A 72,089-nucleotide genomic window follows, 5' to 3' on the forward strand; every position below is an offset into this window, starting at 1 on the left:
TATTTTGCCCCTGGGGGCTTATTTGTCATATTTTGACCTTTTGCTTCCGCATCAGTTCTCATTGAGTTCCATAACCTTATAGAAGGTCACTTTGACTTCTTAGAGTCTTGTTTTCTGTTTTCGCTTTCGCATATCGGATCCGTTATCGGGATAAATCTTCGGTTCATCACAGGACACGCCAGCCTAAAAACCAGGGTTGTCACAGGTTATATCAGAGCTCCTAGGTTCGAAAACCTTAGGATGACGGGTTTTGGGTGCATATCATGCTCACGTTGTTTTGCTTTGATGTGTCATTTATATCTTGATAACATGCCTTGTTTGATAACATGTCTTGTATGATAACATGTTCACAGGCTTAGCTGTTTTGAGACATCTATTATTTGTTAAGCATATTTTTTGTGCATATATGCTTCCTGATAACATGTTCTGTGTCACTATCATGTTCTAGTGTGATAACATGTCTGCGTGCTTCTTGATAATATGTTTGATTTGATAACATGCCTATTTGCTTATGTGGCAACTTGTTTACTACTTGTGTGAGTAGATAGTTATGCTATGTTGCATGCTACTTGTTTACTTTATGTCAGGTTTTTGCATTGTCTCTTAGGATCTGTCATATCCCTTGGATGCGTTCTTATTTCACGAGTTTCTTCCTTAGGTAGGAGAAATTCATTCTGTGAGGACCCATGTAGGGAACCTTCTTGTCTGTTCTGTTGGTTGATGCGAGTGAGGCTCATGTGAGCGTAGACAACTGCGATTCATTTCCTTTTCCTTATCTGGTGGAGTGATACGTAGGCCAGGGAGGCACCGTTTCATTTCATTTTCTATCGTGGCTTTTAGATCTAAGGCCTTAAGCATAATGGTGCCAGTGTCATTATTGTCAGAGTTTTGGGAATAGCTACTCCAACTCTCGCAAATGCTTGGTTCCCACAGTGTTTTTGGTAATAATCATTTTCGACATTGATGTCATCCGTATCAATAGGTTTCTCAGAGTTGACCTGGTTAGGGCATGTTATGAACTAGTGCCTTATACCGTCATGCTACCTTGTTGACGAGTAAGTGTGGGCGGGTTCTGGTCACTGTTCGTACTGCCTTGTCACTCTCTTCTTTCACTGTGTTTGACGTTTTGTTTTCTTGGGATTCTCTCGGTGGTTGACGTTGAGTTAACGTACCGATTCGTATGAGGTGTTGCCTCAGTTCATGGTTTCGCGTTCCTTCAGTTGATCTTTAGACTTCAGGATTTGTCATTCAGTGCGTTCTAAACTGTCCTTTGATTTGACCTTTTGTTCGGTCATTATTCTGTTCTCTCTGGTATGTTCCTAATTTCAGGGACGAAATTCCTTTAAGGAGGGTAGGTTGTACCGACCCAGTCATTTGCCTTCCTTTCCTTTTTCCTGAAATTTTACGAATGAAATTTTTTCGTTTAATTTTCCTTTCTGAGCTCTATTTTGTGTCGCTTAGTGTCATCTCGAGTGCTCAGAATTGGTTCCTGAGACTCTTTTCCGTGGATTGACAACTTCCTTTGAGGACTGAGTCATTTTCACATTTTTCGTTTTTCGACACTATTCACTTTTCGTCATTTTCCTTATTTCATCCTTTTCCCTATTTTGTCTTTTCCCCGTTTGACATTTAGTTGGTGTAACCACACTTCTTGTGTTCGGAGTTGGTTTTTGACTTCATGTATCTCCATCTTGAGTGGTTTCCATGAAATACGTATCTTTACTTTTGCAAAAAAGTACTCTGGTTGCTCCCGGTGTCCATAGGGGCATGGATGCAAAGTTCTTTGAAATTATTTTCTTTTCTTGGGGTGTTTTTTGTAAATATCTTTTAAAGATATTTTATTTCAGGGGTTTTTAAGAAAATATTTTTGGAAGATATTTTTATTCTGGGCCATAAGTGCAGTTTTCACTTTTTGGAGGGGCCATTATGCAATTAATGAAAGTTATTGCAAAATGTCTTGTTTGAGCTTGGATCCTTGTACGGGATTCATCTTCACATTTCATCGAGTTGTGTACTCTTGGAATTTCCTCATGGTCGATGTTTTCCAGTTTCAGGGTTTTTGGCCCTAATTTGCGCCAAATTTATTTTGGGCATAACTTTCTACTCGGGACTTAGTTTTTGACGCCGTTTCTTTCGTTGTTCATATTTTATCATTTTGAATCTTTTTTGTTCACAAATTTTTGCCATTTGAGTGTATCAGCTTAAATTTTACTTTTTCGGACCCGACAGGGCCCGTTCGGGGCACTTTTTGAGATTTCTATAAATGGGGGGTGAGATATTTCATTTTTAATCTTCTCCCCTCTTCATGCACGACCTGGATCTCCCATGGCAGCCCAAGGGGTGCTGCCATCTTCTCTCTCCTCTTTTGATTCACTTTTCATTGATGGAAAGTCTTCGGCCTTAACGTTTGTTGTTCCCCTCGCTGTGCTCTACCTTTCCCCCTTATTAGAATTCAGTTTTGACCATTTTTTGAGTTTGGTTTTGAGGTCAAATTATGATTCTGATGGGGCTTTCATGGGGGTTATGTTCACGGCGTTGTCCCCGACAAAACCTAGTAGTTTCGTCGAATTCGGAGCCGTTCCATTTTGGTGGGCCTTAGGGATTTTCATCTCAAATTGAGGTAGGAGATGTTCTAGGTTTAAATTCTTGTTATATAGCATGCTTGTGATGCTTATACTACTTGTTTGCATGATTAAATATAAAATCTAGAGATTTTATTATTTATTTTTCTTGTACAGGATCTAATTTTCCCAATTGCTCATGACTTGGTTTAAACATGTACCGTGATTTTATATTGCCCCTTGATATGCTCATTGTCGTGTATTAAAATTCGAACATTTGAATAAGTATTAAAGATTTTATTTAATATTTATCTTAGGTGAAAGATTAATTCACATGGCCTTAACTAACTTAAAATCAATATGTGTTAGCATATTAAATTAGGCCTTAGCATGCTCTCCAACATAGTTGAATTTGGAAGTGATTGGAGGTGTTTTGAAAATTAGTAATTATTAATTAATTTGCCCCGAGTGCACTATTCACTCTAATTAAATTCCGACTTGATATTCTTGATTTAAATGCCATATAGTTTCACGTATATTTGATTTAGAATATTCGGTTAGGTTTTGAAACCTTTTATTTAATTAAATTCCATATTTGAGATTTAATCCTCATGGTGATATACAACTTACAATTGTATTGTGGCATGCTAGAAAATTAAGTTTTGGTATGGTTGTTCACATGTATTAAATTGGGATTTATTGCATGAGAATTGTAACTTTTGTTTTATATTTAACTTTAGTGAAGGTTTAATTCGCATGGTCGTAAATTGAATGAAATAAACTTGTAATGTGATATTACATTAGTCCTTGGCATGTTTTCCAACATAGGTTAATTTGAGAGCATTTGGTTCAGTTTGAAAATCAAGAGATTTTAATTAAAAGAATTAATTAAAATCTATTTTGTGGTCCCACTAGCTTAATTAAGGTTTTAACTTGATATTTGTATTGGCCATGACTAGTTTACTAGTATATATTAATTTGGGACTATTAGAAGTTGTTTTAGAACCTTGGTAATTAAATTAGCATGATTTAATTAAAGTTCTACTTTGTTGTTCCAACAACCTAATTGAGTTTTAGAATGGATATAGGTGATGACCATGCCATGTCCTTTAACATGTATTAAATTGAGGTTATTTGGAATTGAATCGGAATCTAGAGAATTTAATTGTTTTTATCTATTTAAATTCTATCAATTTGCTCCATGATCTAGTTATGTTTTAGAAGTGGTTTTTATATTCAAATCATGGACTTAGACTTGTTGTATATTTATTTGGTTATGTTTTGAACATTGGATAACATAGTTGCTATGTTTCTATTCGTGATAATATGTTTTCCTTTTTGAATATATTGTTGCCTTGTGTAATGATTTGCACACTTCGCGTTTAACATCTTTCATGCATAGCGTGTAACGAATTGCACACTGAAGATTCGACATTCATCATATCATATTAGTTATGGATTTAGAGCATGTATTGTATAGGTCTCCAATTTTGGTTGTGCTTAGTAGATAGTTAATTATCTTGCATATTCCTGTTGATATATGCGTTGTTACACAACTTGTTGATTTTGGAAACTTGGGGATGTCGTTGTTTGACTATAGCTAGGACGTGGTTCTAGTACGGGGGATAGTCCCTCTATATGGTCTAGTGCGCACATAGGGAGGTTACTCATGGGCTAGTAACCCTAAAGTAACTATGTTGTCGGTCTGATCCGGCGTGACGTCCGAGTATCCACTTTGTTTGATTTTGTATTTCATTTTCAAGTTGATAACCAGATGATGTTGTAACTTGTTATTTCTTATTTGTCGTTCCATTTTAAGTTACATGATGTTAACTTTGCGAAATTGTGCTTTATGCGTTGTATTGGAAGTTCCAATGTTGGTTAAATTGCATCGATATTGAAAATTGTGTTTTGACGTTCAAACAAAGCTTAGGATTGATCATATTGATTCATTTATAACTTAGACGTTAGGTGGCATGACCCACTTCTGTTGTTTTCGTGCTTTAGATTCCAAGCTGATAGCTTTAAGAAATTGTATTTTGTTGCCTTGTATAATATGCTTTTATGTGGTTAGATTGCATTGAAGTTGTAAATTGCGGTTTGATTGTTCAGCATGGCCTAGGATGATTCTTTAGACTTATTCAGAACATAGACGTTAGGTGACATGATCACTTTAGTTGTTTCTGTATTCGAGATTGCAAGTTAATACCTTTAAGAACCTATATCTTGTTGCTTTGTATAACGTGCTTCCATATTGTTTAAATGGTATAGATGATGTGATTTATGCTAGAAACACTCTAAAGTAGCTTAGGATGCTCCATGAGTCTCATTTCGATATAGACGTTATGTGGCATGAACCCCTTTAACATGTTTCACCTTAAGGTGATAAATTTGTAAAATGCTAGGTCGATGCATGCTCATCTCCTACGAACAGCTTTATATTACTCACCCCTACGATACTGGGGCATATTTCAGGTACGAAGACTTGGTTCGTGACGCCTAGCATTCCTTGGATGTCGTGTAGCTTTCAAGTTTCCATTTCATGCGAATGTTAGCATGAAATGTCATTTTGTAGACTTATATGTCAAAATATGTATATTTGATTCCAGGTATGTAATGTGTACTTAAGTACACTTCTTTCAATGTATTTGATATGTATGAGATGAGGCCGGAGGCCAATGAACATTATATTGTATTCTATGTACTTTTTAACTTCATGAAATATTGTGAAAATCTTGAAAAATCGCAAGTCATTGCTTCACCATGGTTGCATTGGGTGTGGGAATTCCATTCTCGTTCTTTCATAGGGTCTCATAAATCGTGTTTGAAGTGTGGCCAAGGGCCAAAAGGTCATTCGATCCCGTTTTGTATTTTTGGATTCCGAGTTTTCATTCTAAGTTCCATTTTTGCCTCTTTGCCCGTTGGGGGGTCGGATTTTGTATCGGTGGTATTTTTAAGTCATGGACCATTGTAGTACCTCCAAATAGGTAAGTTATGTTTGCGTGCATGGTCGTTTCCGGGCAAAACCTTATCGTTTGTGTTTTGAGCCTCTTGTGAATTCATTTTGCATTTTTTTTACATATTCTGATCTAGGGGCATTATGGACCTTTCACATCAGTTTTATTTTCTTCTTTTGACATGGTTGAATAGAAAAAATGATTTTAAGGGGGGTTTCTTCTTCGTGTTTTTCCAGAAAATGTCGTCTTGATACCGGAAATCCCTCGTGAAGTTTCAGCTTCCAGTTTTCATTTAGCAGCTTTATGACCCTCTTGTTCAGTTCTGATCTAGGGGCATTTTGGGGATTTCATAGTGAGTTTTTTTCGATTCCGTCGGCATGGTTAGATAGAAAACTCAATTTTAGGGGGGGTTTCTTCTTCGTGTTTTTCTAGAAAAGCTCACCTTGACCACCGTTTCAAGCCTCAGTTCTAGGCAGATCAAAAAAAATGTAGCAGCAGCCAAGGGCTGCCACCAGCCATGTCTTTGGGCATCGGCATGCGCGCCGGTGGGCTCGCGCATGGGCGCGGTGTGCGCCATGGCCCTCTTCTGGCCGTCGCGACGTCAATTCTTCTTTTGGGCTTTTCTCCTTCGTCCGGACTCCGATTCAAGTGAACTTTTTTTTGAACTTGACCAATTTTTTGCTGTCTTTCCAACGGTGTGCTCGGTTGCACCCGGTTCTTCCTGGATAATTACCAGTTTGCCCTTAAAGCTTTAAGTGTCCGTTTTTCGTCGTCATGCCATTTCTCCTTCATTCGGACTCCGAATCATGCGATTCTTAAGCCCATCTTGATTGGTTTTCCGTTGTCTTTCCAGCGGTGTGCTCGGTGGCACCCAAATCGACATTTTTTTAAAATGACTATTTTGCCCCTGGGGGCTTATTTGTTATATTTTGACCTTTTGCTTCCGCATCAGTTCTCATTGAGTTCCATAACCTCATGGAAGGTCACTTTGACTTCTTAGAGTCTTGTTTTCTGTTTTCGCTTACGCATATCGGATCCGTTATCGGGTCAAATCTTCGGTTCATCACAGGACACGCTGGCCTAAAAACTAGGGTCGTCACAGCTCGAGCCTTGTACCTTGGTGCTCGAGCCCTAATTTAGGGTGCTCGAGCCTTACCTAAGGGTGCTTGAGCCTTGACCCTCAAGCTCGAGCATGAGGCGTCAGAAATTAAAGAGTTGATTTTAATTGAAAGGCAATGCTCTCAGGTCTCGTGCCTCACCTCCAGGATCGAGCACCATCAACTGATGCTCGAGCCTTAAGCCTCAAATGGTCAAGCCTGGTACCTAGTGCTCGAGCCCATGAAGTTTGGATCAAGCAATGTTAAAAGAGATGAACCCCAAAAATATTCTAAGTGTTGAGGAAAAAAATGCTTCGAAAAATAGTTAAAGAAATTTGGCTAAGTGTCAAAGTGAAGATCGAGCACTAATTCTTGATGCTCGAGTGTCAATCCAGAAAAGCTCGAGCCTTATTCCTAAAGCTTGAGCCTGAACCTTAAAGCTCGAGCCTTCCATGACATGTCAGATTTAAAAAACGGGATTGCTCTCTGTATCAGTCGTATCTCATCCCAGATAGGCCAGAAGACCTTAAAGCCCACCAGATCCTTATTTTCTTCTATAAAAGAAAGCGTAAGCCTTGATAGAAGAGGTCCAAAATTTTAATTCCTTTTTATGGTGTTATTCATAATGCTGGTAGTGTGGTGGCTTTTAGGGTTCCTACAACATTTAAAGTGAAGATCCTGAGAAGAGAAGTGTCATCCGTGACGATAGAGACAACTCCAACACAGATGACATCCATCCTCGTCATGAGTAGCTAATTCCTCTCTTAGGGCACTGATGTAACCTAATCTGATATTATGGTTTGATTGTTTTAACTTTGGGATTTATTTTAATATATGATGTTTTCTTAATTATACGACTATGAGCACTTGAGACAACTCAAGTGGTTTTCATGCTTTAGTAGAATATAAACTGTTATTCCCTTGTCTTAGATGTAATATTTTATGTTCTATTCCCAACCTATCTTATTGTATGGTATCTGGCGGAGCCCTGCCAAACACAAAAATAGAGGTCATATAATGGTATTCTAACGTTTTTTGCAAAAGAATGTTTTCATAGTCTATGCTTAGGAAAGGTGGATTGTTTACAAAGTAGTTACAGTAGTTAGAGTAGGTAGGTGGATAATCCTCGCTAACCACAGATAGATTATAGTTAACTAATTTTGTAAAACATCTTTTTTTAAACTCTGAACTGAATGAATGTTATTGAGTTCAATTCATTTGAAAGCATAATTGGTTAAATTACTAAAGTTGATTCAATTGACCATAATATGATGATTGTGGTGAAATCAAAGCCCTAAGACTTTCTATTTCTGATCATTTAATTTCGTTTAATTTGATCTAGTTAAATATTTTGTTTCAATTTTAGTTTGTTAAATTGTAACAAACAACAAACTTTCCAACCAAATTACCTATAAACCATTAGGACTAAAGTAAAGATTAATGCAAATTTCATCTCCCTGTGGGTTCGACATCCTCTTTATGTAGAGCTATCCTACACGGAATCATTCTATTGCGAGTGGTAAAATTAGAGATAAGATCAACAACTACCATGAGCGCCATAAAAGCATCAGACAACTCGTCAACTGTCCTCAAAGCACCCCACTCGGGGGCGAATAACGCGAAAAGACTAGTATAAGGCCGGGGACTGAGTGCATCTTCCACTATATTCGTTTTCCTTAGATGGTACTGTATGGAAAAATGATAGTCTTTCACAAACTCTAACCACCTACACTGTCTCATATTCAGCTCCCTCTGAGTGAACAAATTCTATAAGCTCTTGTGATTACTGAATAGTCTGAAGGACTTTCTAACCAGATAATTCCTCTAAATGCGTAAGGCAAAGGCCACAGCTGCTAGCTCCAAATCGTCAGTCGGATAGAATTGGTTCCTTAGATGGTACTTTAAGAGAACCATATTACACTGGTCGCTCGTCATGTACCAAAACACATCCCAAACCTTGCAATAGAGCATCTATATGTACAAGATACTCTATCCCGCTCTGTAGAATGGCCAGAATAGGTGTAAAAGTTAACTTGTTCTTCAGCTCATTAAAGCATTCTGGCAATGTTCATCGCACACAAACGGTACACTATTCATAGTCAAATGGGTGAGTGGTTCCACAATCTTTGAGAACCCCTGGATAAATCTGCTATGGTATCCTTCTAATCCCATAAAACTGCGAATCTCTTTTTTTTTCGTGGGTCCCAAGGGTACTGTGGTTCGTTGTAGTTGATTTAAATGACTATTATAAACTTGATAAAATCGCAAAATGCATAATATACAATAACATGCTAATATATGTGGTATAATGGAATTTACTTGACTTATAAGTTCTTCAAATGATATTTAGAATTGCATATATTGTTATAACTACTGTAATAGATGATAACATGAATAAAATCATATTTTTTGGTGCTTGCTATGATCTTATATCTTATCTATACTTGTTGATTGTTGGGACCATTGTCCGGATGTGGTTTCCTTTACGCCATTATCAGGATATGGTTGTATGTTTTATAATGTAAATGAGTTGACTAATAAGTTTGGACTCATTAATTTTTATACCATTGTCAGGATAGGGTTGTGACCTTTGAATGTGCCATTATCAGGATATGGATATATTACTATTTATGTTGTTATCATTGTGCCATTGTCAGGATATGGCTATATGTATATAATTATTGTGCACTATGATACGAGCTTGATATCTTAGGATCAAGGGTTAGGACCGAGGCCTATACTGCTACTTGAGATGGGTAACTAGATATAAGAGATGAGTATGCCCCAATATGAAAGGGACTCGTGACCACCTTGTATGCAATTTGCATGGGATATCTACTATTAGGTTGAGTCTGCCCTATTGTCCAGTGAGAGTCTTTAGTGTGTATTTATGAATATGTATCGACTACGTAGATATTACATGAGTTGGACTAGGATGTATCGTTTATAGCGTCTCTATTTGGGATGTAGTAGAAAGGATTTGTTTATGGGTTTTGATCCAACTTTGTTGTTATCTTTTTAGGTCCTTGTTAGTACCAGAAATAAAGTTAGTTTATGCAGAGCAGAGGCCAGTCATCATCACTCCTCCGGTGTCATCGACGTAGGATTCTTTTCATGTCTTTATTTTATTACCCTAGAAATTTATTATTTATTTCAACTCGATTGGATGATTATGGGGGTCCATGATATTCAGATTCCGAAGTTGTACTATGGAGGTTTACTTATTATTAAAGAGGTTTATTTATTACTATGGAGGTTAGATGTTATTGATTTTATTCAATGGATGTTTATTATTTAGTTTCCTTTCAGCAATAATATTTCTTTTATTATTTATCTTTTTGTATTTTGTGTTCATTTTAAAAATTAATTGTTTGATATCCCCTGGTTTTAGATGCAGACTTAATCAACCCATGTCTTCAAAATTGGGGGGTATCACACAACTGATGTAGGTTTTAGATCACCTAACCCCAATTGACAATAGACGGAGTATGGAATGAGGTTAACACTTGCTCCTAAATCCAAGAAAGCCTTATGAATTTCATAGTCCCCAATTATATAAGAAATGGTGGTTGTACCGAGATCTTTGAATTTTGGAGGAATCTTATGTTAGATGATTGAGCTTACTTCCTCAAGAAGGATCACTTTCCTAGGGACTTGACTTCTTGATTTTCTTTTTTGAGTACACAAGTCCTTCAATAATTTGGCATAAAGTGGAATTTGACAAATGGCATCAAGAAGAGGAAGATTGATTTTGACTTATTTGAAAACTTCCATCATGTTATTGATTTTCTCCGTTTGCTTTCCTAAAAGGGAAAGTCCTTTTAGAGCTCAAGGAAATGGAGCCTTTGGCTCGTATGGTTTCCCTAAAGGTGGAGGCGACAATGACAACGATGGATTCTCTTCCTTTGTGTTCTCATGAGATAAAGTGGTTTGTGGAATGGATGGAGGACTTGGCACTGGATACTTAACATTTCTCACCAGATCACTATCCTCACTTAGCATCTCTCTCTCTCTTTGTTATCAAAAACTTTTCCACTTCCCAAGGTTGTGATGGCTTGAACTTGTTCATGTGTAGAAGGTCTCAAAGAGGGATTAATTTCCACCATGTAATGGGCTTTTGGGTTTGGCTCAGGTTAACTAACCAACTTCACTTTCTCCCTTGCACTCATTAAATTTGCAATTTGTCCAATTTGGGATTCAAGCTTTGCAACGGATTGGGAATAAGAATTGAACAATTGTGTATTTTCTTTAAGATTACCCAAAGCAGCCAATACCTTGTCCTCAAAAGTGGCATTCTTTTAAGGTGCCTGAGAAGAATGCGAATTGAAAATGGGAGCTTGATGATATGAATTCGAAGAAGAGTGACTGGAATTTTGATGAGGAAAATATTGAGGTGCATTATATGATTGAGAATGAGAATATTGTAGATAAAGGGGCACATACTTCCCTTGAGAAGGATTCACACTTGCCCCTTGATTTCTCCGTGAGAAATTTAGATGATCTCTCCACCAGAGATTATAGGTGTTCGAATATAGATTATTTCCCGCGCAAGAAAAAACGACATTGGCTTGCTCTTGAGGTTCATGTGGGATTGGTTGTCCATTGGGACATTTCAAAGTAATATAATAAGGATTAGAGTAAATCATCCAAGCTTCATTCGAATTTGAATGAGAAGAGGATGATAGAGGTTCCGAGATTAAAATAACAAGAATTGGTCAAACCTTTGAGTTAGAGTTTTAACTGGAGTGGCAACCTCTAAAGAATTATCAATTTAATAAAGATTTTCAGATTTCTTTCCCCCAAATATGGACATCCCACCCAACTGAACGGAAGAAGCATGGTGCATTGAATTTTCACTCAAATTTTTAAACTGTGTCCAAATTTCATCTTCATGTTTAAGCAACACCGTGCCTCCACGTGAATCATCTACCATTTTCCTATTTGTGTCAAATAAACTTTCGTAAAAGCATTGAACAAGTTGCCATTTTGGAAAGTCATGATGAGGATATTTCCTTAGCAAATCATTTAATCTTTCCCAAGCCTCATGAAATTGTTTACTTTGGGTGAATCCCATGATAGTTGTTCTCATATGATTGGTCTTACTTACGGGGAAATATTTCTTAAAAAACTCTTGTTACATGTGAGCCCAAAAAGTGATGGTGTTTCCCCCTAGATTATTAAGCCAATGTTTAGCTTTTTCCTTAAGATAGAAAGGAAAGAGTTTCATTTTTAAAGCTTTACCCGGTAAACCAGTGATTTTGACGGTCGATCACACTTCAAAAAATTCATCCAAATGCTTATAAGGATCCTTATTTGGAAGGCCACAAAAGAGAGGTAGAATTTTGATTATTCCAGGCTTAATGTTATAATCATTTACGGCAAAATTGGGAAATTGATAACAAAGTGGAGAGTTGTATGCATTTGGAGTGTAATGGTCTCTTTTGAGGATTAGGCAATGGGTGCGGTTCATGATGAGGGACCCGATGAGGAATTGGTTCAGGATGTGGTCCGGCATAAGGTTGAGGAATGTCGTTATTTGCCATAAGATCAAATGATTGATTGCAATGGGGAGGAGGTTTTCTATTACGTCTTCTAAATTCCCTAGGAGTAGATTCAATTTCAAGGTTAATGGGAACAAGAGGATTATGAAACGACCTTCTACCAAGCATACATCATAATAACACACATTATCATAACAATCTCAACAACTTCACTGCCACAATATCCACATACATTGATCCCGTTCTCCTTAATTTAACAATAATGAAATACAAAATTAAAATGGCTATGACAAGGACCGATGCTTAAGAAAAGCTAGCCTCAACAAGGACTATCTAACAACTAAGCTAGAAAATGCATAATAAAAGTTCAAGAGGTTGAGATACGCTTACAATGGTCCAAAGCACATTGTCATAATCCCAAAGCTCGCTTCTCTCTTGATCAAGTACCTAATTGGACACAAAAAAAAATAATAAGAAAATGATATGTGAAGGATTCTAAACTAGGAATCAAATGAACATTAATCTTAAAGTCAATTCAGTTAAATCGTAGTCCCTAGCAACGGCGCCAAAATTTGATACGTCGCTTATTAGTGCAATTAGAATTGTGGAATGTGAACGCTCGGAAAACACCAATTTTAAATTTATAAACACCACGACAACAACTATATGTTAAGTATAGTAAGTAGGGATCGAACACAAGGACTATAGGCTTGAATTGAGTTTAACATTAATGAACGTGAGATTGAAAAGATGATGATTGGTTTATTTAGACTAATTCTAAAATTAACCTAATTAGAAATGCAATTGAGATTATCCAAAAACTAAATCGGATTAAAATAAGAGTGAAAAGGACTTAGGTCATGGATTTCACCACTAAGCCAATGCAATTACACCAAATGCCTTCAATTAATGGGGAAAGCAAATTGTATAATGAGGATGTGGCAACAAGCACACATCAATAAGCAAGCAAATACTACAATTGCAATAAATAACCATGAACTATCAAACTCAAGTATAAATTGTCTACCTAACTACAATTACTCTAATGGTGTAGCATAATCCATCAAGACTAAGCATAATTCATCAAATCAAGAGCAATTATATCCAATGTAAACTAATACGTGGCCATCATTGAACACAATTTCAAAAGGTACTCAATGTAGAGATTAATCAACAATCAACTACATATAAGACAACATATAGATAATTGAAGATTAATTAGAAGAATTTAGCAATACAATACTTGGTACAACCAAGTATGAATCCACTAGACCAAGCAAACTCATGCAACTTAGAAATCCCCAAAAACTAAAGTCAAGAGATACAATTACACAATCTTAGGGTTCATCCAAGCCCTAAGTAAGGATTTAACCGGCCATAGAGAGGATAGATGTCATTTTCAAGGCTTCAATTCCCATCCCCAAGCACAGCCACTTCTTCTTCTTCTTTGACTTAAGAGAAAACTCTAAAGAAAGAAAGTAAAGAGATATTTTCTGAATTTGGTTCCCAAAAATGTAATCTCCTTGTAAAAATGGCTAAATCTTCTGTGACGTCCATGGTTTTCAAAACCCAGTGCGTCAGCGAGTGACCCGAAAGTTGATCCGATATCATATTCTAAGTACGGAAGCGACAGAAGGAAACAAGGTCTCTAGAGATGTATGTCATCCCTAAGACACAAAAGTAGCTTCCTATGAAGCCATGAAACTCAAAAGAAAACAACAGCGGAAACGAAGTTTTAAAAATGGGTAAACACAACCCTAGGGGTAAAATGGTCTTTTTAAATAGATATAGGTGCCACCGTACATACCATTAGAAAGACAACAAAAAATTAATAAAGTTAGACTCAAGAATCTCCTAATTCGGAGTCCAGACCGAAGAGATAAGGCGAAAACAAAATCAAGTGCCAAATCTGCCACCAAACTGGACTCAAAGATTGTGGGCGGACGCCAAGTGCTGTGAGTGCCCGCCAACTTTGCATTGCAGGTGGACTCCAATTTTCATGGGCGCCCGTCAAAACACAAAGTTGCTGCTAAAGAAAATTAAATGGGGGTTCGGAATGTTTGTAAAACACCTAAATTGAAAATGCAATGTTAAAATACACCCATAAGACCCTCAGAAGTTTCAGAACGGTCAACATGGTTTTCAAAAAAAAGTCGATGAATAATAACCATACCCTAAATTCAAAATGAAGGTTTTTGGTACCCTTTGGAAGATGATGGATTTTAAAGCCAAAGATAAACTTTTTCAAAAAGAGTTTGTGAAGCAACCCCCCCCCCCCCCCTAATTTGAATCTTTAAAACAACCATGATCAAAAACCAAAATAAAATTTGACATGGAAAGCCCAAAGTGGCCTCAATATAATGCAATGTCAAAGAAGTTAAAACATGTTGAAATTTTCTCTTACATTCATTCAACCAAAAGAGATTGTCCCTTAGCCTCATTACATAAACATAAAGAAGTCTCAAAATAGAGTGCTTCAGCACACTTTACATATTCCAAATAGTAGTTACAAGTCCCAAAACAAGTTAACTTTACAACATCAAAAGTAACTACGCATGCTAACACTTGCATACATCAAAAATACATAAAGATTGTCCAACTTCATCACGAGCCAACCTAGGGATGTTGTGCATCCCAAGACAAGGTCTCCTTACCTAAAAATATCCCAAACAACTAAGGTGAGTAAACAAAATTACTCGTAGGAAGAAGTGCATGCGTATACCCTAAAGTTTCGAGTGTCATGCAAGTTCAATATAGATCAATACAATGGATCATTCCTCCTAACATCTATGTTACAAGGTGAGCTAAGGGATCATCTCAAGCTACACTAGACAATTGAAATGTAAAATACTATACACAAGTATACAAGCATAAGTATACTAAGCAATTGAAATGTAATAAACAAGAAACAAGCATACAAGGCACAAGTATACTAAGCATTTGAAATCTCACGCACCAAATCACAAGCTACAAGTAATCAACGATTAACAACTTGGAATTGAATGCGAAATCAAGTAGTTGAAAAAACTAGGACATGTGATCTCGGTTTTTCATCAAGACCTTACAAGTTGTTTCGGGTAATTACGACCCACAAGGTACTACCTAGTGCGCACATTTGGGGAGAACTCGTACCTCCTGCACTAAAGCCAAACTTTAGCCATCACATGGACATGTCCTTACAAGCATTCCAAAGTCAACAAGTTCATAAATCATACTAAAATAAATTATGCAAGAAACCACGTCATGTATAAGTAGGGTGAAACCACACAAACCATGTCCTAGTGTTTCATGTCTGCAATGGCATACACCATGTCAAATCTTCAATGTGCGATTCATTACACATGCAAATATACTAAATGTCAAGTCTTCAATGTGCGACTTGCTACACATACAAGTATACTATAAATCAACTACACCAAGTTACCATTATACAAGCCACAATTTCTAAATTTACTACAATCTAGTAATAATTTTCCAAGGTAAATACAAGTATATTAAAAAATAAAAAAAATAAAAATAAAAAAAATAAAAATAAAAAAAGAAGAAGGATTAAAACTCTAGAATCCAACAAGTTACTAAATGGAAGTTCATCTCTACACAATATATATAATCTACACATGCATTGAATCATTATAACCTAAGTCAAGCATATAGAATTTCCACTAATATGAAATACAATAATTTAATAGGCATGTAAACACTAAGAACATAAACATATAACAACCCCCTACCTCATGATAAGCGTTGAAAAGTACGCATTTAAACCCCTTAAACTTGAACGTTCTAGGACCTTATTTTATCTTATTTTCCCGTTTTAGTCTAATTTCATGTTATTTCCCTTTTCAGGCACTTATCTCCAAAACAAGTCAATTCAGCTGAATTAGAGCATAAAAGAGGCAATCTCAAGCTTGGTGGAAGAAAAGAGCAAAGTAAAAGCAAAGTGGTGAAATGAAGCCTTCTTCGATCGATCAAACTAAGCCCCGATCGATCATACAGTGATCGTTCCAACCATGCCATGATGGATCGAGCCTTTTGTCCTTATCTTCAAGAAATTTCCCTTTTCGATCGATCCAACATTCCTTCGATCGATCGAACATTTTTTATCTTATCCTCACCCACCACTTTTGTCCTTTTTCCAAATATCCCGAAAATATCTCAGCTTTGTCATTATTCCAAAAAGGCACTGCCATAGTTCGATTAATCGAAACACCTTTGTGATCGATCGAATTGCCTCAAGTGCGAGAAAAATAGAGTTCCAGCCAATTAAATGGTGTGCTCGTGGTACAATCATTTGGAGGTCCTAGTGCACGAGTTCTAACCATTGGGTGTTACATTTACGCTACCTATATAAGGATTTTGGCCATTTGGAGAATCATATACGATTAGAGGGGAACTATATACAACATAAAGGCTAGAGGAGTTTAGAGATTAGAAGGAGAGATACACACCATTTGGGGGAGTTCTTCCACTTATATAGGTTTATACCAAGAAGAAGAAGATCATTTATACCATGAAGAAAACCCTTGAGGGTTGGATGGCAATATCAATGAGTGGCTAAACCATTCTCTTGGGGCTAGAGATAGCCTTAAGAATGCCTCCTAGACTTTGATGTTTTGTAATTAAGGGGATTTGTGTTGTAATTATTGTCTTGACATCTTATATATATGAATCTTTGTTCTACAATGATTTATGTAGTTTAATACTTCCAATTGATCATTTAATTCTATCCATATGTCTATGTATTCTAGGATGAATGTTCATCTGTTTATTTCTAGATTTTGTGACATTGATGCATGTCTATATGTGTTGATATTATAAATCTAGTGATGATTAAAACATGGTGCTTAAATAGATTACTCTTGTGGTTTATTTAATGGTTCATACTTATTTCTTGATGGATTGTGCCACACCCTTAGTTTAATTAGTTTAATTTTCATGTCACTAGCTCAGTTGTAGTGTAGTTGTCTTACTTTCTTAGATAGGTGAACAATCCATGTTTGTTGTTTGATGTTCCATACTAATGAATGCAAGTAGTATATTTCTCTAATTTGATGATGTGCATTAATTGTGGACTTAAGGGAATGAATAATGGCTTGATTTGATATATTGTGCTATTCACTAGTTTGGCTAGACAATGCATACTTAATTGGTCATCCATGCTTGTTGATTCAATTAATGGCACACACTTTTATTGCAACATATAATCCCCCTAATCCATCAAACATTGAATGTCTAAGATGGTAATGCCTAGTGGTGAACTTTAAGTCCAAAGACCCCTCTCTTATACTCTCAACACCTCACTTTACTTTAATTGTTTTGCATTGCATTTACTTATTTTACATTATAGTTTAATTAACCAATCAAACCATCTTTGATCATTTGACTTACTAATCTAACGTTGATTTCCACGCTAAATACACTCCATTTTCCCTTGGGATGATCCCTACTCACTCTAGCTATGTTAATAGTTAAAAGTGGTAGTGTCAATCTACAAATTTAAACTTGGCCACACTACACTCATCTTGTAACTAAGTATTAACCACACCACCTCACTAGAGTAAACAAGCTCTAGAAACCAAGGATAAGCAAGTAAATGGAAATTCCAAGAACAAGGTAAGCAAGAGGAAGGTGAGGGAAACGTTTTGTCTTCCAAGTGTCTAGCCAAAAAATAGGTGGAAGGTGCTTGAAATGGAGCTTACAAGCCTAGGGTTTCTAGGTCTTCAATGGAGTCAAGGTGAAAGTTTAGAGAAGATATAAAATATTTCTCTAATTCCTCCACTCACAAAGTCTTGTTAGTCCAAAAACACACACACCTACACTACCTCTCTCACATATAAATGCAAGACACAATCTAGGCCCTCCACTTGTCACCAAGCTAGGCCCCCTCACAAGATCACATCCTAGGCCCACACTTGTCACCATCCTAAGCCTCCTCTCAAAGCTTAATCTAAGCCCTACACTTGTCCACATCCAAAGCCAACAAATGGACCAATCCTAGGCCACCAAGTGGGTGAATCCTCACCCTTCACATGTCGTCATCCAAGGCTTCCAAGTGTCACCACTACAAAGCCTACAAGTGGACCAATGAGAGTGTGACACTTATTACACTTTCCAAATATTACAAAAAGTTTCCTTCCCAAAATATCTCACAAAATAAATTGCAAATTGGTCCCTAAAACAAATATCTAAAATTTATTTAATTACATAAAACACCACATAAAACAAAAATATTTCCGAAGAAACTATACATCCATGCCCCTTCGAGAAAAGTAAACAACTAGCATGCTTTTCTAAAAAATTAAAACTACACATTTCATGGAAATCAAATGTAGTGCATGCACGTGAAGTCAAAAACCCAATCCGCACAAACCGAACTCAAAACCTCACCTCGGGTCTCAAAAAAAACTAAGGTTACGTGAAAAAGAAAATGCCAGAAAAAGAGAAAAGGTGACACGGTCCTCACAAGGACGATATCAATCTCCAAAGGAAAGAGTATCGGAAACTATTCCCGAGTACTCAAGAAGACCCGAAGGGACAAAACCCAAACTCAGAAAAAAAAAAAAAAAAAAAAAAAAATCCGTAAAAGTGGGAAAAAGAACTGGTCATTACATCTTCTATTTAGAATTCACCCATGGGATGCCAAAGTGGTTAAAAATCGTACACAAGGCTTATCATTTGAGTGAATCATGGACTGGTCTTTAAATCTGAAGTTCGCAAATTTTAGGCACGTATCTAATCGATCGGGTTTCGAACAAAGATCCGAACAGAAATTTGATTGATCAGGGTCACAAGAAGAGAACGACCCAGAAGGAAGGCACCGCTTGTGACTGTACATATACCCGACCCCGAACCAGCCTTATTTTTTTGATTCACACTGTTTTCGGTGAACTTTCTGAACTTTCAATTTGATCGACCAGGTCTTCTTGACCTTAACTTTGCAGCTTATCTTCAATTCCTCTCCGAAGCTTGGCATCTTTAAACCTTTAAAGCATTTGAATTAACCTTGTTGAATCTTAAGTATCTGAAAATGGGGAATAAAGCAAATCAGGACTAACACGTAAAGGTAAAGATAGATTAAGGTGCTAACTAATGCAAAAGTAAGGCTGAATTATGTATATTTTAGCAATTATCATTATTCTCTTCCATTTCAAACTTTGGCCTAGACTCGTGGAGGAAGTTATTTCTCATTGGGATACTTCTAGTTTAGAGTTGAAGACTTATATGATAACTTCTTGTTAGATAAGGTATATAAATCCTTGTTCAAGGAGGAATGTGTTGAAGACTCTATATACAAAGGTGACGTTAGGTGAAGAAGGTAAAGAGAGAAGAATATAGGCTAAAAGGGTAAATACTGTAAGGAAAGAAGAAAGTATATTGATAAGTGCGTAAATGTTGCACATTTCAGCACCTAAACTAGGGTATTTTAGTCTTTGCATTTATCTTATTTTTATGTTTTAGTCCTAATTTATGTTTATGTGTATTTCAGGACAATAAAGTTCAAACGGGTTTAAATCAGTCCATTACCGCATTTTTGGAGACAAGTAGAAAGTTCCAAAACATTTCAGAAGAAATAAGAAAAATGCCAAAGACGTAAGCTTCCCATACACTGCGTCTGAATGCCATGTTAGTGGCAATAATTTAAGTTACGGGTTGGACTTGTTTTGATGGCTAAGGGATTGTGTCTTTTGGGCTTATTTTTGCAACTTATGGGCTTTAATAGGGTTTGTTACTTAAGGCCCATTAGTTTAGGGTCAGTTATTATTTTATTTAAGTGAGTTTTTTGAATTTGTATTTTTATTAAGTTTTATTTTTATTCTGGAATCGATATATTATTACGCTCTCTGGAAAACACGGGAAAGAAGAGAAACTGAAGAACAGGCTAAGATTTGGAAGAAGAAGCTCAGAAATGATGAAGCAGATGATGGAGATTGTTTTTTCTTCAAATCCATCAACCATGAGTGGCTGATTCTTCTACTTAGGGTTGGATAAACCCTAAGTATGTAACCTAATTCCTAACTTTTCTCTTTTTTGGGTTTAATTTATGTAATTAGTGTATAGGCTTGAATGTTTATGAATAAATTCTTCTAATTGATTATCAATATTAATATCATGTTGTAAAGGCCTGTTGCATATGCTAAATGCAATCGTATTCTCTACGAAAGTGGCGCTATCATATTTTATTACTTTCCAGTTTGTAGTTGTTTAGTTGTTCATTTCATTTCTTTACTTTGTAGTTTATTGCTAGGGACTAGCACTATTTAAGTTTGGGGGTGTGATGAGCGCTGAAAAGTGCGCTTTTAAACCCCTTAAGTTTGAGTGTTCTAGGACCTTTATCTATCTTATTTTCCCATTTTAGTACTTATTTGTGTTTTTGTCTATTTCAGGTCAATAATGTTAAAATAGGCTAAAAATAGTTTCTTAAGGCCTTTTTGGAGTCAAACTAAGTCTTGGTGAAGATTTAGAGCAAAAAGAAGCTGATTTGGAGCTAAAAGAGGCTGATGCTGAAAAGCTACCAAGTGAGATTGATCGTGAGATCGATCGAACTTTTCTGAGATCGATCAAAGTTAGATCTATCCAACTGAAAAGTTAGATCGATCGAAGAAAAAAGTCTGATTGATCGAACATGTGCTGGCAGCGAGCTGTCTTATTCCCGTACGCACCCGAACTCCCACCTACCACATAGTACGGGATTAGATATTTTTAAGGCTACATTTCTGACTAAATGGCTAAGAAAATGACCTTCTATATAAAGGGAAGTAACCCATTTTGTAAAGGAGTTTTTTATCATTTTATTTTTACATTGTAATTTTACTTTCTCTCTCTACTAAAGTTAGAGATTAGGGTTAGAAGAAAAGAGGGAAGTGGAGGCACATCTCAAAGACCCATCTCTAGATCTACTCTCTCTCTCTCTCTAGAGCTTCAAAGAGGAAGAAGATGGAGCCATGTTTGGAGCTTACCCTTGAGGGTTTCATGACCACATCTACGTCCTCCATGATTGGCTAGATCTACACTTAGGGCTTGGATGAGCCCTAAGTCTTGTGTAATCTAAACCCTTGTATTTCTATTTTTGGGGATTTATATATATTGTTGTGATTAGTGTTCTAGCCTTGTGAATTTAATGAATCTTGGTATATTTCTATGATTTCTACGACTTAATTCTTCCTATTAATTCTCTAGTTTATTTACATGTCTATGTGTGATTAAATTAGGAATTATTTCTTATATGATTCATATGGATTAATTCTTTCTATTGATTCTCTATTTGATTACATGTTATCTTATGTGTGATTATTTGGAAATTAATCTCTACACTAGATTCTCTATGTTGGTTGCATGTCTATGTATGATTAATTAAGGATTTAGTGATGGCTAAGCATAGTTTTTCATTGAATGGGTTTGTTAATTAATTTGATGGATTATTCTTATACTTAATGGGTTGTTCTACATTTTAATTCATGCTTGTAGGTAGGTAGACAATCTATGCTTGCTTTGATATTCCATGGCTTATTATTGCAAATTTCATGATTCTCTAGATTGGTGTGTGCTACAATTGTGATTAGTTTGATGGGTCATGCTTAAAATTGATGGGTTGTGCTACACTTAGTTTAAGTAGACAATTCATTCTTTAATTTGATGGTCCATGCTTAATATTGCAATTGGTTGTCGCATTTTGTTCACAACAATGTATTCCCCATTAATGGAAAGCAAGTGGTTAATTACATGTGCTTAGTGGTGATTCCAATACCCTAAGACCTCTCTTCATATCTCTTAAATCCCTATCTCTCATTAGTTTACTTTATTTGCATTTTAATTAATTATTTTCTAGAGTAAACAATCAATCTCTCCTTTGCAATCTTGCGATTCACTAGAGTCGAAGTTAATTTCCAACACGTATAATCCCTTGAGACGATCCCTACTCACTCTTGCTACATTAGTAGTGGTGTTAGTAGTGGTTTTTATAAATTTAAACTTGACCCAAAAGGCTGCACATTCACTACATTATTTTGGAGTTTACAAGCGGCCTCATCACCCATTGCATTTTCAAATTGAATTGTATGCAAGTGTGTGATGATGTGAACATACACGCAAGTGTAAAATAACATTTTAAACATGCTAAAATGGCCTATGGCCTTATTACAATTCATTTACAACATTTGACATGTAAAACCTCCAAGTTAGAAAAATTACATTTCATAGGCAAAACTTAAACATGCTAACACTTGCATGTGAACAAGAATACTTCTAAAGAAACTTCCATTCTGCAATTCACCCAAAGCAAGTACAAATCTCCAATCTTGTATCCTGTACCTGAAATATGCCCCAGTAACTTTGGGGTGAGCAACATAAAGCTACTCGTAGTAAATGAGCATGCATCGACTTAACGTTTTACATGTTTGCATAATTTAAATGTCGTGGTTCATTCCACCTAGCTTCTATGTCAAGGGTAAGACTCAAGAAGCATCCTAAGCTGCCTAAGATCATTTCTAGCATAAAACACATCATTCATGCAATTCAAATAACATAGGAGCATGCTATACAAAGCGACAAAATATAGATTCTCAAAGTCATCAACTTGAAATCTAAAATGTGTGAACAACTAAATATAACCATTTAGCATAATTGGAATTTCTAGTATCACACATCAAGACATAGATTCTCAAAGTAATCAACTTGAAATCTAAAGGTGTGTAAACGACTAAAGTGGGTCATGCTACCTAACGTCTATATTCCAAATGAATCTATAGGATCATTCCTAAGTCATATTTGAACAATATAGCATAGATGTACTTAGCAACAACAAATTTTATAATGATTCATTAAAAATTATAAAACATGAATGTACTTAACAACATTAGAGCATGCTATGATTCATTCAAAATCATAATGCATAAATGTACTTAACAACATTAAAACGCCAATAACCAAAACCACAAGTCACAATTAAGCATTGGTTGTCAACGTGGAATTAAATGCGAAAACAAATTGTGGAAGACTTGGATATCACATCTCGGACTAAACCAAGAACAAAATGGTAATTCCAAGCATTAACCCGCTGGGAAGACCACCCTAGTGCGCACTATCTCAATGGAGAGAACTCATACCTCCCGCACTAGAGCCAAACTCTAGCCATATCACGGTAACAATGTCCCAAGACTCTAAAATAAATAAGTTAACAACTTATATACGAAATATACATATACAGCACGAAACTACATTCCATGCACAAGTAGGTTGAAACCACACAATACATGCCCTAAATCCACAACTACTATAGGATGACAATGTCGAATCTTCAGAGCGCGATTCGTTACGCGCTATAATAACATCACATGTCGAATCTTCAGCGTGCTATTCGTTACATGCTATAACAATATAATTCAATATTGAAACATAATCACATAAATCCATTACAAGTCTAAAATCATGCTTCAAACATAATATCAATGTTAAACACATGATTTAATCAATAATGCAATAGAAACGAAAATTAATTATATAACCTAATTAATTTCCCTAAGTTTCATATCTCAATCAAATGAACCCTAATTAACACATGTTAAACAACATAACTTATTCATTACATGAATCAAATCAAAAGCTTACTTAGGTCATTGGATCAATATGATAGAATTTAATTAAAACATGATAATTAAATCCCTAAATTCTAAAACATCAAATGGTCCCAAATTAATATATGCTAGTATACAAGTCCTAGTCCTTACAAATATCAAGTCAAAAACTTAATTAAACCAATAGAACCTTTAAATAGATTTTAATTAGTCATTTTAATTAAAATCTCTAGATTTTCATACTTATCCAAATGCTCTTAAATTAAAGTATGTTAAAAGACATGCCAAGACTTAATTTAAAAGAACATCACAAGTTCATTTCATGCAAGGTACGGCCATGAAATTTAATCTTTCACAAAAGATAAATATTAAATAAAAAGTGCAATTCTTATTCAAATAATTCCAATTCAATATATGTTAACAAACATATTAAAGTCTAATTTATCATCATGCCACAATTCAATTCTAAACTATATATATCCTTGAAAATTAAATCTTATACAAAGAAATAAATAGTACTAATTTTTCTAGATTTGATACAAAGCATGCAAATAAGTTGTATAATCATGGAGAACACTCAATACAATACATAAAAAATCCTAAAGCATCCCCTACCTCAATTTGAGATGAAAATCTCAAAAGCCACCAAAATGAAACGGCTCCAAATCCGACGATACTTCGGGGTTTTGTCGTGGACAACGCCATGAAAAATAAACTCCAAAGAGGACCTACCAAAATCCTAACTTGGCCTCAGACCCGAATTCAAAAATTGGCCCAAAACGGGTTCTAATAAGGGTAAAAGATGCGCGTCATCAAGACGAGCAATAAACATTAAGGCACTACATCTTTTTACAAAACGGAAGTGGCTGGGAAAGAAGAAAGAAGACCGGCAGCCATGGCTGCCATGGATGGCCGGCCAAGAGAGGGGAGAGAGAGAGAAAAATATGATATTTTCTCTTAAGTCACTCTATTTATAGAAAATCTCAAAAAGTGCCCCGAACAGGCCCCGCCGGGTCCGAAAAAGTGAAATTCAAGAAAACATGCTCAAACGGCAAAACTAAGTGAATAAAAAAGATTCAAAATGAGAAAATATGAACAACAGAAGAAACGACGTTGAAAACTGAGTCCCGAGGAGAAAGTTATGCCCCAAACAAGTTCGGCAGCAACTGGTGCCGGAAACCCTGAAACTGGAGAAAAACAACCAGAAAGAAATTCAAGGAGTACACGACTCGATGAAAAGTGAAAATGAATCCCGTACGAGGATCTAGGTTCAAAACAAGGCATTTAGCAATAACTTTCATTAATTGCATAATGGCCTCTCCAAAAAGTAAAAACTACAATAATGGCCAGAATGAAAATATCTTTCAAAAATATTTTTTTAAAAACTCCTAAAATAAAATATCTTCAAAAGGTATTTATGAAAAACACCCCAAGAAAAGAAAATAATTTCAAAGAACTATGCATCCATGCCCCTGTGGACACCGGGGGCAACTAGAGTACTTTTTTACAAAAGTAAAGACACGTATTTCGTGGAAACCACTTAGAATGAAGATACACGAAATCAAAAACCAACTCCGAACACAAAAAGTGAGGTTATACCAACAAAGTGTCAAATGGGAAAAAGACAAAATAGGGAAAAGGATGAAATAGGGAAAAGGACGAAAAGTGAATAGTGTCCAAAAAGTGAAAATATGGAAATGACTCGGTCCTTAAAGGAAGTTGTCAATCCAAAGAAAAGAGTCTCAAAAACCATTTCCAAGCACTCAAGATGACACTAAGTGACGAGAAACCAAACTCAGAAAGGAAAGATCAATGAAAAAAAAATATCCGTAAAAATCTGAGAAAAGGGATAGGAATGAAAAAGACCGGGTCATTACTGAAATGTCCACACCAATTAATCTTATTTTCTTTTCATATTCTGTCTACTATGTTTTTGTTTTCCTTGTATTTAAGTTTTTATCTTCTAGTTTGTATTAAAGTTTCTTTTGTTAAAAATATTTCTTTTCTAATAAAGAAATTTGCATGAATAGGAATGGATCTAACTAGTTCCAAAATAAATGGAGAAGATATATGTCTTGCAGATAGTGGAACGACACACACAATCCTTCAAGATCAAAAATATTTTTTCTCACCTAACTTTGACAGACGCTAGTGTCAGTACAATTTCAGGTCCCACCGACTTGATTGAAGGCTCCGAAAGAGCCAACATCATTTTACCACATTGAACAAGATTACAAATCAATGATGCCTTATATTTTACAAAATCTCAGAAAAATCTGTTGAGTTTTAAAGACTTGCGTCGTAATGGGTATCATATTGAGACCGCAAATGAAAGAAATGTGGAATATCTCTACATTACTTCCATTACCTCATGCAAGAAGCAAATATTAGAAAGACTCCTTATTTTCTCTTCTGGATTATACTATACAACCATTAGGACAATTAAGTCCAATATTGTGATACATAAAAAATCTTGTGACCCAAAAATTTTTATGCTTTAGCATGATCGACTTGGTCACCCGAGGAGTACAATGATGCATCGAATTATTGAAAATTCACATGGACACCCACTAAAGGATCAAAAAATCGTCTTACCAAATAGTCATCTATGTACTACCTGCTCATAAGGTAAGTTGATTATTAGACCATCCCCTTCAAAAGTCATTATTGAGTCTCCCCTATTTTTATAATGAATTCACGGGGATAAATGTGGACCAATTCATCCACCTTGTGGACTATTTCGCTATTTTATAGTCTTAATTGATGTCTCAACACAATGGTCACATGTTTGTCTATTTTCTACCCGTAATGTTGCATTTGCTAGACTTCTTGCTCAAATCATCAAATTACGGGCACACTTTCCTGATTACCCAATTAAGACAATCCGTCTTGATAATGCCGCTGAATTTCTTCTCAAGCTTTTGATGACTATTGCATGTCTATTGGAATTAATGTTGAACACCCTGTTACACACACTCATACTCAAAATGGTATGGTTGAATCTTTTATTAAAAGATTTCAGTTAATTGGTCGTCCTTTGCTTATGCGAACAAAATTACCTGTTTCTGCCTGGGGTCATGTCATATTACATACTGCATCATTAATCCGTATACGACCAACTACTTATCATAAGTACTCACCATTGTAACTTGTTTCTGGTCAACAACCAAATATCTCGCACATACGAGTTTTTGGTTGTGCTGTATATGTTCCAATTGCACCACCACAACACACTAAAATGGGTCCTCAATATAGACTTGGAATTTATGTTGGTTTTGATTGTCCATCTATTATTAGATATCTTGAACCCCTAACAGGTGATGTCTTTAAAGCACGATTTGCTGACTGTCATTTTGATGAGACTGTTTTCCCACCATTAGGGGGAGAAAAGGTATAGCAGCAATGTGATCTTACTTGGAATGCCCTAGAATTGTCTCATTTTGATCCTCGCACAAATCAATGTGAACGAGAAGTTCAGAAGATCATTCACTTGCAAAATGTTGCAAATCAATTACTTGATGCATTTACTAATGCAAAGAAAGTAATAAAATCACATATACCAGCTGCAAATGTTCCAGCACGAATTGTTGTCCCTGAGGGACCTTCTGTTAGTAATGTAGCAAATGTATCTAAAACACACCTGAAGTGTGGTAGACCAGTCGGTGCAAAAGATATTGTTCCTTGTAAGAGGAAATCACAAAGAAAAGTTGGCACTCCTGAATAGGCCACAAAAGGAGTAACAGATATTATTAATCAATTTGAGATAATAGCCTTTGATAAGGAACAGGCTCTTAATGAGTCTCAGGTACCTAAAAATAATCAAATAATAAATATTGATGAGGCAAAAGTAACAGATGATGATATGGCCCTTGACGGGGCATATGCTCTTGATGAGACAAAGGTACCTGAAAATGATGAGATCTCACTAAATTATGAAATGAGATGGAATAGAAATGAAATTATTGTCAACAACATATTCTCATATATTGTTGCTCTTGATATTGATAATGAGGATCCGGAACCTCAAAACGTCGAAGAATGTCGACGAAGAAATGATTGGCCAAAATGAAAAAAAGCGATACAAGCAGAGCTAAATTCATTAGCTAAACGTGAAGTATTTGGACCAGTAGTCCAGACACCTGAAGGTGTTAATCCTATTGGGTACAAATGGGTGTTTCGTAATGACCCGGTCATTTTCCCCCCTTTCTTTTTTCGGTGATTTTCTTTTTTCGTCTCTTTCCTATTCTGTCTTTTCTTTATTTCATCTTTTTCCCGTTTATCATTTTTCCTTGCATAATCTCACTTTTTGTGCTAGGATTTGATTCCAGTTTTGCATGCATCCATGATATTTGATTTCCATGACATTTGTATTTTCACTTTTGTAGAAAATACATTATAGTTGCTTACTTTTTTTGTAAAAGGCATGGATGCACACTTTATTGTAATTATTCTTGATTTTTGGGGTTTTAGTGTAATTATGTAAAATAATTATTTTTCATCTTAGGGACCTTTTTGTAATTTAATTTGGAAGATATTTTAAAAAAAGACTTTTTTGCAATTTTTGAAAAATGTGACAAGTGTCATATTCTCATGGAGCCACTTGTTGGCATTTGGATGGGGAGATTCACCTACTTGTTGGCCTAGGATTGGAGGACTTGTTGGCTTAGATGGTTGACAAGTGTAGGCTTAAGATTAAGCCTAGGAAGGAGCCATTGATTTGTGACAAGTGTAGGCACCAAAATAAGGCTTGCATTGTGTGTGTGTGTGTGTATGTGAGATAGTGTAAGAACACATAGTGAGTGGAGGATTTCTAGACCTTTCACTCACCATTTTCATTTCATCTTTATCATTTACACTTTTCTTCAAAACCCTAACCTAGTCACCATTGGAGAAAAGCTTGGTTAATAGCTTTCTTCTTCATTTTGGCCTCCTTTCACTTACCTTAGACCATAAACCTTGGGAGACAAAAGTTTCCTCTTGCTCTCCTCTTCAAAACCCTTGTTTTGTTTTCCTATTTTAAGCTTGGTTGCTTGGATTATAGAGATTCGATTCTCTATTGATGCAGGGGTGGTAGTATATTTATATTTTTAGTATTTTATAATCCATTGGGGTTTAATATATATTGTATACATGCCTTTAATATGTTAGTCTAGCATATTATAGGAAATCCTTATGATTGACTTAGGGTTTATTGATTTAAGCATATATGTTGTGTATGTATTTTGTGTAGAATTGTTAATGTTGTATAGAACTCTTATTGATTTGAATTACTATACTATTCTTATGATAATTCTACATTCTAGTTAATTACTATTGGTAATTGTAATTATTTTCAAAGCTTAAGCCTATAATGTTGTAATCTAGTATATAAAGCTTATTGTTGAGGCATGATTTAAATTGATAAGTTGGTGGTATTGTATTGCACATTATTTCATATTAAAGACTTGTCATTTATTATGTCATTCTAGACTTGGAATCTTAAGACATGGTTTGTGTGGTTTCAAAATACTTGTGCATGGAAGGTGGTATATATGCCTTAATATTGCGTATAAGTTTTGAACTTGATATATTTTGGATTCTCTTGGGACATTGTTTCAACTGACATGGCTAGAGTTTGGCTCTAGTGTGGGAGGTATGAGTTCTCCCCATTTATAATGCGCACTAGGCTGGTATTCCCAGCGGGTTAATGCCCGGAATAATCGTTTAGTTCTTGGCTTTATCCAAGATTTGATGTCCAAGTATTCCACTAATTGATTTCGCATTAAATTCCAAGTTGACAACCAATGCTTAATTGTAACTTATGATTTTGGTTATTGGCGAATTAATGTTGTTAAGTACACTGATATTGTTATTATGTTATGATGGTATTATTGCACTAGTTTAAGATGATTTCTTAGAACACCTTGAATATAGACGTTAAGTAGAATGATCCCTTGTATTCATCTATATTAATCTTGCAATGATATTGAAACTTTAGGGTATACGCATATGCTTCTTCCTACGAGTAATTGATTAATCACCTTAGTGGTTTAGGTTGTTTTACAGGTAAAGAGACTATGTTCTTGGATGATCATCATCCTTAGAAGCTTATGAGCAATTTAAAGCATTTTTGTATATTGACATGCAAGTGTTTAGCATGCCTTACTTTTGATGTTATATTTTACATAACATGGGTGTATGGTATTTTGGAAGCTAATGTAGCTACCTTGATATGTAATGATCCTTAGGTACTTACTTTTGACATTAGAAGCATGTATGTAATGAAGCCATGGGCCAAACATGTTCACTTTAGTACTTGTAGTCACTTAGTACCAAATCTTGCTTCAAAAATGCATTTTAACCAACTTTGGAGGTTTGGCATATGAAATTCTTATAATTGACATATATGAGGCCATGAGTCATTGATTTACATTCAAATATCCACATTAGGTTTGTTGGCATGTTCACATACTCATATCTCCTTGAAAACCAACTCTAAACCTTTGTTTTTGAACTAAATCATCATAGGATTTGGGTTTGGGTTAAGCCTTAATGTTTTTGGCATATATCAGGTCTTACAGCAGCTTTTTGAGGTGTTTCGGTCGTTCAAAACTCCATTTCGGTCGACTGATGGCTTTTGGGAAACTCATTGCATAGTAAAAACTCATTTCCAGTAGCCTTTTTCACTGTTCAGGACCATTTCAGTCGACCGATGGCCTATTTCAGTCAACCAATGGTCTATTTCGGTCTACTGAAGTAACCTCTCCTTAAAAATATAATTTCAGTTCGGTCGTCCGAAACTTCAGTTCGGTCGACCGAAATAGCCTTCACTAATCAGCCTTCCAAGTTATGTTTCAGCACTGAAGTTCCAACTTCAAAAGGTCCTAACTTCTTCATTTCTAATCCAAATGGGGTGATTCTTTAGCCTAAACTCAAGGATTTTGAGTTAGATTTCCAATAGTACCTATGCCATTCTTAGACTCCAATCACAATGGGAGTTATTCATGTTTTAGTGAGGTAGTGTCAGTTTTTGCTTAAATCGAAAAAAGACGTTTTTGTAGGATTCTTGACCGATATTCTTGGAACCTCTTGGAATGTTGTGAAATGATTAGATTAGGTTGTTTTCACATTGTTTGACTTGTTTAGAATCAATTTTATCTTTTTATTTACAAATTGACCATTTTGCCCCTTGGTTAATAGATTTTGCCCGTTTTGACCTTTGTTCCGCTTTTGCTTTCTTTGAGTTCCGTGACTTCATGAAATGTTGCATTTGTGTCTTAGAGATGATTTATATCTTAAAGGACTATGGTTTTATCTTTTGCTTCCGCATTTTGGACTCGTTACCAGGTCATAACTGACGCACCGAGTTGAAAAACCTTGGGGCGTCACATGTTTGTACGAAAACGTAATGAGAAAAATGAAATAGTGAGATACAAAGCCCAAATTGTAGCTCAAGGTTTCTCACAGACACCTGGTATTGATTATGAGGAAACATAATCCCCTGTGATTGATGCACCCACATTTAGATTCATAACACCTTTGGCAGTCACAGAAAGATTGCATATACATCTAATGGACGTGGTTACAGCATATTTATATGGATCACTAGACAGTTATATTTATATGAAAATCCCAGAACGATTTAAAATGCCTGAAACAAAACCACATACTATGTACTCGATAAAATTACAGCGATCCTTATATGGATTGAAGCAATCTAGATGAATGTGTTACAATCGCCTTAGCGATTACTTACTCAAAGAAGGGTATGTAAACAATCATATTTGTCCATGCATTTTTATTAACAAATCAGAATCTGGTTTTGTTATTGTTGCAGTATATGTTGATGATCTGAATCTTGTGGGAACATTGGACGAGATCGAATAGACGGTCACTTATTTAAAGAAAGAAATCGAAATGAAAGATCTCAGAAAGACAAAATTCTGGCTTGGGCTGCAGGTTGAACATTTTTCAAGCAGTATTCTCATCCATCAATCAACATATACAGAAAAGATTCTGAAACGTTTTTATATGGATAAAGCCTATCCATTGAGCTCTCCAATGGTTGTCTGATCACTTAACATCAAGAAAGATTATTTTCGTCCTTGAGAGGATGATGAAGAACTCCTTAGTCCTGAAGTACCCTATCTCAGTGCGATTGGTGCTCTTTTATATCTTGTAAATTGCACAAGACCTGATATAATTTTCCAGTCAATTTATTAGCACGGTACAGTTCTGCACCAAATCTCAGACATTGGAATGGAATCAAGCACATATTGCGATATCTTTGTGGCACAACTGATATGGGATTGTTTTATTCAAAAGCATCAAGTTCTCAATTAGTTAGATATGCAGATATCGGCTATCTGTCTGACCTACATAAAGCTTATTCACAAATAGGGTATGTGTTTACTTGTGGCGGCACTACTATATCATGGCGATCTATGAAACAGACAATGATTGTAACTTCTTCAAATCATTCTGAGATACTCGCAATTCATAAGGCAAGCAAGAAATGCATTTGGTTAAGGTCAATGATCCAACATATTTGAACAACATGTGATCTTTCATTAATAAAAGATAGCCCAACAATATTATATGAAGATAATGCGGCATGTATTGCACAGATGAAAGAAGGGTATATTAAAAGTGACAGGACCAAGCACATCTCACCAAAATTCTTTTATGCACATGAACTCCAGAAAAGGGGTGATATTGATATTCAGAAGATACGTTCATGTGAAAATCTAGCAGATCTATTCACTTAAACGCTTCCAACTACAACATTCAAGAAGCTCGTGCACAACATTAGAATGCGTCAACTAAAAGATCTTCAGGGTTAAACTAATGAGGGGGAGCAATTGATCAAAGAGGTATTGGCATGTTGTACTCTTTTTCCTTCGTCCAAGTTTTGTCCCATTGGGTTTTCCTGGCAAGGTTTTAATGAGGCAGTTTTTAATATATGCAATACCATTTTCAGATACACAAGAATACTATACTCTTTTCCCTTTGCTAGGGTTTTGTCCCATTGGGTTTTCCTTAGCAAGGTTTTAACGAGGCATATTCTTAGTGTAGTTTTGTGGACCCCAAGGGGGAGTATTATTTATATATCTATAACTGTGTAGGGTCCTCAAATATGATCACATTTTGAAGCTTACCTGGGAAGACATCTTTAGTGGCATAAAGAGGAAGCTAAAATTTGAGCTATGCAATGTATTGCTTGTGGACACACTTGAATGGAAAAACAATTCTCTCTCTTTCACTCTCTCTCTCGCTAAAAGCTTTTCCATTTTCTCTCATTGATATTATTCTCTCTCTATATATACACATATATTTATTACAGTATGTTTGATAATTGTTTTTGTTTTGTATTTTTATTGCGGATCTAGTGAAAAACAAGAGCTAGTGATGACGAAAGAAAGTTTTAGTCTATGAAGCACAGACACTCCTCTCAGGAGTCCCGTACCAGTGTCGGACACTTTTCGGACACGAACACGCGTGTCCGACACTTCTGTGAAGTGCCTAGAAATTATTTTTTATTGGACACGGCGGGGTATATTTTGTAATTTTTTTTTTAAAGATAAATGGGGTACCTAATATAATTTTTTAGAAGTTTAAAAGTACAATTTTGAAAAAATAAAATAACAACTACAGACAACAGAGTACTACACAGTAAACTTATTTTCTCTCACTTCCTCTCTCAGTCTCTCCTCCTCTTTAATTATCTCTGTACATGAACAAAACATTTTTTTTTTTTTTTTTAAAAGTTATATGAACAAGACTTTGTGAAAGACTAAAAGTATATATGTTTATTCATGTACATATTTAGCTCATTATAACTATGTCTCTTCTGCACATCTTCATTTAGAATTTGGATTAACTTTATTTTTCATTTATTTTCTGTTTTGTCTTGTCTATGTTTTTCTTATAACAAAGATGAAATTATTGAAATTGGTCATGTTATTTGTTTTTTTTTTTTTTTTTTGCAATTTTGTATTTATATATACTTGTTTGTTATTAGGAAAATGAATGTGCAAAGTTCTAGTAATTATATTTTGAATATACAATTATATATATATATATATATATATATATATATTATTTTTTAGGCGTATTCCTACCATGTCCGTATCCTATTTTTTAAAAATTTGTCGTATCACCGTATCCGTGTCGTGTCATACCCGTATCCTGTGTCAGTGTCCGTGCTTCATAGGTTTTAGTAATCTTTAATGTGGTTTGCACAGTACCACACCTGCTTTAGAAAAAGATCCAAATTCAAAAGCACAAAAAAAAAGAAAAAAAAAAAAAAATTACATCACTGGTCTTTGCTGTTCTAACAGAACAATTGTAGGAAGAATTTTTTAAAAAGGTAATGGAAAGTAAATAATATGTTCTTCTGAAATGCATATTGTTATACTGATTTAGATTACCGAACATCACTGGTCTTTGATGTGGTTTGCACAGTACCACACCTGCTTTAGAAAAAGATCCAAATTCAAAAGCAAAAAAAGAAAGAAAAAAAAAAAAAAAAAAAAAAAATTCCATCACTGGTCTTGGCTGTTCTAACAGAACAATTGTAGGAAGAATTTTTTTAAAAGGTAATGGAAAGTAAATAATATGTTCTTCTGAAATGCATATTGTTATACTGATTTAGATTACCGAACATGTTTTAATTTGAAATGAAAGAAATTTCACAAAAAAATAAAAAATAAAAAATAAAATAAAAACTACATGTGTTTTCATATGAAATACAAAATAAAAATAGTTGCCAAATAAATATATTAATTATTTTGTATTTATTTTATATTCAGATTGAGAAAGGTTTTTGACTTTAGTGTAACTTCCAAACACAACATTCACTCTAATATTTTAACCAAAAAAAAAAAAAAACATTCACTCTAATAATGAGACATGATAAGAATCAGAGTTCAGTGGATTGGCCCGCCCCACGTCAATTCATTTTACTTTATTTCATCATTTGCCTCATTGGTATGGCAACTTGTTCTTTCTTAAAACAAAAAATAAATAAATAAAAAATAAGAAGAAAATTGTGAGGGAAATGAATGGTAAAGGGACTCACTTGATCTCAGAATATTTTATAAAAAGAAATATTAAAATATGTTTGTATGTATAAAATATAACACTTTTCATATTTCGTAAAGAGTATAAAGAGCTTTTTATATACTTTTTTACCCAAACATTTGCTTTCTTTCTAAATGACGTGAGCTATCATCATTGGTATGGCAAATTGTTCTTTCTTAAAATAAAAAATAAGAAGAAAAATATTTCATCAGATCCCACTATTTTATCAAATTTAAAATAGACAAAAGGAAATGAATTTTAAAATTTTAAAAGTTGAATTTTAAAAGTTGAATTTTAAGTGTTGGAGTTTTTAATTAGTAATTAAAAAACTAATATTTTTTTATATTTTTAAAATTCTCAACGTTCAACATTTATCATTGATATTGATGATGTTATCATTACTCTAGCAAAAGAAAAATAAAAAAACTCCGTAGTTTTAAAGCACAATGTGAATAAAATTAATATTGCCAAAAAAAAAAAACAAGTAAAATTAATTATGAGAGTGGGAATTTCACTTCTTAGATGTTTTTCCTCTCTCCTCTTGCCAAACTTATGGCGATTCCACTTTCTAGGTCAATTTTCATGTCAATGCATAAAAGTACAAGGACCAACAATTTTAAAAGTGGTTGAAGTAGAATAAGTAGTGGTAAGCACTCCATGAAGCAAATGTCACACCCTTCATTTCCAAAGACTATTATTATTATTATTATTATTATTATTATATAAATTTTTTTCCTATGAAGAGTTAATGACTTAGATGCAAGTGTGGTGTTATCTGAATAGTTGGAAGAGTCTGGAATATCGTATTCGTTGCACTTTCCTTCTCCCCTTTAACTATTACCCCCCTTAACATTCTTGTCATAGAGAAGGAATATATATATATATATATATATATATATATATATATATATATATATTTATATATATATGAATAACTTTAGCAACACTCGTAATTTTACTAATTTTTTATTTTTGAAGGGTTTATGCGTTGAAGTAATTTTAACATTACTCCTTTAGGCTTGTTGAAACTTATTAAAAATTGGTACCATTTATACAAAACATAAAATAAAATAAGTAGTCAAATGCTACAATTACAACACAGCTTTTGCAACGCCTAATTCGCACCGTAAAGTAAAATGGGTTGTGGATAAACACACTCTAAAGTGAATGTCACTATATTGACTTGCACTCTCAATTCGAAAGATTGGCCTTCCCAAAAGACAAACGTAACATAGAAAAGGCAAGAAATTTTTAAAAAAAAAAAAATCTCTTGTACAAGGATTAAAATGTAATCATAATAAAATTATAAAATTTTATAGTAACAAGAGATAATTAAAAATCTTGCATCTCTAATCCAATTATTGCAATTTGAAAGGTCTAAGTCGGCCAACGTGCCCGTGTATGAACACAATTGTTTTGGAATATGATTTTGATTCCAGGATACGGACTTCCATTTATTCTATGTCCAGACAATGAAAAAGTTGTTTGTAAGACTTTGATATTTCAATGATTTACAAACTTTAAATAAAATCATGCATGATTGTATTGATACATGTGTTGGACTGAGTCAATTGTGTCTTATAATTGCTAAAGCTACTGTCATGGACCAGTAAAACTGTGGGCCCACATAATGGAAATGGGAATCAGCTTTGGACTGACTAAGACGCGTTAGCCGCCATGAGGAAAAAAGCAAGTTATACCCCTAACCAATCGGCCTCCATTTGAAGATGAAACTTGGACGAGTCAATCCAAGTTCAAGTTATTCGACAACTCCCACCACCCAAAAATCAAACTTATATTAATATTGGAGATCCACACTTCAATTTTCTTCTTTTTTTTGTTTTGTTTTTTTTTTTTTTTTTAAGAATTGCATTCCAATGTTAAATGATAACTTCACAAGTAAATGATGGTTTTTTTCCAAATACCATAATTACCTTTTTAGAAATGAAATGAAAATACTGTAATAATCTTTATTTATATTTGGATAGATAGACGATAAAAGAAAAAAAATAATAGTATTCTAATTTGGATAAGATTAAAAAAATAATTAATAAATAAATAAAAATAATAGCCAAATTAATATCATATACTTTTAAATAGATTAGACATAAGTGGAAAAACAATTTCCCTTGTAATTGTTGAGGGCAATTTCAGAATCATAAAAATATTACTTAACCCTCACAATCTTCTCTTTGTTTTTAGAGGATAAGATATGAGTGATTTGAAGTGATAACTATTCTTCCAAATCTCTCCCAATTCTTTCATTTCTCTACACTTAAACTACCTCAACACCCATTAGACTATCATTTCCTTTCTTTTACCTCCAAAATACTTAATGTGACAACCTTGATTTTTCAAGTCAGTGCGTCCTGTGATAAATCAAAGATTGACCCGATAACGAATCCAAATGTGGAAGTAAGAAACAAAACAACGGTCTCCCAAGGCACAACACACCTCTAAGACACTTTGATGTTCCACAAGGTCATGGAACTCAAAAGAATCAAATGTGGAAGTTAAGATAAAAAATAATAATAAATAACAATTAAGCCCTCAGGGGCAAAATAGTCATTTATGAAATCATGGATTCGGGTGCCACTGAGTACACCGCTGGAAAGATAACAAAAAACTAATCAAGATGGACTCAAGAATTGCATGATTCGGAATCCGAACGAAGGAGAAACGGCATGACAAAGAAAAACGAGCACTTAAGGCTAAAAGGATAAACTGATAATTATCCAGGAAGATCCGGGTGAAACCAAGCACACCATTAGAAATATAGCGAAAAATTAGTTAAGTTAAAAAAAAGTTCACTCGATTTTAGAATCCGGACGAAGGAGAACGAGCGAAAACAAAAGTTAATGTTACGACGTCGAAACGAACACCTCATGCGCACCATGACATGCTAGGGGAAGAAAAGTTCCAGCCAGAACTGAGAGCCGAAATGACTTTTTCTGGAAAAACACAAAGAAAACCCCCCGCCCCCCCTAAAATCGAGTTTTCTACCCAATTGCGCGAAGGAAAAAAAAAAAAAAAAAAAAACTCACTGTGAAATACCCAAAATGCCCCTAAAACAGAAGAGGTCAAGAGGGTCAAAAAACTGCTATAGGATCTGTCCGTAACTGAGAGCAAAAACGGGCCATCAAACGAATTTTTCTGGAAAAACACGAAGAAGAAACCCCCCCCCCCCCCCAAATAAGTTTTCTACCCGACAACGCGGACGAAAACAAAGAAAATGCACTGTAAAATGCCAAGAATACCCCCCAAGAAGTTTAAAATCTTTTCAAACTGCTGCCAAAGGAAATGAAATTGGGCTTTGGGAGCTTTTTAAATTGCCTAAATTGAAAATGCAATCTTAAAACACACCCATAAAACCCTCGGAAGTTTCGGATCGGTCGACACATTTTTCAAAAAAAAGTCGATGAATAGTACAAAGTACTAAAATCTCAAGTTTTAAAAACATATTTGTAAACTTTAGAATTAATGGCCCTTGGCCTCATGTCATACATACAAAATAAACATCTAAAAAGTTTACTTAGGTACACATTACATATTTGGAATTAAGGATACAAGTTTTGATATATAAAACTACAAAATGACATTTTATGCTAACATTTGCATGAAATGAGAATTTTAAAAACTACAAGTCATCTAAGGAATGATGAGCATCACGAACCAAGCCTTCGTACCTGAAACAAATCCCCAGTAACTTCGAGGTGAGTAACATAAAGCTACTCGTAGGAAATGAGCATGCATAGACCTATCATTTTACAAAATTATCACCTTAAGGTGAAACAAGTCAAAATGGCTCATGTCACCTAACGTCTATGTCATAAGTGAGACTCAGGGATCATCCTAAGCTACTCATGCAATTGAAATGAACAACGGCATACAAGTATATATACTCAAGTACACTAAACCATATTGAAACATGATACACGACATACAAGCATGCATGTTCAAGTGCCCTAAATCATATTAAACAAGATAAGCAATATCTAACATACATACATAAGTATTTGATATATATAGAGTACTCATAAATCAAGTATACAAACACAAGTATACTAAGCTAAATAAAATACGCATAAGACAAGTATTCACGGTACAAGTATACTAAATGCAATCTAAACTCACGGAGCAAGTATACAAGTTCGAGTATACTAGATAAGATTCAGATACCCAAGGTATGCATCAATTCTTAAGTTACAAGTAATCCATGATTAACAACTTGAAATTAAATGTGAAATCAAATAGCGGAAAGACTAAGACATGTGGTCACTAGACCAAGCAAGTATTTTCGGGGTAATTACGACCCACAAGGTACCACCTAGTGTGCATTTATGACTTAGAAGACACTTGTTCACATACTAGAGCCAAACCCAGCCATCACATAAATTATGTCCTTACAAGCTTTCCAAAATCAATAAGTTCAAAACTTATACAAAATCAAATGCAAGTTACCACATTCCACGCACAAGTAAGGTTGAATCCATACAAACCATGTCCTAGAATTCAAGTCTATATAGCATGTGACATGTCATGTACTCAATATGCAATTTATACCCAAAGTAAGAATATTTTACAATAATTGAACCAAATTACCATCCTAAGCCATAAGTATTAAATAAGTTACAATTTAGTAACTAACTTTCAAGGTAAACAATTGTAATATTCTAACAAACTATATACCTGCACAAGATATATTTAAAAAAGTCATGCAAGACAATGGTATCCTATATCATGCTAAGTCCAATTCTTTGATTTAAACATAGAAATATTTTAAAAGACATAGTTAAATCCATGGAACAAGTAGATAGAATTTAATTAACTAAAATAATTAAATTCTCTAGATTTCAAATCAATCCCAAATAATCTCAAATTAATATATGTTAAGGGACATAACAAAATCTTCACATAAATCACATCAAATATCGAATCAAGGGATTAAAACACTTAAAATAAAATTAATTAAACTCATTAATTAATTTTCTCTAGATTTCCAAATAACTCCAAATGTCCTCAATTTTACATAGGTTGAAGAACAAACCAAGGCCTATTTTAATATCAAATTACAAGTTGATTTCATGCTTGTTACAATTCTGTGAATTAATCTTTCACAAAAGATAAATATTAAATACAATTTGCATTTCTTATTCAAATGCTCCCAATTTAATATATGTTGATATACATACCAAGGCCTAGTTTACTATTATGCCACAATTTAATTCTAAGGTGCCTACTATCATGAGAATTAAATCTTAAACATAGAAAATTATTAAATTAAATTCTAGATCTTGAACAAAGGCATGCTCACAAGTTGTATATGCTTATAAAACAATCAATATAACATTAATATAAACTGAAGACATCCCCTACCTCAATTTGAGATGAAAATCTCAAAAGCTATCAAAATCAAACCGCTCCGAATCCGACAATATTTCAAGGTTTTGTTAGGAATAACGCCGTGAACATTAAACTCCAAAGAGGACTTACCAACATCCTATCATGACCTCAAACCAGAACTCAAAAATTGGCCAAAAATGGATTCTATTAAGGGGGAAAGATGTGCGTCGTTAAGACAAACACAAAACGCAAAGGCACTATGACTTTTTAACAAAGAGAAGGAGGTTTAATTGAGAGAAGAAGGGTGGTAGCCCCCCTTGGGCTGCCATGGCAGCTGCTGGTTGTGCATGAAGAGAGGAGAAGGTCAAAAATGAAATGTCTCACACCCCTTTTATAGGAAAACCCTAAAAGTGCCCCAAAAGGGCCCCGCTAGGTACGGAAAAGTGAAATTTGAGCAGATGCTCTCAAATGACAAAACTCTGTGAACGAAAAAGGACCAAAATGAGAAAACGTGAACAATGGAAGAAACGATGTCAAAAACTGAGTCCCGAGCAGAGAGATATACCCCGAACAAGTTCGGCGGCAATTGGGACCAAAAACCCTGAAACTGGGGGAAGACGATCAGAAGGAAATTCTAATAGTACATGACTCGACGAAAAGTGAAAATGAATCCCGTACGAGAATCTAGGCTTAAAATGAGACATTTTTGCAATAACTTTCATTAATTACACAATGGCCCATTCAAAAAGTGAAAACTGCACTAATGACCCAAAATGAAAATATCTTCCAAAAATATTTTCTTAAAAACCCCTGAAATAAAATATCTTCAAAATCTATTTATGAAAAACACGCCAAGAAACAAAAATATTTCTGAAGAACTATGCATCCATGCCTCTATGGACACCGGGAGCAACCAGAGAGCTTTTCGACAAAAGTAAAGATACATATTTCGTAGAAACCACTTAGAATAAAGATACATGAAGTCAAAAACCAACTCCGAACACAAAAAGTGAGGTTATGCCAACAAAGTGACAAACGGGGAAAAGACAAAATAGGGAAAAGGACGAAAAGTGAATAGTGTCGAAAAATGAAAAATGTGAAAATGACTCGGTGCTTAAAGGAAGTTGTCAATTTAAAGGAAAGAGTCTCAGAAACCATTTTCGAGCACTCGAGACGACACTAAATGACGAGAAACTGAACTAAGAAAAGAAATTTCAACGAAAAAAATTCATTCGTGAAATTCTGAGGAAAAAGGAAAGGAAGGCAATAACTGGGTCATTGTAACCTACCCTCCTTAAAGAGATTTCATTTCCGAAATCAGGAACATTCCCAAAAGAACCACAGAAGGACCGTATATAAGGTCACACCAAGGAATAGGTCATAAAGTACCTAAGGACAACTCCAAAGGTCTCAAGATCAACGAAAAGACACGAAACCATGAACTGTGAGACACATCTCCAACGAATTGCCATACTAACCCAATGTCGACCACCCAAAAGAGATCAAGGCAACTTCACATTGAAAGAAGGAACACAAGCAGAAGCAACATGGCAGTACGAATAGTGACTAGAACCCGCCCACAACGTACTCAAGGTGCGGTAGCATCGACAATATCAAGTGCCCATCCACACTCGCATTACTAGCTAGGTAATGTAAGGTAGCATCGACGTCAACTAACACTCGCCCACACATAACCTGTATGGTAGCATGACAGTATAAAGCCCTAATTCGTCACCTGCCCCCAACAAACTTACCCGTGGAACCTATCGATACAAATGACATCAATGTTAAGATGGTCATTACCAAAAGCACCACGGGAACCAGGTGATGAGCGCTAAAAAGTGCGTATTTGAACCCCTTAAGCTTAAGCGTTCTAGTACCTTTATCTATCTTACTCTACCGTTTTAGATTGATTTCGTATTATTTCTATTTTCAGGCACTTATCCCATAAATAAGCTAACTCAGCCAAATAAGAGCTTAATTGAAGCAATTCTGGGATTAAACAAATAAAGGAGCAAAGTGGAGAAAGAAAGAAGCAAATGAAGCCAAATGTGGGAAGCAACAAAGTTCGATCGATCCAACTTCAAGGTTCGATCGATCGAACACTGATCGATCTCAGTATTTCAAGATAGATCCAAACCTTGACCCAAAGCAGAAAGTCCAAAGTTCTATCGATCCAACACCACCCTTCGATCGATCGAACACTTTTGTCCTTATTCAAATTATTGATCTTATCCACAGCTGTACCACCCACTAACCACTTTTGTCCTTTTCCCAAAAATATTTCCCAAAATATCTCAGATTTGTATTTTCCTAAAAAGCTCAACCAGTTGGATCGATCCAGCCTCAGTTCAATAGATCTCAGCCAAGTTCGATCGATCTAAGTCTAAGGTTCGATCGATCGAACTTCCTCCAATGCGAAACAGTTAAAAGCCAGTTTGTTCAATCCGTCTTCTATCCAATCATTAGAGAATATTCTTTGCACTACCCCAGCTCAGTTTATGTGTCACTTGACCTACCTATAAAAGGAATATGATGCACTTTTTGAGATATATACAATTCTAGGGATTATTCTCAAAGGAGGCAAGCTTTAGGGAGGAAGAAGAGGAGGAGGAGGCTAGAGACACCATTGGAGACTCTTCATCATCCAAGGAGCAAATCTCAACCATGGAGTTAACCCTTGAGGGTTGGAGCAACATCACCATGAGTGGCTAGACATCCTCTTGGGGCTAGAGTTAGCCTCAAACATGCTTTCTATATCTTAATCTTGTGTATTATTGAGGGATTAGTGTTGTAATACATGTTTTGACACTTTTATATATATAGATCTTGTTTATTCAATGATTTATGTGGTTTAATGCTTCCAATTAATCATTTCATTCTATCCATATGTCTATGTATGCTAGAATAGATGTTCATGTGTTTGTCTCTATTTCTTGTGTTATTGATACATGTCTATGTGTATTAATGGTATAGATCTAGAGATTGTCAAAACATTGTGCTTAAAAGAATTCTTTTGTGATTTTCTAGATAGTCCATGCTCATTTCTTGATGGATTATGCCTCTCCCTTAGCTTAATTAGTTTAATTTCATGTCATTAGCTTAATTGTAGTGTAGTGGTAGCATAGTTGTTAGATGGGAGACAATCCATGCTTGTTGTTTGATGTTCCATACTTTTGAATGTAAGTAGCATATGTCTCTAACCTTGTGGTGTATTTGGCTTGTGAGCTTAATGAAAGGACTAATGACTTGCTAGATATGTTGTGCTTTTCACATGCTATTTAGACAATATATACTTAATTGCTAGATATATTGTGTTTTTCACATGTTGATTAGACAATGTATGCTTAATTGGTCACCCTTGCTAATTAAATCAACCAAACACACACACACATCAATATTGCAACACACATTACCCTCATTAGTCACTTGTTAAGGGTATAGAAAAGCATTGCTTGGTGGTGACCTATAAACCCCAAGATCTTTCTCTCTCTTACTTACTCTTTATTGCATTCAATTATTTAGTTTAATTTGCTCTCTAGTTTAATCAACAAACCAACCATTTGTTTGATCACTCGACCTACTAACCCTAATTGCGATTCCACAACCAAGTACGACTCCAATCCCTTGGGATGATCCCTACTCACCCTAACTATATTTTTAGTGAAGGTAGTAGTGGCTTTTATAAATGTAAAACTTGGCCCTCGCCTTAATTCACACTCCTTAAGCTTGATGGTGTAGGACGACGAGAACACCGGTTAGTTTTTGGCGCCGGTTCGAGGGATTAGGCAACGTCGTATTTGTGGAATCAATTATGAATTAGTACTCTTTTGATCGTGTCTTTAATTAGTTTTTATTTTTCTCTTGATTACTTATTGTGTTTGTTCATCTTTGACAAGGAGCATTAAGCTAGGAGGCAAGCAAAGGAGCCATCAAGCAAAGGAGCTAAGCAAGCAAGGAAAAGTGCTAAAAAGTTAAAAAAAATTGCTAAGCTAAGCTTTAAATTTGGAGTTGAAGTGCTAAAGGACCTTTGTGAGACTTTCTTACTCAATCCCTTAGTTAAATCGTCGGCCCGCGTGGAGGCTTGTTTTTAATTTCTTAGATAAATCGTGAGCCTGCGTGGAGGCAATCTTTAATTGTTCTTTGCATCATTATTGTTTGAGCATAGGAGTATGGGATCATTGTATGTGGAGGAAGTTTGTTGATTATTGATTTGTTGCGAAGGAGGAGTGCTTGCTTGTTTTGTTGTGATTTGTGTGTCATTTGTAGTCTTGTATAGACCTTGTCATATCATTCATTCTAGGCATTCACATGGAAAATTTAGAGGGTAATCTTGGCTACTTAGGCCCACGCTTCATGCAAAACCTACCTCTTAATCAACATGGCCCTGGAGTTCAAGCTCCAATTCCTCCGATGGTCCTTCGTGATCATTGTAATCTTCATGCATACCATGCACCCACTTGTATTGTGTTGCCTAATTTTGAGGCTAATCAATATGAAATCAAGCCCGAGACCATTCAAATGTGTCCACTCTTTTATGGCTTGGATGAAGAGGAACCATATAGGTATCTTAATGAATTTCTTGAACTATGTTCCACCGTGAGGTACATGGATGTCCCGGAGGAAGTTCTTAAATTACTCTTCTTCCCTTTCTCACTTAAAAATAAGCAAAGCATTGGTTCAATACTTTAGGGGTAAATTTAATAACATCTTGGGCACAAATGCAAAATGAGTTTTTTTTTTAAAAATTACCCCGCAAGTTTGACCAATGTAATGTGCACTTCAATTAGAGAATTTTCTCAAAGGGAAGGAGAGTTGTTGCATGAGGCTTGGGAGAGATTGAATGACTTGCTAAGAAAGTGTCCGCATCATGGTATTCTAAAATGGCAAGTTGTCCAATACTTCTACGAAAGCATATCCGACATACAAAAGGACATAGTTGATACTTCATGTGGAAGTTCATATTTTGGAAAACATGAAAATGACATTTGGCACCTTCTTGAAAAAATGAGTGAAAACTCTTTGCACAAATATTACACTTCTCAGCTTGATCATGGTTTTAATAAAAAGGAGAAAAGTGTAACAGTGTGTCAAATTGAAAGTTCAAGGGAAATTGTAGCCGAGGTTAAAACTCTTTCTCAAAAACTTGATCAATTCTTGTTGAATCAAAAACCGGCAATCAATTCACCCCCTTTTCATCATACAACTCATCTTTGTGAGCCTTGCATGACATGTTCAAGTGTTTTGCACACTACTTTCAATTGTCCTCATGGACATGTTGTTAATGAACACTTTGAACAAGTTAACGCTACATTTGCTCACCCTTATTTAATTGCATATGTTCCATTGTGGAATGAAAACCTTTATCAAGCTAAAAATCTTCAAAGAAAATGCATTCCACCTCATAAAAGAAATGGAGGTTCTCAAGGGTTCGTCTCTTCTTCTTTCCATCATCAAAGGATGAATGACCTCTCACCTTCTCAAATGTGTAATTCCCATCATCAAAGGATGAATGACCTCTCACCTTCTCAAATGTGTAATTCCCAAGTTGGCTTTCATTATCCTCAAGCACTTTCTAGTAACTCTACATTTGAAGATAAGGTTTTGATGGCCTTGGATAGCTTAAAGAAGGATACCAACTTGTTGCATTCCCACTCTCGCTCCATATCAAAGCTTGAATCCCAAATTGGGACCATAGCTAATGCATTGAATGCAAGAGAAATTGGGAAATTGCCTAGTCAACCCGAGAGGAATCCAAAAGCCCAATTTCGTGTGGAAGCAAACCCTACATCGGGGTGTTCTTCCCAAGCTCAAGTGCAAGCCATCACCACCTTGAGAAGTGGTAAGCAAGTGGACAATAGGGTTGAACTACCAAAGGAAGTTTTTAAGCAAGTCAAAATCAATCTTCCTCTTTTGGATGCCATTAAGCAAATTCCACCTTATGCAAAATTCTTGAAAGATCTTTGCACACAAAAGAGGAAGTGCAAGGGACCAAGCCCTAAAAAAGTGTTCCTCACGGAACAAGTGAGTTCCATTGTTCAACAAAACACTACGCTTAAGTTCAAAGATCCCGGTGCTCCGACTATTTCTTGTGTAATCAGGACCTATGAAATTCATAGAGCTCTTCTTGACTTAGGTGCAAGTGTCAATTTGATTCCTTACTCCGTATATGTCCAATTAGGGTTGAATGAATTGAAGCCAACCTCGGTGGTGCTTCAAATGGCCAATAGATCCGTTAAAACACCTAGAGGCATGGTTGAGGACATTCTTGTCAAGGTGGATAAATTCTACTTTCCAGTTGATTTCGTAGTTCTTGATACCAAACTGGTTGCTAATCCCTCCAACCACATCCCAATCATTTTGGGAAGACCATTCCTTGGCACCACAAATGCAACAATTAATTATAGATCCGAGATTATGGACCTTTCTTTTGGCAATATGATGATCAAACTTAATGTTTTCTATGCAAGTCGACATCCTATGGATGAAGATAAGTGTTGCCTTGTAGATGTGTTAGATGAGGTTGTTGAGGAATCGATTTCAACGATGGTAATGAAACAACCAATTGAGGATAGTCTTTCATCTCTTTTATCCGATGATCCTCTTGTTTCTTGTCTTCTTGAAATGTATGGAAGTTGTGGATTTGATGATAAAAAATCAATAGATGAAGTAAGCAATCTCATGGAATCTATTGCAAGCTTAGATTTTCCATCTTGAAAAACTCCAATAGAACCTCTTCCTCCACTCTCTAGCACTCCACCGGTCTCATCTTTAGTCTTTCCACCAATTCTTGAGCTTAAAACTCTACCTTCCAATCTCAAGTATGCATTCTTAGGACCAAAAGAGACTCTTCCGGTTATCATTTCTTCAAGTCTTGAAAAAGACCAAGAAGATGCTCTTTCAAATGTGCTTAAAGAAAATAAGGAAGCAATAGGATAGAGTGTGGCGGATCTTAAGGGAATTGACCTTTCTATTTGTATGCATCGCATACTTATGGAAGATGATGTAAAACCCTTTAGGGATACCCAAAGGAGACTTAATCCAAACATAAAGGAGGTAGTTAAGAAGGAAGTTGTCAAACTCTTAGATGCTGGAATCATTTACCCAATCTCTGACAGCAAATGGGTGAGTCCAACTCAAGCAGTTCCCAAAAAATCGAGGATTACGGTGGTGGAAAATGCAAAGGGTGAGGAAATCTCTAAGCATGCTGCCAATTCATGGCGTGTATGCATTAATTACCGTAAATTGAATGCCGTCACTAGAAAGGATCACTTCCCCTTGCTATTTATTGATCAAATTCTAGAGAGATTGGCCGGGCAACAATATTATTACTTCCTTGATGGCTATTCGGGGTACAATCAAGTAGCCCTCGACCCACTAGACCAAGAGAAAACCACCTTTACATGTCCATTCAACACATTTGCTTATAGATGATGCCTTTTGGTTTGTGCAATGCACCCGCCACATTCCAAAGGTGTATGATGTCAATTTTCTCGGATATGGTGGAAGAGTATCTAGAGGTTTTCATGGATGATTTTTCTATTTTTGGGTCTTCATTTAATGTACGCCTCAAAAATTTAGATCTAGTGCTTAAGAGATGTCCTGAAACCAACCTTGTACTTAGTTGAGAAAAGAGCCATTTCATGGTTCAAGAAGGTATTGTTTTGGGTCACGTTATCTCAAGGAGAGGAGTAGAGGTAGATAAAGCAAAGGTCGAGCTTATTTTTGAATTGCCTCCACCTTCAACAGTGAGAGAGGTTCACTCCTTTCTAGGTCCTGTTTTTTTTTACCGCTGTTTTATCAAAGACTTTAGCAAAATTGCTCGACCCTTGTGCAACCTTCTTGCCAAGGAAACTCCTTTTGTCTTTGACCAAGCATGCTTAGACGCTCATCTGCTCCTATCATGCAACCTCCCAATTGGTCATTGCCATTTGAAATCATGTATGATGCTTTTGATTGTGCCATGGGGGCAGTTTTGGGACAAAGAGTGGGAAAGCTTCCTTGTGCCATATACTATGCAAGTAAAACTTTCACGGGAGCTGAATTGAATTACTCCACTACCGAGAAAGAATTACTTGCCATAGTGTATGCTCTTGATAAATTTCGTTCCTATCTCTTAGGGTCCAAGGTTGTTACTTATTCTGATCATGCCACCTTGAGGCATCTATTGACAAAAAGGGAAACAAAACCTAGGTTAATTAGATGGATTTTGTTTCTTTAGGAATTCGATTTTGAAATCAAGGATAAGAAAGGCACTGAAAATGTGGTTGCCGATCATCTTTCTAGGTTATCGATAGAGCCTTTCCCTAGTCTACGAATCTGTGACTCTTTTTTAGATGAACAACTCTTTCAAATTTCTAATGGAAAAATGCCTTGGTTTGCCGACATCATGAATTATTTGGCAGTAGGCAAGCTACCAACTTCTTGGACGAAGAACGAAAAGAATCGTTTCTTTGCCAACAACTAAAATTACTATTGGGAAGACCCTGTCTTATACCGATATTGTCCGGATCAAATTGTAAGAAGATGCATTCCGGAGACTGAAATTCCAAGCATCCTAGTGTTTTGTCACACTCTTGCATGTGGTGGGCATTTTAGTGTAAAGAAGACCGCCTTGAAGGTTTTTCAAAGTGGGCTCTTTTGGCCCACTATTCATAGAGATGCCTACAATTTTTGCAAATTATGTGAGAGATGTCAAAAGATGGGGACAATGTTTAGAAGAGATATAATGCCTTTAACCAATATACTTGTTGTTGAGATCTTTAATATATGGGGCATTGATTTTATGGGTCTATTTCCTATGTCCTATGGTTTTCAATACATTCTTCTTGCCATTGATTATGTCTCTAAGTGGGTGGAAGCATGTGCTACCAAAACAAATGACCACTCCGTGGTCATTCAATTCATTAAATCCAATATCTTTACTCGTTTTGGTATGCCAAGGGCTATAATAAATGATGGAGGAAAACATTTTTGCAATCTATTCTTGAGGCATTTATTTCTTAAGTACACCGTCACTCATAAGGTAGCCACTCCCTACCATCCTCAAATAAGTGGGTAAGTTGAAGTGTCTAACCGGGAAATTAAACGTATTCTTGAGAAAACGGTTAACACCACCGGGAAGGATTGGTCAAAAGCTAAATGATACTTTGTGGGCTTATCAGACGGCATACAAGACTCCCATTGGCATGTCTCCTTATAGGCTTGTATATGGAAAGCCTTGCCATCTTCCGGTTAAGCTAGAGCATAAAGTCTTATGGGCAGTTAAAAAGCTCAATTTTGACCTTGATAAAGCCGGAGAGAATAGGCTACTTCAATTGAGTGAGTTAGAAGAGTTGAGACACAATGCTTATGATAATGCTAAAATCTTCAAAGAACGAACCAAAGCCTTTCATGATAAGCATATTGTGAAAAAGTCTTTGAAACCCGGTCAAAAAACTTGGCTTTTTAACTCTAGACTGAAACTCTTTCCTGGGAAATTGAGAACCAAATAGGAGGGTCCTTATGAAATCATCTCTGTTGCACCTCATAGGGCGGTTGAAATAAAAAACTTGATGAAGGGGAACATTTTCAAAGTTAATGGACAAAGGTTGAAACCTTACATAGAGGGTCAAGTCTTTTAAAGACATTTGAAAGTTGCACATCTAGTTGACCCGATGTATGAACACATAGAAGATTGCATTGACAAGGGATCAAAAGTTTCGTTTAAGCTTAATCCAACAAGTTCTTCAAAGAACCATTTGTTGGGAAAAGTTCAAAGCCTTCATCACCCCAATAAAGAGAGGATGCATAACAAGATCTTTGATCCGAGCTAAAAGAGCCCAATGTCTTGCTAGAGACGTTAAAGACTAGCAAAAATATTTCGTAGGGTGTCAAAACCCTATTCCTCCCCCATTTCTATCTTAAATTTCATTTCTTGCGAAGTCTAGATACTTGTTTTTGGTTCATATGTATTGCTAGGAACTGTGATTAGGATTGCATGAAATTTTGTGTTGTGATTGAGCATTTTGCATAAGTTTGATCGATCTCAGTTGAGAGTTCGATCGATCGAACTTCCACCTGCATCCAACACTTAGAAAAATTTTCCACCTGCATCCAAATCACCTCTCTGTCCCATCATTCGAACTTATTCTTAGATCGATCAAGAAACCTTCAATCGATCCAACTTCAAAACATTTCAAGATCGATCAACCTGCATATTTCACCTCTCTGTCTTATCGATCGAAACATTTCAAGATCGATCGGAAGTTCTTCGATCGATCCAACTCCGATGCTCGATCGATCTTCAAGTTCCAACACTTATCCAATTTTCTGAGCCAAAAACCTGCATATTTTTGCCCTCTGTCCGATCGATCGAACATTTTGTTCAGATTGATCTCAGTTCTCCATTCCATTGTTTGACTTTGTTTTGACTTTTTCAATTTTTTTTTAAATCCAAAAATATTTTTATTTTATTCTCATTTTATTTTATTTTATTTCTCAAAAATATTTCAAAAATACAAAAAGATTTTGTTTTATTTTATTTATTGTTTATTTTTAAAAAAATCCAAAAATTCTTTGTGAAGAAATCATTCAAAGTTCGATCGATCTGTGATTCTAGTTCGATCGATCGAACTAAAGAGCGATAATTTTTAAATGGAACCGAAGATAAGATCTCATTCTCCCTCATTTCCAAACCCTAGTTCCTACGCCACTGTAACCTCACCCATTTCCTCCATCTCCAGCGAGATCTCAGGAGTGAACCAGGTATCGATCTCTCCCTCTTCTCGGATCTTCTTTCTCTTCACATTTCATCTCTCCTCTCTTTGATTCAAGGTAAGATCTGAGACCCTATTATTGATTTTACACCTCGATTTGTTAAGAGTATGCTTTAAGTATTTGATCTGTTCCAATATTTATGATGATTGTTGGCCATAGATGAAGTTTTAAGCTTTTCATGTATATATATCTATATTCGTCTTTATGTCGTGTCCATTGTGATGAGTTACTTTGATTTTTGGGAGTGTGAGCCATTCCAGGTGATTGGGATTGATGTTTGTTGTGTTAATGGGCCCACGAACACGTTCGTGTGGGCCCCGTGCTTCCAAAGTCACAGATTTGTGACTGTTTACATTCATCGCACAGTTCAATCGATCGAACTTGTATCTCAGATCGATCTTAAGAGATCAATCAAACTCATACCTCAGATCGATTGAAGTTTTGAGATCGATCTCAAACCTTTTTGTGATCGATCGAATTTCACAGATCTCATACACACACTTCATTCACCATGCCTAATGTTCATGCCATCTCATATAGGCCCAACGCCTGTGATATTCCACATTGGATGCATTTCATATTTACATTGTTTAGCAGGTTTTATATCTTGTCGCTTGCATAGATTCATGTCATATATGTTTTGTCTATCTTATTTGACATACATGTTTCTATTGTGCTTTCAATTATTTATTCTAGCGCTAACTCCGATTGCAAGATTTCTTTTTTGCAGACCATGACTAAAAATGACAGTTCTTCTACTTCAGCCACACCTGAGGCTCATGATCAGATATGTCGCTTAGAGGAGCAACTTCAGAGTTTGGAGGATATGATGGTTGCCCTTAGAGCTGACATTGCTACCCTTCGTCTGAATATGCTGGCTGCCATTAGAGTTGACATTGCTCTCCTCTGACGGAGATCTTGACTGCCATTGATGACTTAGCCAGGGAGATCCGTGGAGTTCCCTCTGCCTGAGACTCCCAGTCTCTTTATCTTTTTATGCTCTCTGTCTATGTTGTGTGTCTACTACACTTATGATACTATTATTTTTGCAGCCGGGTCTGTCGGCTTTGACACTAGATGTATTGCACTTTATTATTGTTTTTATCTATGATGGATGTCGTATGCTTTTATTGATACATCTGTCCTTTTAACTCCATCAGGTGCATCACAGTGACTTCAGTGAGAGAATGCTACCCGATTTTTAGGACCACCCTTATACCTCTCTCATCTCTTTATCTGTTTATCCCATTTACACTTACATGTCCACTGTGCACTAATTCTCCCATTTTGTTATCTGATGAGTTTATCCAAGTGCCAATTTTCAGGACCACAGTTCATCCCAAGTTTGGGGGGGCCATGCCACCCACTTCGGATATTTCAGTCCCGATCATTCTATGCCTTAGTTGCACTGGTATACTCTTTCCTTTGTTCTCTTGCACATTGAGGACATTGTGCCATTTAAGTTTGAGGGGAATGGTGTTTTACAGTGTTAGCTTTAATTTCAAGATTTTGAGCATGACTTGTGCAATTGAAGGATATTTCTATGATTAGTCCATATCTAGCTATGATTTTGATCTTTTGAGGACTATATTGCTTAAAATTTAAAAATTTCTTAACTTGAGAGTCCAATACTCCTTGTATGCCTTGTGGAAGCCATTTAGGAGTAAATTTTTTGAAAAATTGATATCTTGCTTGCACTTGTGGTCCACATCATCTTGATTTTGTGATTGTTTTGATATTCACTCTAATTTTCTACACTAGCACAGACGCACACTAGCATTCATTTGTGGGATACATGCTTTATTGATTATTGAATTGGTTATATCCTAATTGAGCTAGTAGTGCATTGAAAGCTTTCATTCTTGATAAAGGTGGATAACAACCCCTTTTCACTAAGTAGCTGGGATTTTAGCCTCATCAAGCACTAAACTTCTCGCGCCGAAAGGTGGAGGGCCCAAATTCTAGGTTAATAATTGAACTTGCTTACAACCAAAAAATAAATAAATAAATAAATAAAAAGAGAGCAAAAGCAAAAACAATAAAAAGTAAAGACTTCTCCCAAAAGGTGAGAAGTGGGAAATGATTAGATGGAGGTTGTCTTGATTTGTAGCCTAGTTGATTTGAGCTTGTAAGTCCATAAGGGTATTTGAATGCCTAATGCCCTATAGCCGTTTGGTTTGGGAGTCATTGACCTAACGCTCGACCTCATGGATTGCTAGAAAGCTTAAGAGATCAACACATTGCACCATGCTTCCATCTTTGATCCTAAAAAAAAAAAAAAAAAAAAAAAAAAAAAAAAAAAAGTGATGAGTGAAATGAATAAGCGCACCTAGAACAATAAAGCTTTAATAAAAGGTCCACTTTTTGTCTTAATGATCGGTACTAGATTTGTGTGCTAGTTTGAGGGTAAGGATGTGATCATTTCTGTAGTTGGCTAAGATAGCAACACCTTTGATGCTGGTTCACTCAAAAAGGATTCTAGAGTTGTTTTGATTTGCATGATCATTTTCTTGATGTGTGGAGGACCATACTTGCTTGCTTGATGTTGAGATTTTGGGAGATTGCTTGGAAATGTTTAAAAAAATTGCATACTTGAGGTAGTTTTCTCCCAATGCTTGTTTGCAATATTGGTACCTTTTTTGAAAGAATGAGCTTAATGTTTGTGGGTACCATTTCTGGAAACCCTCACTAGACTTCACTTGTCCACTAGGGGTAACCTAGGGGTTTAAAAAGCTTGTTGCATATGCTAAATGCAATTATGTTCCCTACGAAAGTGGCATTATCCATTTATTGTTTTCTAGATTCATACTTGTATAGTTGTTCGTTTCATTCCTTTACTTTCTAGTTTATTGCTAGGGACTAGTAATATTGAAGTTTGGGGGTGTGATGAGCGCTAAAAAGTGTGTATTTGAACCCCTTAAGCTTAAGCGTTCTAGTACCTTTATCTATCTTACTCTACCGTTTTAGATTGATTTCGTATTATTTTCATTTTCTGGCACTTATCCCGAAAATAAGCTAACTCAGCCAAATAAGAGCTTAATTGAAACAATTCTGGGATTAGACAAAGAAAGTAGCAAAGTGGAGAAAGAAAGAAGCAAATGGAGCCAAAGGTGGGAAGCAGCAAAGTTCGATCGATCCAACTTCAAGGTTCGATCGATCGCATACTGGTCGATCTCAGTACTTCAAGATAGATCCAAACCTTGACCCAAAGCAGAAAGTCTAAAGTTCGATCAATCCAACACCACCCTTCGATCGATTGAACACTTTTGTCCTTATTCAAATGTTTGATCTTATCCACAGCTGTACTACCCACTAACCACTTTTGTCCTTTTCCTATAAATATCTCCCAAAATATCTTGAATTTGTCTTTTCCCAAAAATCTCAACCAGTTGGATTGATCCAGCCTCAGTTCGATAGATCTCAGCCAAGTTCGATCGATCCAAGTCCAAGGTTCGATCAATCGAACTTCCTCCAGTGCGAAAAAGTTAAAAAGCCAGCTTGTTCAATCCGTCCTCTATCCAATCATTAGAGAATATTCTTTGCATGACCCTAGCTCATTTTGTGTGTCACTTGACCTACCTATAAAAGGAATATGATGCACTTTTTGAGATATATACAGTTCTAGGGATTATTCTCAAAGGAGGCAAGCTTTAGGGAGGAAGAAGAGGAGGATGAGGCTAGAGACACCATTGGAGACTCTTCATCATCCAAGGAGCAAATCTCAACCATGGAGTTAGCCCTTGAGGGTTGAAGCAACATCAACATAAGTGGCTAGACATCCTCTTGGGGCTAGAGTTAGCCCCAAGCATGCTTTCTATATCTTAATCTTGTGTATTATTGAGAGATTAGTGTTTTAATACATGTTTTGACACTTTTATATATATAGATCTTGTTTATTCAATGATTTATGTGGTTTAATGCTTCCAATTGATCATTTCATTCATCCATATGTCTATGTATGCTAGAATAAATGTTCATGTGTTTGTCTCTATTTCTTGTGTTATTGATGCATGTCTATGTGTATTAATGCTATAGATCTAGAGATTATCAAAACATTGTGCTTAAAAGAATGCTCTTGTGATTTTCTAGATGGTCCGTGCTTATTTCTTGTTAGATATGTTGTGCTTTTCACATGCTATTTAGACAATATTTACTTAATTGCTAGATATATTGAGCTTTTCACATGTTGATTAGAATATGTATGCCTAATTGGTCACCCTTGCTAATTGAATCAACCAAACACACACACACATCAATATTGTAACACACATTACCCTCATTAATCACTTGTTAAGGGTATAGAAAAACATTGCTTGGTGGTGATCGGTTGGTCAATCATACATCAACCTTCGCAATAGCACGAATCATTGTAAAATAGGGCTATTGGTCGGGTAAGTCGAACCACTGGGACTGCGCTAGTCTTAAGACAACCTAAGTATCTAGAGTCATTTTAGAACGATAAGGTGTAATGAGGAGTTGTTGATTGGTTTGTCACTAAGCTAGTAATTGAAGTGTGCATAAAACAAGAATGCTAGTAAATGAGAGTTAGAGATAATAAAAGGGGAAACTAGGGAAGTGAATCCACCTACGCTCTAAATACATGCTAAATCAAGACTAAATTGGGGATAAACACTATATAAGTAATGATCAAGAATTATGTAGCAACACATAGTTGCTTCATAACCAATAAAAAGTTCATGAGATTAAAACAAGAATGGTCTATCAAAAGACAACACATTTGGACTACCTAGACTAGGGTGTAGTATCAAATACATTAACTTAAGCAAAAGACCATCAAGCATTCAATCAAATGATGAAGCACATGAAGGTAAGAATCAAGCATAGTCCATCAAAGGAGGTACCTAAGCAATGGAATATCGAGTTTCAAAATCAACATGCCTTGAAAACCATTCATAGTTAATATCTTCATTGTCACTATGAAAATAAAAGCAATAAGACTAATGTAAGAAATATCAAGACAAGCTAAAGAACTCACATCAATCATTTAAACATGAATATTCATTACAAGAAGTAATAAGCTCTTAAACTATGAAAAGACCAAAGTTTATACATTATAATCCCCAAAATAGAACCTAATCTAGAACATGAACAAAAAGGGAGGCTTCATCACCTCCCTAGATGGAGTTTAGTTACCCATGAGTGAGCTAGAAGAAGGAAGAAGCATGGATGGACAAGCCATTTTTGAGCTCCCTTCTTTAGGCTTCAAGAACACCTTTCTTGCTCTCTTCTCTCTCCTCTAATCTTGTAGAATGAAGGATATGATGCATGTGGCCCTTAGTTGCCTTATATCTTTCAACCAAGCTCTCTCTCTCCTCCAAAGACATTCCCAACCACTCCATAAAGAAAGAGGGTGGAAATGTGGAAACCAATGCACAAGTGGGCTGAAGAGGGGTTCATTTCCGAGCTGCAATCTGGCCAAATTTCGAGCACTCTAAGGGTGGCCTCGAGCACCCGAAATTAGTGTAATGTGTAACATGCAATTCTTGCCCATCACTGACCCACTGTGGAAGAATGACCATAACTTTGTGCTCCAAACTCAGAATGATGATCTGTTTGAATATTTAGAGCACTGATTCAGAGCTTTAAAAACTTCATGTTTTGATGAAGACCCAATTCTCAAGTCTGGTTGGTCGAAAATGGGGAGAAAGGCAGCAATTCAGTGCTGCCAGGCAGTTCTGCACACCTCTGGTAAGAAGATCATAACTCTCTGCTCCGAACTCTGAATGACAAACCGCTTGAAGATTTGGAAATCTAATTCAGGGCTTTACAAACTTTATGTTTTGATGGGAGTCCAGTTATCGAGTTTTCTAGGTCAAAAATGGCGAGGAAGGCCGGGCTCTACTGCTGCCAGAATTTCAGAATTGGCACCCCTTTTGTTGAAAATTCCACAAGGCATCATTTTTGCTTCCTTTTTGCAATTTAACCTGAAAATGTACAAAAACATGCAAATGGAGATAATCTACATAAAATAATCAATTAATGGACTTAACTAATGTAATTTAGGGCGCTTGAATATACAGTATTCGGCGCTTATTACACCCCCAAACTTACATTTTGCTAGTCCCTTAGCAAAACCAAAATGCAAAGCTCAATGGAATGAAAAACATGGGAATGCTATTACAAAAATATCGACAATGGCAAAAATAAATATAAACATAGTTCAAATACAACTTGAAATAGATAAAGAGCTGGAGACGGGATCATTGGGAAGACTACCTTGCATATATGAAGCATTGATACAAAAATTGGCAAAAACCATTTCAACATGCATGCATCAACATCATAGTCCATATAAATAATTCTATTGTCATCTCTTAAATGGAAATAACTCAAACTCCAGTGAAAGTGAATTGAATTCTCAACATGCGGCTTTTACTTTCTTTTCCAATTCCAAGGCATAAGTTTTCAAATCAATGAATTCCCCTTTACATGAAGTCCCTAAGGCATGATTTTATTTTCAAGACAACTTTTGTTGCCTGTTAAGAATTTATTAAAACTCAAAAGTGAAACATAAAATGGTTGTGCAGTGTTGAAATCCTTTAAGCTTTCTAACCAACCTATGTAGCGAGCGTTAGGCCAACAACTCCCAAACCAGACAGCTTTAGGGTGCTGAGTGTAAAGACACTCCTAGGGCTTAATAGCTCAAGTTGGAAAGACTACGAATTCCAACAAACCATGTTTATTACACACATTTTTTTGAATGACCGTGCAATGTTTAAGTTCTTTAAGCTTTCTAACCAACCCATGTAGCAAGCGTTAGGCCAACAACTCCCAAACCAGACGGCTTTAGGGTGTTAAGTGTAGAGACACTCCACAGGGCTTAATAGCTCGAGTTGGAAAGGCTACGAACTTCAACTGGTCATTATTTTCTTTCTTTCTCATTTTTTTTTTTTTTTTTTAGGTCCAACTTAAATCATGCCAAAGATATTCATCTATCAGGTTCATCAAATCAGATTAACTAGGCCAAGGTCAAGGTTGATCAAGTTGCATGCCTCACAGTTAAGTTTCCAATGTGCATCTGTGCATTGTGAAGCTTATAAGAGTGTAAATCCAGCAAGAATCTAATTGAGGCATTTATACAGACTACATTGTATTTGCATGATCACTTCAAATTCAAATTTCTTTATTTTCAAAAATTTCTCAATTGCTTCTATACACAAGGTATTAAACATATGCTTTGTCTCCGACAAGTTCCAAGTTACACTATCATTGCTTTACAAAAATATGATACCAAAACTATGCCAAGAATGCTTTGATGCACCCCCAACCTTGAACGACACAGTGTCCTCAATGTGGGACATGGATGTAAGTTAAAGACAAAAATGACAAAGAGTATAAAAAGGAACAAAAATACCCAGGGGGAGGAAACGGCATGGTGAGAAGAACCCCCAAACTTGAATTGGACTGCGCAACCTGGAGAGCATCATGAAAAACAGGGAGAGACAACTACAAAAAGCATTAATAGCACAAGCATAAATACAAAAAAAATAATGAACAAAAAGTTAACAGAAAAGAGAGAATTTGCATTCAAAAGGAAGTTTACATGATTACAAAAGAGCTGTACATAGATCATGTCTACTAGAGCAACCTATACATAGCAAATTTTGAAAGTTCAAAAGGAAAACAAAAGATACAAGAGAAATATTTACATATGAAACAAAAAGATAAGGTCCAGACTCGCAACAAGCTACGGGCTAGAGGGTAAATGGGCGAGGATAGAATGGAGGAGAGATTGAGTCTTACGCCATTCGGCGGAAGCCAAACGACATTCCTCAGCTGCGACACGGCGGTCTTCAGCAGCAAGACGACGATCTTCTTCGGCACGTGAAGAAGTCTCACACATAGTCCGAGTGTACGCGGACAAAGAATTCTCAAAATGATCCATCCGCTCATGAATACCGGCAATGCTAGCCCGGATGAAAGCCTGGTCCTGCTGAGAGTCGACCGGAGGCTCTACCCTTGCAGCGGCTGCTGTTGTGGAAGCATCCTCAGAAGGAGGAGGAGGTAGAGCTTGGATGAACAGGGGGGCAGTAGGCTGAGGGGTACTAGAATGGCTAAGAACATTGATCTACCGGCGCTTAGTAAAAATTTTAATCTTTTTGCCTTTTGGTTCATGGGGAGGAACAATGAAACCTTTGTGCTTTAGGAGCCGAGTGATGAAAAACGGCACAGGCAATTTCCAATTTTCAACTCACGGAGCCCGTGTATTATGAGCGTCATGCCAAAACTTCATAAATGTGGTCCAAATGAGCTCCGGGATGGAGAACCATTGGCCTTGGTCCATGGCATATAAGGCTTACAAAAGGAGACCCCTACGCTCGGTGCTATGCACCAAAGGGTAGACATTGTGCTTAAAAACAATGTCAATGAACCAGAGGCGTTCCGGAAGATTGGTTTTGCGGATAAAAGACCGGGGCCTGTTAGGATCGTCAACATTGCCAATGGCAGCGACAACCTGCTCCACAGTTAATGTATCTGGCTCCTCATATAAAGGGAGATTCTCACGATTGACAATGTCATCGGGGCACTCAATGGGGCAACCAGAAACCTGAATGATGTCAGTCATAGTGAAAGCATAGGTGGTGCCATCAATAGATGTAGTGAGAGAAATGGGTGGCTCTTCAGGGCATTGGAGATTCTGGTAGAAGAGGCGCACTACACGGGGGTAGACAACCCTGGCAAGGGGCGCGCAAATGTGCTGTAGACGCCGGTTAGTCAATTCGGCTACAGCCCATGAAGTAGTGGGTAGAATGTCAAAGGCATCCGTGAGCGGAAAAGAAAGCTCGTAGTTGAGTTGTTTGCGATCCCAAGGATCATGTGGTCGCTCACGATTGACAGCACGGGCACCCGCAGAGGGTCTAGGAGGGTGAGAAGGACCGGCACGAGACATTTAGAGAGGTGGACTTGGTTGAGGAATTTCAGCGAACACCTGGCGTGCACCACAAAAAGGAGAAGGTGAAAGTAAGTGGGATGGAGGAGCAAACCCAAAAATTTTGGCAAGAAAACAAGCTCTAGCTACTCCCAAACAATCACAAATCTCCATTACATGTAAGCTCATCCTCCATTTATACCAAAAATGTGAAAGAGAAGGATAAAGAAGAAACTTACCCAAAAATGGAGAACCAAAGGCCCTTTGTGCATGGGATAAGTGGTGGTGATGGGTAGGAGGTGGGTGATGGTGCTTGGGTTTGAGAGTTAGGCTTGGTAAGGTGGTGGGTGGTGTGGTTTGAGGTGGTGGGTGTTGGTGGTTGAATGGGGTGGTGGTAAGGGTGGGTGGGGAGTTGGAGCCGAGAGTGAGAGATGAGGGTGGCCTGGGGTGGCTGGGGTTGGTTTTAAAAGAGAAGTGGCTTGGTTCGAGCACTCGAAGTATGCCTTCGAGTGCTCTAAAATGTGGCAGTGGGCTCGGGTGTTTGTTGTGTGAGAACTTAAGCAATGGCAAGCACTCGAAGCTTGGCTTCGAGTGCTCTAGAATTTGGCAGAGAGGTCGGTTGGTTTGGTTGAAAGGGGGTGATGAGAGAGAGACCGAGAGATGAGAGAGTTGGTTTGTGGAGTTGGTTGGTTTGTGGAGAAGGGGCTGTGGGAGTGCGATGTTGGAGGTTGAGGTTGTGTGGGTGATGTTGAAGAGAGAGAAGGGGTAGGTTGGTTTAGGTGTTGTTGATGTGGGTTGAGAAAATGGTTGAGGTGGTTGATGTTGAAGAGAGAGAACCGAGAGGGGCATGCATGAGGTGGTTCATGCATTATGGGTGTTGGGATGTGAGAAACCGAGAGATGGGGAGATGTGGGATGTGAGAAACCGAGAGATGGTGAGGGTGGATGATGGTAGATGAGGGAAGATGGAGGTGCATGCATGCATGGGGCTTGCATGCATGCATGCAAGTCGTGGGGATGGGATCAAGCAAGGGGAGTAAAGTGGTTGTTGGGATGGTGCCGAGAGGGTGGCATGGGAGAGTGAGGTGGGTTGAGTGCATGCATGGAGGTTGCATGGGAGAAAGAGAGAAGGTGATGGTTGGGTGAAGGGGTGGGAATGGTTGAAGGCGAGAGGAGGGTTGAGTGGAGGTGGTTGGTCGTAGGGATGGGATGTGCTCGCATGGAAGTGGGTTTGAGAGGGTCGAGCTTGCTGCGAGCACTCGAAGCTTGGCTTCGAGTGCTCAAAAATTTTGCAGAGATGGTTGTGAGTGAATGGGGTTGAAAGAAGGAGAAGGAAGGTTGGTGGAGGGAAGTGGGTTTTCGAGATGACAGGAGGTTGGTTTGGGGTTGGTTGATGTTTGAGAGAGAGGCTCATGCATGGTTTGCATGCTGCATGGGTTGCTTGGGTTGAGAGAGAGAGAGAGTTGGGTGCAGGTGAGGGTTGGGTGGTTTGTGGTTGATGGGTGTTGGGAAGCCGAGAATGGTTGGTGGTTTGTGAGGTTAGATGGTTGTGGGTTTGTGGGTTGACGAGAGAGAGGCCGAGAAAGTTGGGTGGGGTGGTGAAGTTGCTGGGTGGTGTGGCTTGGGTTATAAGGGATGGTTGGTTATGGAGTGGCCGAGTGATGAGGTTGGTTTGGTTTTGTTGGGTTTGGATGGTTCAGGCAAGATGCCGAGAGGGTGATGTTTGGTGCATAGTGTGTGAGGTTTGCTTGGGTGAGGGGTTGCCGAGAGGAGAGGTTTGTATGGGTTGGGAGATGTGTGTGATGGTAGGTGGTTGCGAGAATGGGAGTTGAGAAGATGGGTTGAGGAAGTGGATGAGAGAGAGAAAGGGTTAGGTTGCTTGGTGGAAACCGAGAGGTGGTAGTTGCGAGCACTAAGCAGCTTTGGGTTTCAGGTTCGAGCACTCGAAATCCAGTCTTCGAGTGCTCGAAATCATGGCAGTAGCTGCGAGATGTTGGACTGAAAATTTAGAGCACTCCAAATGGAATTTAGAGTGCTCTAAAATTGGGCAGTGAGTGCATGCAAGATTGGTTCACATTTAGAGCACTCCAAATGGGAGCTGGAGTGCTCTAAATGAAGGCAGTAGGCTCGTGATTTTGGTGTTAAACCTTGATTGCAGCTGCAAGGAATTTCGAGCACTCCACATGGAAATTGGATTGCTTTAAATTGAGGCAGTGAGCTAGGATTGATGCTTTGAAAGCTGTGAGCACTCAAATGGGAAATGGGATTGCTCAAAAATTGCAGCCAAATTAAAGTGAAGCTTGAAAACTAAAACACTCGGCATGGAGCTTGAATGTTGTTGCATGGCCATGCATGAGCTTGCATGGATGGTTCAAGGAATGAGATCATTAATACATAGAAGCATAAAGAATTTGAGCAGTGGGTTCGGATAGGAAGGAATGCATGCATCAGAGAAATGCATGCAACCATGCATGAAATATAGAAATGCATGAAATGCATGCAAGCAAGGAACTTTGCGGATCATGATAAAATTTTTGAGGAGCATGAAATTCCTATGCATGCAATGTTGATGGATTCAAGCCAATGTATGGGAAAAATTTAAACGTTGCAACATCCTCTCAATCGAATGGATGGAAAATTTGAAAAGAACTTTCTCTTTTCTTTTTCTTTTTTTTTTTTTTAGTTTTCAAACTTTGCAATTTCTAATGCATGGAAAAATTGCCAACTTTCAGAACATCACACAAAGCATGGGTGGATGTAAGAAAATTTTCAAACCTTTGCAACATCACACAATGCATGAATGAAATTTCTGGAGAAAATTTTAAACTTGCAAATTCATTCCATTCCAATGCATGGGAAATTTTAAAAGTTTTGTTTTGAAACCTTGCAATTTTTCAACTTTTTAATCATCTCAAATGCATGAAGAATTTTGAGAAAATTTTCAAACTTTTTATTAAAAATGAGAAAATATGCACATGAGTCGCATTTGAAAAATCTAATGAAATTGCTAGAAAGCGATGGAGACTTCCGGGAATGAAAATTAGAGTTGAGAAGGTCTAAGAAAAATCAAATTTTTGGCTTTTCTAAACCGTTTCCCAGAAAATTTGCAAGGCACAAGCAATTTCAAAGAGAAGGAAGCTTGGAAATTGAAAGAATTGCTTCCCTTGAGTTGCTAAATTTAATGTCGATGGCTAGACAAAGCTAGAGCAGGCACTAATCCTCATAAATTGGATCCGTCAAGAGGACTTCCTCAACTTTTCGGGTTAGGATTGTGCCGTTAATGCAAGGCTTAAGCCGTTGGCCATTTACCTTGAAGAGTGATCCACTTGCAGGATCATGAAGTTCGATTGCTCCATGAGGAAAGACGGTAGTGACAGTGTATGAACCATCCCATCTTGACTGGAGTTTACCGGGAAAGATTTTCAAGCGGGAATTGAAAACCCAAACCTTTTATCCCAGGGCAAAAGACTTCTTGACGATGTGTTTGTCATGAAAAGCTTTAGTCTTTGCCTTGTAGATTTTTGCACTTTCATACGCGTCATTACGCAATTCCTCAAGTTCATTTAATTGCAACGCACGATTAGAGCCGGCTTGTTTGAGATCAAAATTGAACCTTTTTATGGGCCAATAAGCACGGTGCTCTAATTCTACCGGGAGATGACATGCTTTGCCAAAGACAAGCCGATATAGTGACATGTCAATGGGTGTCTTATAAGCTGTCCGGTAAGCCCAAAGCGCATCGTTTAGCCTTAATGACCAATCTTTGCGGTCCGGTCTAACCATTTTTTCCAAAATGTGCTTAATCTCCCGGTTAGAAATCTCTACTTGACCACTCGTTTGAGGGTGGTAAGGTGTAGCAACCTTATGAATGACTGAATACTTAGCAAGGACGGATTTGAGATAACGATTTCGGAAATGAGATCCGCCATCACTAATGATTGCTCGGGGTGTACCAAAACGACTAAAGATGTGAGACTGAATGAAATGGATCACGACTTTATGATCATCGGTTTTGGTAGCCTCGGCTTCAACCCATTTAGACACATAATCCACCACTACAAGGATGTACTCATAGCCATAAGAAGATGGAAATGGTCCCATGAAGTCAATCCCCCACACATCAAAAATTTCAACAATTAAAATGTTGGTGAGGGGCATCATGTCTCTTCGAGACATGGATCCAAGTTTTTGACATCGTTCACACGATTTGCAAAAATTGTATGCATCCCGAAACAAGGTAGGCCAAAAGAATCCGCTTTGAAGAACTTTGTTAGCGGTCTTTTTGGCACTGAAATGGCCTCCACAAGCAAGAGTATGGCAAAAATTTAAAATGCTTGTGGCCTCGGTTTCAGGAATGCATCGCCGGATGATTTGGTCCGGGCAATATTTGAATAGTTCTGGATCTTCCCAAAAGAAATGCTTGACTTGGGAGAAAAACCGGTCCCTCTCTTGTTTGGACCAATGAGCTGGAATTTTGCCAACTGCAAGATAATTGACAATATCCGCAAACCATGGAAGATTGGAATGTGAAACTTGAAGAAGTTGCTCATCCGGAAAAGAATCACGGATGGCTGCGAATTCGGAAGATTTTTCAATAAGCAAGCGAGAGAGACGATCGGTGACAACATTGTCAGTCCCTTTTTTGTCTCGGATTTCAATGTCAAACTCTTGAAGTAAGAGGATCCATCGAATTAAACGGGCTTTTGTCTCTTTTTTCGCTAACAAATGCCTAAGAGCGGCATGATCCGAAAAGACGATGACCTTGGAGCCAAGAAGATAAGAGCGAAATTTATCCAAGGCGTACACTACAGCTAGCAATTCTTTTTCAGTGGTGGTGTAGTTCAATTGGGCATCGCAGAGAGTTTTGCTAGCATAATAAATGACATACGGAAGTTTATCCACACGTTGGCCCAAAACCGCCCCTAATGCATAGTCGGATGCATCACACATGATCTCAAAAGGAAGAGACCAATTAGGGGGTTTCATGATTGGGGCGGATGAGAGGAGAGTGCGAAGTTTGATGAAAGCTTCCATGCAAGCATCATCAAAATTGAACGAAACATCCTTGACTAAGAGATTACACAAGGGCCGTAAGATTTTGCTAAAATCTTTGATGAAGCGATGATAGAATCCGGCATGGCCAAGAAAAGAACGAATTTGACGGACGAAATTCGGAGGAGGAAGATTAGAGATTAACTCAACTTTTGCATTGTCTACCTCGATTCCCCACTTAGAAATGACATGTCCTAAAACAATGCCTTCTTGGACCATGAAGTGGCTTTTCTCCCAACTTAGAATGAGATTCGTCTCTTTGCATCTTTGGAGCACCAGAGACAAAATTTTGAGACACGAGTCAAAGGAGGAGCCAAATACGGAAAAATCGTCCATGAAAACTTCCAAGAACTTTTCAACCATATCCGAGAATATAGACATCATACACATTTGGAACGTTGCCGGCGCATTGCATAGACCAAAAGGCATGCGTCGATAGGCAAAAGTACCAAAGGGACATGTGAATGTTGTTTTCTCTTGATCTTGGGGGGCGATTGCCACTTGGTTATAGCCAGAATAACCATCAAGAAAACAATAGAAGCTTTGGCCGGCTAACCTTTCTAGGATTTGATCTATGAATGGAAGTGGAAAATGATCCTTCCTAGTTGACGAATTGAGTTTTCGGTAATCAATGCACACACGCCACCCGGTGGTAGTCCGTTGTGGCACGAGCTCACCCGCTGAATTTTCAACAACGGTGAGACCGGATTTCTTGGGAACAACTTGTGTGGGGCTCACCCACTTGCTATCAGAGATAGGGTAGATGATTCCCGCATCTAGCAATTTGATCACCTCTTTCATGACCACTTCCTTCATATTTGGATTTAACCGGCACTGGACCTCTCTAGTAGGCTTTGCGTCATCCTCCATATGAATGCGGTGCATACAAATGGAGGGGTCAATTCCTTTCAATCTGCCACTGTCCAACCAATAGCTTCTTTATGCTCTTGGAGCACCGATAAAAGGTTGGTCTCTTGGTCCTTTTGAAGGTCCGAGGCAATGATGACCAGAAAGGTTTGCTTTGGACCAAGGAACACATACTTGAGATGGGCCGGGAGCGGCTTAAGCTCAAGTTGCGGCGGAGATAGCAATGATGGGACCGGAGGAGTAGTGGAAAGTTAGGGAAGTGGTTCTTTTGGAATTTTCCAAGGAGGTACATCCATGATCGCATTAATATCAAGCAAGGAATTGACTTCTTGAATGGCTTGATCAACATCAAAGTTCGAGAAGTCAAAATGGGACATGCAAGTTTCAAGAGGATCTTTGCTTAGAATGAAGGGGAGAGATTATTCAACCACTTCATCAATGACATCCACAAGAAAACAATCATCCTCATTGGAGTGATGTTGAGTTGCATGAAAGATGTGGAGTTTGACTTGCATGTTTCCAAAAGCAATGTCCATCACCCCGGTTCGACAATTAATTGATGCATTAGCCGTGGCTAAAAATGGCCTACCAAGGATCACGGGAATGTGCTTTTTTGGGTTATGGACCGGTTCCGTATCAAGAACCACAAAATCTACCGGGAAGTAGAATTTGTCCACTTTGATGATAACGTCCTCGAGAATACCTCATGGATGCTTGACCGATCTGTCGGCAAGTTACAAAACCACGGAAGTCGGCTTAAGATCTCCCAAACCAAGTTGTAGGTAGACTGAATATGGAATTAAATTCACACTAGCTCCTAAGTCAAGGAGGGCCCTCTCGATTTTTCTATCACCAATGACGCAAGAGATTGTGGGGGCACCTGGATCCTTATACTTTGGAGGAGTGCTGTGCTGAATGATAGCACTAACATTTTCAGTCAACTTCACCTTTTTTGGCAAATGATTTTTAGAAGTGCACTTTTGAGTGCACAAATCTTTGAGAAATTTTGCATAGGGAGGGATTTGCTTGATAGCATCCAAGAGGGGCAAGTTAATCTTCACTTGCTTGAAAACTTCCCACATGTCTTGAATTTTACAATTCTTGTTCCCAAAATGTGTCGAATCTTGAAGACGTTGAGGAAACGGAGCTTTTGGCTCATAAGTAGTTTCCACATTTGGGGTGACATGTGTGGGATTTCCGTGAATGGTATTTGGACAAGAATTTGGATTAGAAGAGCTTGAATTTGGATTAGAAGAGCTTGAATTTGGATTTTTCAAAGGAGGGTTTTTCTCACTTGTGTCTCCATCAACCTTGTTGTCAACCACTCTACCACTCCGAAGGGTGGTGATAGCTTGAACTTGTTCATGAGTCAGCCCACTCGGAGGAGGGGTTTCATCAATCACATGCATTCCTCTAGGATTTTCAAAAGGTTGAGAGGGAAGATGCCCTTATCCTTTTGAAGCAATTGATTCACTGAGTTAGCTATTTGGCCCACTTGATTTTCGAGCTTAGCTATGGATTGAGTATGAGAGTGAACCATTTGGAGAGTAGGCTGCAAGGATGTTAAGAGTTGCTTGTTGGAATCCATGATTTGCTTGTTCAATGATTCCATCATTTGCTTGTTTACAGCTACTATCTCATCAGTTGGACACACAGGAGGTTGATTGGAAACATTTGGATTGTAAGGAGGACGGTAGCTTGAAGAGGCTTGGAAAGGCCTACCTTGATATTGAGAAGAGGGCTGATTTTGAGGCCCTTGATTTTGAAATTGGGAATTTTGTGGGGCTTGTTGCCTCCACGAAAAATTCGGATGGTCCCTCCAACCCGGATTGTAGGTGTTGGAATATGGATTGTTCCCGGGCCGTGAGAACATGGCATTAGCTTGCTCTTGGTTGGGATTGGGAAATTGCTCCGGTGTGGGCCAATCTTCCGAGAGATGGAATGGACTAGTACACGAAGCACAAACTGAACTTGCCGAATTTTGAGACAATGAAGGAGGAAGATGTGGTGCCATCAATTGGTAGAATTTATGAGCGATGGCATCCACTTGAGATAATTCCTCCCTTATTGATTTTGGTTGACAAGGGTTGGTGTTCTTTGCAATGGTTGAGGTCGGAGCCCTACGAGAATTATGTTGAAATGAATTTTCGCTTAAATTCTCAAGTAGGGTCCAAGCCTCATCCGCATTCTTGGACATGAACATCCCACCACAAGAAGAATCAACCATGAATCTATGGGTTTCGGTCAAGCCGGCATAGAAAGCTTGCACTAATTGCCATTTTGGGATCAAATGATGAGGACATTTCCGAAGAAGATCTTGTAGCCTTTCCCAAGTCTCATGGAGTTGTTCTCCATCAATTTGAGAAAAGCTTAGAATGGAACGCCTCATTTGGTTGGTTTTACTCATCGGGTAATACTTCTTAAGGAATTCTTGTTGCAATTGAGCCCAAGAAGTAATGGAATTGGGAGCGAGGGAGTTCAACCAATATTTTGCCCTATCCTTTAGGGAGAATGGGAAAAGATGGAGATGGAGTGCATTGTCCGGAAAACCTCTCAACCGGATGGTCGAATAGATTTCAAGGAACTCATCAAGATGCTTATATGGATCTTCATTATCAAAGCCATGAAATGATGGAAGCATTTGGATGGTGCTTGATTTGATCTCATATTGAGCTGCATCGATGTTTGGCATTACTATGCAAGAAGAAGAAGCATAGGTGGTAGGGATGAAATGATCTCTAAGAGTCATTGGCTCGATATTAGGAATTTCAGCCCTTTCATTCCCCGGATTTCCTATATTATCTCCCATTGTATTAAATTCAGTTTCAAGATCCCTTGTAAGAGTAGATTCCCTAAGGTTTCTTCTAAGAGTTCTTTCAAGAGAATTGATATCAATGGGCGAATCGATTGTGGGTAGAGAGAGTGACCTACGACCGAACATCAACAGCACAGTATATAATCAACAAAGCAATTCATTATCCACAACTCCACATACGATGTTCCTTTTCTCCTCAATTATCAAGATAGAAAATAAATGGCCACGACAAGGACCGATGCTTATACACAGAATTAAAACAATAATATAGCCTCAACAAGGGCTTGCAAATAAATTAACTACTTCTAAGCTTAACACATGCACGATATCTTACAATGTGAAACTAAAAGGTCAAGAAACTTACCTGGGGTCCTCTAGACTTACGCTTTGCTAGCGTTCCCACGGCGAGATTCGAGTCCCTAGAATCTTACAACACGAAAATGGTTAAACCACACGAAAAATATGCACAAAACACAATATGCACAATCAAACTAAATTAAACCCTAAACTTTGGTTGCTAAACCGTTTGCAAGTCCCCGGCAACGGCGCCAAAAATTGATCGGTTGGTCAATCATACATCAACCTTCGCAATAGCACGAATCATTGTAAAATAGGGCTATTGGTCGGGTAAGTTGAACCACTGGGACTGTGCTAGTCTTAAGACAACCTAAGTATCTAGAGTCATTTTAGAATGATAAGGTGTAATAAGGAGTTGTTAATTGGTTTGTCACTAAGCTAGTAATTGAAGTGTGCATAAAACAAGAATGCTAGTAAATGAAAGTTAGAGATAATAAAAGGGGAAACTAGGGAAGTGAATCCACCTACGCCCTAAATACATGCTAAATCAAGACTAAATTGGGGATAAACACTATAAGTAATGATCAAGAATTATGTAGCAACACATAGTTGCTTCATAACCAATAAAAAGTTCATGAGATTAAAACAAGAATGGTCTATCAAAAGACAACACATTTGGACTACCTAGACTAGGGTGTAGTATCAAATACATTAACTTAAGCAAAAGACCATCAAGCATTCAATCAAATGATGAAGCACATGAAGGTAAGAATCAAGCATAGTCCATCAAAGGAGGTACCTAAGCAATGGAATATCAAGTTTCAAAATCAACATGCCTTGAAAACCATTCATAGTTAATATCTTCATTGTCACTATGAAAATAAAAGCAATAAGACTAATGTAAGAATCATCAAGACAAGCTAAAGAACTCACATCAATCATTTAAACATGAATATTCATTACAAGAAGTAATAAGCTCTTAAACTATGAAAAAACCAAAGTTTATACATTATAATCCCCAAAATAGAACCTAATCTAGAACATGAACAAAAAGGGAGGCTTCATCAGCTCCCTAGATGGAGTTTAGTTACCCATGAGTGAGCTAGAAGAAGGAAGAAGCATGGATGGACAAGCCATTTTTGAGCTCCCTTCTTTAGGCTTCAAGAACACCTTTCTTGCTCTCTTCTCTCTCCTCTAATCTTGTAGAATGAAGGATATGATGCATGTGGCCCTTAGTTGCCTTATATCTTTCAACCAAGCTCTCTCTCTCCTCCAAAGACATTCCCAACCACTCCATAAAGAAGGAGGGTGGAAATGTGGAAACCAATGCACAAGTGGGCTGAAGAGGGGTTCATTTCCGAGCTGCAATCTGGCCAAATTTTGAGCACTCGAAGGGTGGCCTCGAGCACTCGAAATTAGTGTAATGTGTAACATGCAATTCTTGCCCATCACTGACCCACTGTGGAAGAATGACTATAACTTTGTGCTCCGAACTCTGAATGATGATATGTTTGAAGATTTAGAGAGCTGATTCAGAGCTTTAAAAACTTCATGTTTTGATGAAGACCCAATTCTCAAGTCTGGTTGGTCGAAAATGGGGAGAAAGGCAGCACTTTAGTGCTGCCAGGCAGTTCTGTGTACCTCTGGTAAGAAGATCATAACTCTCTGCTCCGAACTCCGAATGATGAACTTCTTGAAGATTTGGAAAGCTGATTCAGGGTTTTAAAAACTTTATGTTTTGATGGGAGTCCAGTTCTCGAGTTTTCTAGGTCAAACATGGCAATAAAGCCGGGCTCTACTGCTGCCAGAATTTCAGAATTGGCACCCTTTTTGTTCAAAATTCCACAAGGCATCATTTTTGCTTCCTTTTTGCAATTTAACCTGAAAATGTACAAAAACATGCAAATGGAGATAATCTACATAAAATAATTAATTAATGGACTTAACTAATGTAATTTAGGGCGCTTGAATATACAGTATTCGGCGCTTATCTGGTGGTGACCTCTAAACCCCAAGATCTTTCTCTCTCTTACTTACTCTTTATTGCATTCAATTATTTAGTTTAATTTGCTCTCTAGTTTAATCAACCAACCAACCATTTGTTTGATCATTCGACCTACTAACCCTAATTGCGATTCCACAACCAAGTACGACTCCAATCCCTTGGGTCGATCCCTACTCACCCTAACTATATTTTTAGTGAAGGTAGTAGTGGCTTTTATAAATGTAAAACTTGGCCCTCGCCTTAATGCACATTCCTTAAGCTTGATGGTGTAGGACGACGAGAACATCGGTCACCAGGCATTCTGTGTGAGTTGCGATATGGTCCAAAATGTCCGACCGGACCATTCTGGCCAATCCAAAACTCTGACAATAATGTCTTAGGCACCACTACGCTTAAGGCCTTAAATCCTCAATACTGGAAAAACTAACAACCCCAAGTCTCAAAACACTGTTGTCAACCATATCAGTTACGAATCCAAAGCCTGACAAGTCTATGCCCTCGAGCTAATAGATCGGACTTTACAAAATCAAACAATATAATCATCGCCCTAGCCACAATGACTCCCACAAGACAATGCACCCAAAATCCTCCACGTCATCCTAAAGCTGACCTACTACAAGGCTACGCCTAGGAATCAAGACATCGGATCAAGCTCACACACATAACCCCGACAACCAAGGTCATACAACCCCAAGCACAGTGCGGAATGATAAAAAATGAATAAACTAATAAAGCAATTAATCATGAAACATATATATACATATGCAAGTATACATTCACAAGTATACTAAGAAATATTGAAATGAAAATACAATATATGTCTACAAGTATACATCCACAGGTATACTAAGTAGTACTAAATCCATGGTAGACAAGTATACAGGCTCAGGTATACTAAACCAAAATGAATTGAAATAAACAACGTGCAAGCACACTAGGTACAAGTATACTAAATATAAATAAAAGTACACACACCATACAACTAAACACATAGTGTATAAGGGCAATCAATATGCTACCTATCACATAGGGGTCAAGCATCAAAGACACATTACACATCAACTATGATGCTAGCATAACAAATAGATATAGTAAATGAAAACACATCACCTATATCATCACATAACTACCAAATAGTCACATCCCCTAACATATTTCTAAGGCATGTGCAGAACAACAAGGCATATAAACATATAGGAATGACTATGCAAATAACAATCCCATAAAATTAGAAGCAAGAAGGGATGAAATGCATCTCAAAATGATGAACTCACCAAAAAGAAATCCCAAAAACCCGGATGAGTCCAATCCTTCAT

The sequence above is a fragment of the Cornus florida genome, unplaced genomic scaffold (genome assembly GCF_030987335.1).
Source record: "Cornus florida cultivar Cherokee Brave unplaced genomic scaffold, ASM3098733v1 CherokeeBrave_3.0.0_Hap2_Chr10, whole genome shotgun sequence".
Lineage (NCBI taxonomy): Eukaryota > Viridiplantae > Streptophyta > Magnoliopsida > Cornales > Cornaceae > Cornus > Cornus florida.